This window comes from Rhinoderma darwinii, chromosome 5 (genome assembly GCF_050947455.1).
Source record: "Rhinoderma darwinii isolate aRhiDar2 chromosome 5, aRhiDar2.hap1, whole genome shotgun sequence".
Taxonomy (NCBI): Eukaryota; Metazoa; Chordata; class Amphibia; order Anura; family Rhinodermatidae; genus Rhinoderma; species Rhinoderma darwinii.
In genome coordinates this window covers 170,551,374-170,623,462 of record NC_134691.1, presented here as the reverse complement: position 1 = coordinate 170,623,462, position 72,089 = coordinate 170,551,374, and the positions used below count along the sequence as shown (strand labels likewise).

General features: G+C 41.9%; 1 protein-coding gene across 2 annotated transcripts; it reads left to right on the top strand.

Annotated features, from left to right (window-relative positions):
• The first annotated feature begins 36,989 nt into the window (after nucleotides 1-36,989).
• Nucleotides 36,990-40,335, top strand: LOC142651720 (uncharacterized). Of its 2 annotated transcripts, none has more exons than XM_075826748.1 (2): nucleotides 36,990-39,068; nucleotides 39,613-39,752. In XM_075826748.1, the coding sequence occupies exons 1-2, from the start codon at nucleotides 37,191-37,193 to the stop codon at nucleotides 39,664-39,666; spliced, it is 1,932 nt and encodes a 643-aa protein (XP_075682863.1). In that variant the 5' UTR covers nucleotides 36,990-37,190; the 3' UTR covers nucleotides 39,667-39,752. The 2 variants fall into 2 exon arrangements, with proteins under 2 accessions (XP_075682863.1, XP_075682862.1); XM_075826747.1 differs by having other exon boundaries at nucleotides 36,995-39,228; nucleotides 39,613-40,335.
• Nucleotides 40,336-72,089: the final 31,754 nt, after the last annotated feature.

Here is a 72,089-nt window from a genome sequence, read left to right as displayed (position 1 = left end):
GACCGACGTCTCTTTCCTAAAGACGTCGGTCTGTAATCTCCCATCATTATCAGCTTCAATGGTTATGTCCAGAAAGTCCACCTTTTGCCTATCATGGGTGAATGTCAATTTTATATTCCAGGTGTTGATGTTTAAATTATGCATAAAATCGGCAAGCTGTGATTCAGTGCCCTGCCAGATGATTAATACGTCATCAATGTAACGTAACCAGCACTGCACATGGTTGGCAGCACAGGCCATGCACAACCTGCCTCTCCCAGAGGCCCAGAAACAGGTTAGCATACGACGGCGCGCATGCCGCCCCCCATGGCAGTGCCTTGCTTCTGAACATAGAAGGTGTCCTTGAAGACAAACATATTATGAGTCAAAATAAATTCCAACAGATCAATTATCAACTCACACAATTGGCTGTCCCAGTTGCTCATCCCGAGAAAGAAGCGGACCGCCCTGATGCCGTGCTGGTGTCTAATGCAAGTATACAGAGATTCCACGTCTACTGTGACCAGTATCATGTCTGCTTCCAAAGATATACCGTCGATTCTTTTGAGCACCTCTGTGGTGTCCCTGACATATGAGGGCAGACCCTCCACTAGAGGTTTCAAGTAAAAGTCAATGAACTTGCACACAGGTTCACATAGACCTCCGATCCCTGACACTATCGGGCGGCCTGGTGGGTCTTTGATGTTTTTATTAATTTTTGGGAGGAGGTAGAACGTTGGGATTTTAGGAAATTCCACGCTCAAACCGTGCAATGTTTTTTTAGAGATGATCCCTGTCTCAAAGGCTCTGTTCAGGATTTTAAGTAGCTCCAAAGAAAAGGAGCCGAGGGGGTTATAACTTAATTTGCAGTATGTCTCTTTGTTTCGTAGTTGGCGAAAAGCTACTTTTTCATATTGTTTAGTTGGCCAGATCACAATATTCCCCCCCTTGTCCGCTGCTTTGAATACTACATCCTTAAGAGATTGTAAAGATTGCAACGCAATGCGTTGTGCAACTGTGAGGTTATCAAATTTCTTGTTGATGGAGATCTGCTTGAAATCCTCCATCACAAGTTTTGTGAAAATCTCCACTTGTGGACACAGGGATAAGGGGGGGAATTTTTGGGATCTGCGGGCAATCCTATTCAGAGACCCACCTTGCTCCAGGGGAATTTGTTCCCGTAAAAGTTCCTCCAAGGCCGACAGAGTTTCCTGTCCCAAGGGACTATCCAGGCCCATGTGGCTATCACCCCTCCCATGGAGTATACGTAACACCAACTTCCTTGAATATAAGCATAGATCTTTTATCACTGTAAAGAGATCGAATGTATTACTTGGGGAGAATGTCAACTCCTTACTTAAAATCTCACATTGCGTGTCAGAGAGGATGTGTGTCGATAGATTAATTACCTCTAGATTCCTAGGTTTTTTACCCCCTGAGTAGGGAGATGGTGTTTTTCGTTTGGTCACTTGTCTCTCCCTGTTTCTCCGGGGGAGGCTTAGTTCTTGTCCGGGTACTGTGTCCCCATGCCACCTGACTTCAGTTCGTTCATCGTTAGAGGTCTGGGAAGATACGGACCCTGATCTGGATCGAAATCCGGAGCGTGGTCTACCACTCCTCCATTTATAGACCCTACCTTGTAGGTAGTCATTATTATCCCTCTGGAATTTCTTACTTTTAGTTGCGCAAATCTCTGTTTCCCACTTTTTAAACTCTATCTCTAGGTCAACATTTAATTTATCCAGGGCCTCCTGAGAGAGGTCTTTTTTGAGGGTCGTGTTAATGTCATCTATCTCCTTCTCTATTATCCTCAACGATGAGCTATTGGACTGGATCAGAAGGTCCATATAGCCTTGTGAGCAGGTGGTGAATAATTGTTCCCATTTGTCTCTAAAGGTCTCATCCTCATTGGGAAAGGTAGGGAATACCTGGATCCTCAGACCTCTTGGGATAAAACCTTTCGTTAAATATCTTTCTAGGAACGCTTTGTTCCACCAGATTTTAGTCCTCTGTTTAAAAAGGCTTTTAAGCCTAATAGTTAGATCTCTCGTATTTTTCCCATTGCTGTCTAAAAACAAATTCAGATCTTCCTTAAAAACATCGTTAAGTTGCGAGATCCAGGACTGGTCTCGCACTCGAAAGTCCATGTTAGGCCCAGAGCCTACAGCTGTGAAAGACACAGAAAACGACAAATTTAAATACAAAGACTCAACCGGTTAAGTAACGGGTTAGGTGCCACTATAAAGTATTTAAGCACCTCCACTAAATATTAAAGGCAAGCTTCATGTATACTGAGAAAGACTTATTTAGAACCAAGAAGCCAAAAAGCCACAAGAGTAATGAAAAAATACCAAATTTTATTAGGACATACAACAATAAATGTATTTGAACACAGGCACATTTGGTACATCATATCAATAGGTATAATAGGAGTGCCCAGGGTCAGAGAGTTACAAACCCTGTGTTGCCAAGATAGAGGTAAATGCAAGAGAGACCATCAAAGACAAATACAACAGGCCAGAAGGAAAAAATAGGATAGATGTTCAGAATACATGTAGGTCCAAAAGGATCTACTAGAGATGTGACTAGCTTGTATAGCAGGCTTACCCATAGAAGTAAGTGTATGTGGTCCCACACTGCGGCCCAAAGTGATAGCGCCCCGACGCGCGTTTCGCCAAACTGGCTTCCTCAGGGGATAATGTGTGACAATGTGGCATTGTATAAGCTTCTATATAGCTCAGGTAGATAATGACTCACTGTGTTCCGGTGTGTGTACCGGTCCACGGCGCATGTGCGGGAGTTCGGCCTGAGCTGCGAGATCCCGACCATCTGTGGAGACGAGGCAGGCGCAGCGCGAGCGTGAAGACAACAGAAAGCCGAGCGAGGCCCCCGGACTCATCCACGCATGTGCAATCCCTTTTCTTGTTATACAACGGTGGTAACCCGTTCTGTCTTTCTTCCGTTTTCCCGTGGTCCTATGCATATTATAACTTGTCATTATTCTCTTTCTTTGTTGTCACTTATCGCCAGCATTTACATTGGCTCGCGTCCTCAATTTATGATTGTTCATGATCTTTATTCTCACCCTAAATGTGTATTATATGTTTAGGATTTTTTCTTTCTTTGGTTTCACATTATCTACCTGAGCTATATATAAGCTTATACAATGCCACATTGTCACACATTATCCCCTGAGGAAGCCAGTTTGGCGAAACGCGTGTCGGGGCGCTATCACTTTGGGCCGCAGTGTGGGACCACATACACTTACTTCTATGGGTAAGCCTGCTATACAAGCTAGTCGCATCTCTAGTAGATCCTTTTGGACCTACATGTATTCTGAACATCTATCCTATTTTTTCCTTCTGGCCTGTTGTATTTGTCTTTGACGGTCTCTCTTGCATTTACCTCTTTCTTGGCAACACAGGGTTTGTAACTCTCTGACCCTGGGCACTCCTATTATACCTATTGATATGATGTACCAAATGTGCCTGTGTTCAAATAAATTTATTGTAATATTGATAGACTGTTTATATATGCTCTATCCATCATTGAGACTTTTTTTTACATATGTATGGTCATTTGTCATGTAAAACTAAGCTATGGAATACAATCATTGTAGGACAGCCTAAATTTATTGGCGTTATATCCCACATTGTTCTTTTAGATCTCCTTGAATTTTAATATTTGCAATTTTTGTGTTGTATGTCCTAATAAAATTTTTTATTTTTTCATTACTCTTGTGGCTTTTTGGCTTCTTGGTTCTAAATAAGTCTTTCTCTGTATATGATTTTATGTAGCATTCAGTTGTAAGCTTTTCAATATATTTGAAAAATATATATACTAATGTACAGTGAAGAAAATAAGTATTTGATCCCTTGCTGATTTTGTAAGTTTGCCCACTGTCAAAGACATGAACAGTCTAGAATTTTTAGGCTAGGTTAATTTTACCAGTGAGAGATAGATTATATAAAAAAAAAAAAACTGAAAATCACATTGTCAAAATTATATATATTTATTTGCATTGTGCACAGAGAAATAAGTATTTGATCCCTTTGGCAAACAAGACTTAATACTTGGTGGCAAAACCCTTGTTGGCAAGCACAGTAGTCGGACGTTTTTTGTAGTTGATGATGAGGTTTGCACACATGTTAGATGGAATTTTGGCCCACTCCTCTTTGCAGATCATCTGTAAATCATTAAGATTTCGAGGCTGTCATTTGGCAACTCGGATCTCAAGCTCCCTCCATAAGTTTTTGATGGGATTAAGGTCTGGAGACTGGCTAGGACACTCCATGACCGTAATGTGCTTTTTTTTGAGCCACTCCTTTGTTGTCTTGGCTGTATGTTTCGGGTCATTGTCGTGCTGGAAGACCCAGCCACGAGCCATTTTTAATGTACTGGTGGAGGGAAGGAGGCTGTCACTCAGGATTTGACGGTACATGGCTCCATCCATTCTCCCATTGATGCGGTGAAGTAGTCCTGTGCCCTTAGCAGAGAAACACCCCCAAAACATAATGTTTCCACCTCCATGCTTGACAGTGGGGACGGTGTTCTTTGGGTCATAGGCAAGCATTTCTCTTCCTCCAAACACGGCGAGTAGAGTTAATGCCAAAGAGCTCAATTTTAGTCTCATCTGACCACAGCACCTTCTCCCAATCACTCTCAGAATCATCCAGATGTTCATTTGCAAACTTCAGACGGGCCTGTACATGTGCCTTCTTGAGCAGGGGGACCTTGCGGCAACTGCAGGATTTTAATCCATTACGGTGTAATGTTTTACCAATGGTTTTATTGGTGACTGTGGTCCCAGCTGCCTTGAGATCATTAACAAGTTCCCCCCGTGTAGTTTTCGGCTGAGCTCTCACCTTCCTCAGGATCAAGGATACCCCACGAGGTGAGATTTTGCATGGAGCCCCAGATCGATGTCGATTGACAGTCATTTTGTATATCTTCCATTTTCTTACTATTGCACCAACAGTTGTCTCCTTCTCACCCAGCGTCTTCCTTATGGTTTTGTAGCCCATTCCAGCCTTGTGCAGGTCTATGATCTTGTCCCTGACATCCTTAGAAAGCTCTTTGGTCTTGCCCATGTTGTAGAGGTTAGAGTCAGACTGATTAATTGAGTCTGTGGACAGGAGTCTTTTATACAGGTGACCATAAAAGACAGCTGTCTTTAATGCAGGCACCAAGTTGATTTGGAGCGTGTAACTGGTCTGGAGGAGGCTGAACTCTTAATGGTTGGTAGGGGATCAATTACTTATTTCTCTGTGCACAATGCAAATAAATATATATAATTTTGCCAATGTAATTTTCTTCTTTTTTTTTTAATATAATCTATCTCTCACTGGTAAAATTAACCTAGCCTAAAAATTATAGACTGTTCATGTCTTTGACAGTGGTCAAACTTACAAAATCAGCAAGGGATCAAATACTTATTTCCATCACTGTATACTGACCAAATATATGGTAAAAGTACACTACTATAGTATATGCTTGACTAACGATAGTCCATTAGCACATTAGAAGTATACTTCAGGTGCTCTCAACATACAGTATACAGAGTAAGGGTACATCATAAACATGAGAGAGAGAAAGAGAGAGAGAGAGTCTGTAGGTGGATCTGTGTACATCGGTAATAGTGCCCATGCTGAGCCCGCTGTGCACCACCGGAAGTGCCAACAATGTGCACGTGAGCATAAGAACTGGACAATGGAGCAGTGGAAGAAGGTAGTCTAGTCTGATTAATCAAATTTTGTGTGCATTGCTTACCTGGGGAAGAGATGGTGAAAGGATGCACTGGAAAAAAGGAAAGTTGGCGGGGGCAGTCTGATGCTCTGGGAAACCATGCGTTCTGACATTCATTTGAATATTACTTTGACATGCACCAACTACTATACCTAGACCTCGTTGCAGACCAAATACACCCCTTGATGGCTATGATGTTCCCTAATGGCAGTGGCCTCTTTCAGCAGGATGATTCACACTGCCACACTGCAAAGATTATTCAGGAATGGCTTAAGGAACATGACAATGAGTTCAAGGTCTTGACTTGGCCTCCAAATTCCCCAGTCCTCAATCCGATCGAGCATCTGTGGGATTTGCTGAAAATTAATGTCTGATCAATGGAAGTGCCACCTCGCAACTTACAGGAGCTGCTGCTAACGTCTTGGTGCTAGATACCACAGTACACATTTAAAGGTCTTGTGTAGTCCATGCCTTGATATGTCAGAGCTGTTTTGGAGACACCAGGAGGACCTACGCAAAATGAAGGCAGGTGGTTGAACAATTATATAAATATATATAGTAATGTTCTGTCAGATTTCTGCTTTTCAATGGTAAGAATATTGTCATTTACTGTGCTATTCTGCCCAGTAAAGAAAGAAAAAACATTATAAGTCAATGAAATCTGTTAAGATCCATGGCAAAATAGATCTGTTATATTAATCGAAGATTGTAAAGAAACACAGCCCCTGATGCCAGTGTGAATAGAGCCTAATATGTAGATTTTGCTCAGGACTCACCCATTACAGTACCATGGGTGAAATCTGAAGCAAAACCTCAACCCATAGGGGAACTAAACAAAAATGTAATGTGTAAACTTTCACAACCATTCTCTTTATTTCCTTGTGCATTCTGATTTTGCATTCATACCCTTATATATTTGCCTTAATTCTTGTTAACCTACTGAATGTACGTACATGTTAGCAAAAAAGTAGGGGACGTATTGAAGGAAGTATTTCTTCAGTGTCAGATTACACATGGTTTGTTTGTAGTCTGTAACCATGAAGAATAGTAGGTCTGCAAAGGTGCTGTATACACAAAAAGGTGGGGCATTTTACATCAAGAATATTTTCAAGATTGCTTCATTTTTTTTTCTTTTTAGACGCATTAAGACAAGAATAGAAAAATTTGGTGGAGAAGGTGGGCACCAAATGTAATATTTGTCCCATGGAGAAGGAAGGCCCAGCTACAGCCCTGCCTTGTTTTTTTTACTTAGATTATGGTTGTGTTACACATCTTCTTTGAATATAAATAAGCCCAACTCAATGCAAAACCAATGATTGATTAAAATAACTATGATTAATTAACAGTAACATAAATTATATTATATCCAACCCTCTAAACCATCACACATGAGGACTTCTCCCTATAGGAGTCAGATTAATTTTATGTATTACCATTTAAAGTGTGGGGCAAGTACAATATGCTTCATGGGACATGTCTGCATTATGTATGCGGTTTAGAAGATATTATAGGCTATGTACACCTTTGAAATTGTGGTATTTTAAAAAAAAATAAAAATTGTCTAACCATGTGTTTTGTGCAACTTTCTAAATACTTTTTATTAAAAATTATTTTTACTTTTCGAGATACAGCTGCTTTGTATTCTGAATATAGAGCAGCTGTTTCATGGGCTGAGACCTGAACCCGTCAGGTCAACGGCACTGACGGGTTAAGTGTCTGTGGGTTTTGCATGTCCCTGACACGCATGATTGAGCTGTTATCGATCACATCTAAGTTATGAACTAAGATGTGATCGATAACAGCTTAATCCCGCTGTCACTAAAGCCACCAGTGCCACTGACCTGACTGATACAGGTTTCAGCACTGGATACAGCTACTCTGTATATAGTATACAATTCAGCTGTATCTCAAAAAGTAAAAATAATTTTTAACCCCTTCAGGACTGAGCCTGTTTTGGCCTTCAGGACGAAGCCGATTTTTCAAATCTGACATGTGTCATTTTATGTGGTAATAACTCCGGAATGCTTTTACCTACCCAAGTGATTCTGAGATTGTTTTCTCGTGACATATTGTAATTTATGTTAGTGAAAAAATTTCGTTGGTAAATTCAATATTTATTTGTAAAAAGCAGCAAAATTTTGAAAATGTGCAAAAATTTGCATTTTTTTTAAATTTAAATGTGTCTGCTTGTAAAAGAGATAGTAATACCACACAAAATAGTTACTAGTTAACATATCCCATATGTCTACTTTATGTTTGCATCGTTTTTTGAACATTCTTTTATTTTTCTAGGACGTTACAAGGCTTAGAACTTTAGCAGCGATTTCTCATATTTTCAAGAAAATTTCAAAAGGCAATTTTTACAAGGACCAGTTCAGTTCCGAAGTGGCTTTGAGGGCCTTATATATTAGAAAGTCCCCATAAATCACCCCATTTTGAAAACTGCACCCCTCAAAGTATACAAAACAGCATTCAGAAAGTGTTTTAACCCTTTAGGAATTTCACAGGAATTAAAGCAAAGTAGAGGTGAAATGTACAAATTTCATTTTTTTTTTTACAAAATTCATTTGTAATAAAAAAAATTCTATACCACAGAAAGTTTTACCCGAGAAATGTAACTTATTATTTATTGCCCAGATTCTGCAGTTTTTATAAATATCCCACGTGTGGCCCTAGTGCGCTAATTTATTGAAATACAGGCCTCAGAAGCAAAGGAGAACCTGGTGGATTTTGGGGCTTCCTTTTTTTTAGCATATATTTTAGGTACCATGTCAGGTTTGAAGAGGTCTTGTGGGGCCAAAACAATAAATACCCCCAAAAGTGACCTAATTTTGGAAACTACACCCCTCAGGGAATGTATCTAGGGGTATAGTTAGAGTTTTGACCCTATTGTTTTTTTGCTAAATTTATTTGAATTAGTATGGGGAGAGTAGAGCATGCATGCTCCCCAGCTCTTACACTGTCTGTAGCAGTGACACGCCCCCTTGCCAGTCGGGCAGAAGTCTGATCTTGAAAACTGAAGAGAGCGTGCACGCGCGCATACTCTCTCCTCAATCCTCGCTCTTGCTATAACACTGTCCGCATCTGATTGGACAGTGCCACAGTCGTAGTAACACGCCCCCTTGCCATTACACGCCCCATTGACAGTTCCGCTGGGTTATTTAAATATCGGGCACCAAATATAACGGCACCGATATCTAAATAACGGAGGAGGGTAGAAAAAAATGCCCCAGGGTTTGTGCAGCCCTGCCCATTACAAGTTTACAATGGGCCCTGGGCTGTTGACACAACTTGGGCCCCTCCTTCCTTCTCACATGCATTTCAACCCCCCAACCCACTGACACTGTACCCGTCAGTGCCACTGACCTGACGGATACAGGTTTTAGCACTAGATACAGCTGCTCTGTATTCAGGATATAAAGCAGCTGTATCACAAAAAGTAAAAATCATTTTTAATAAAAAGTATTTAGAAAGTTGCACCAATCCCACTGATAGAAAAAGAAAAAATAATAATAATCATAATAATAAAAAAAATATATAACACCTTTCATTAAAGTGTAACTAAACTTTTAACATGTCATAGTGATATGTCAGAACTTTTAATCCGTGGGGGTTCGAGCACTGAGACCCCCACAGATCGCTAAAGTAAAGCGGCAGAAGCGCACGATTGAATGCTGTGCCGCTTCGCTTCTGATCGGCATTCCTCGCTTGCTTGGCTTTCCGAGAAAAGCAGATCAGAAACAAAGCGGCATAGCGGTCACCTGAGCGCTTCTGCCACTTTGTTTTAGCGATCCATGGGGACTCAGTGCTCGGACCCCCACCGATCAAAACTTCTGACATTTCACTATGACATGTAGGAAGTTTTTTAGTTACACTTTAAAGGGGTTTTCCCGTGAGGGAAATTTATGAAATATCCTGTGGATCCTGTCAGATAGCTGCAGTTCCCAGAGGTGGGACTCACATCTATCTCTATAACCGGGCCCCCTAAACCCTATTCCACCTCTTTCTGCTATCACTGCCTCTCGGCCACTTCCTGACATCATGGACTTTCCGTAACTCATAGTAGTGAATGGTAGTTAAGGAAGCAGCGTAGCATGCGAGCTACTCTGTTTCCATAACTACCATTCAGTTCTATGGGATTACGGAAACAGTGTATCAGAACCAAGCTCAGCACATAAATACAACACCAGAATCAAGCACAGTACATATATACATCACCAGAACCAACCTCAGTACATACATACAGTACAAGAACAAAGCTCACTACATATATACAAAACCAGAAACGAGCTCAGTACATAAAGACCGTACCAGAACCAAGCACAGTACATCAAAACTGCCCAAGAACCAAGCTCAGTACATATATACAGCCCCAGAACCAAGCTCAGTACATATATACATCCCCAGAACCAAGCTCAGTACATAAATACAGTACCAGCACAAATACAGCTAAATTTAGTGCAACCGCTGCTGTATAGGTTTGTATGGATAAAACTACAGCTCCCAGCATGGCCCATACAATGGTAAGGATATGCTGGGAGATGCTGTTTCACTAAAAACAATATCATACCACCCATCATCTTGCTGCAGATCATACAGTGACTACAGTACTGGTTAGAGGCAGAATAAACATTTACATTAAGTGACTTACCGGTGACTTCATTTCAGATTCTAGTTCTTCTTTTTCTCTTTTCTTATCCATCCGGTCCAGACCTCTATGATTTCTCCCAGCCACTAACCATTTCTGCAGTTTTCCTCTCAGATGTCTTGGGCTTCTCACTTTTCAAACATTTCTGCATCTATAAACAAAGATAAAGTTATCATGGTGCCGCACAATGCGTTCCTATATATAATAGTACCATACACTGCACCTCTAATTATAATAACGCCATACACTGTGTCCCTGATTATAATAGCACCATACACTGTCCCACACACACACACACACACACACACACACACACACACACACACACACACACATAGTAGATAGTGCCCCCATAGAGCCCCCTGTAGATAGTGCTCCCATAGATAGTGCCCCCATAGATCCCCCTGAAGATAGCGCTCTACATATAGCTCCCCCTGTATATACTGCCCTACATATAGTCCCCCTGTAGATTGTGTCCCACATAAAGCCTCCCCTGTAGATTATGCCACACATATAGCCCCCTGTAGATTGCACTCTACATATAGCCCCCCTGTAGATTGTGGCCCACATATAGCCACCTGTAGATGGCGCTCAACATATAGCGCCCTACATATAGTCCCCTTGTTGATTGTGTACCACATAAAGCCTCCCCTGTAAATTGTGTCCCATATATAGCCCCCCTGTAGATAATGCCGCCCACACTTTTTAGTTGAAAACAAAAAATTTACATATTCACCGTGATCCCATTCCCATGCCGTACTGTGTCAATGCAGGCCTGCTCTCTTCTGAGCAGGTCTGCTGGGGCTGAGAGACACTATCGCACAGCTTGCATCGTTGAAAGGTGTTGACTGGCAGGGTAGAATTACATGCTCCGTCAATCAGCGCCCTTCAACAATGGAAGCTGTGCGATGACGTCATCGCGCCGCTACCATCATTGATTGGCAGGGCAGAATTACTTCCCCCCGCCAATCAACGCCTTTCAACAAATTTAAAGGCGCTGATTGGCGGGACAACTCATTCTGCCCTGCCAATCAGCGTAATTGTAAGGCGCTGAATGGTCGGGCACGGAATGTACCCGACCATTCAGCGTTTATGCATGTAATTGTACCTGCGTTCTAAAGACGCAAGTACATATAGTGCAGAAGGGGGTGGCGGCGGCTGTTTTCAGTTGCGCCGCCGCCCCCTCAGAGAGGCAGCAGGGCGGACGGTATAGCCCTATTACCTCTCAGCCCGCCCCTCCCCCCCATTAGTGGTGGTAGCGCATTGCAATGTGGTTATTTTAAAATAATGTGCGGTTCGGGCGGCCATGGGCTCCCTGGGATCCGTGGGCCCTGGGCGGCCACCCGTACCGCCAATATGATAATCCGCCACTGGCTGCACATGTATGGGGAGGTGAAAGGTTCTCTTTAAGAGAGTGAGCAAAAGGAAGACTTCAGGGATCATCATCCGAACCCAGAGTATGATTGAACCCCCTTGTTATCTACGCTTACCCTAACCCTGAAAGAAAACACGCAAGCAATGAATATTTTAATAAAAACAGACAAACAGACAGACAGATAGATTGATAGATAGATAGATAGTATCTGATGAAATTCACTTGAAAGGTACAACATTTTTATGCTGATTTGCATTGAAATATAACTGTTGTATGCCACTGTCTTATTCCTCTAATTAAAATCCACTTTTCAAATCTTCAGACACATGAAATGATCTTCCACTTGAATCTAAATCAAAGAGTACAGCATGTGTTGCATCATTTTCTTTTAGATGTGGAAAAAAAACAACATCTGTGCATAACGGGCATAATGGTGATGCTTTCACTCTGTACAGTACATTTTGCTATTTTACCGAGGATTCTAGTCTGACTCTTGAATCTTAAAGAATAAACTTGCATTGTTTTTAAAGATTTTTTTTCTATATTTTTTCCTATATTAACTCCAAAAATATCTGATAACATGATATAGCTACACTGCATAAATGAGTACACCCCTCTGAAACCTAATCAATTCTGCAATGTTCCAGCAACTCAGTTCTTTTTTTATTTTGTATTGACATATTTCATTAATAACTGATACAACTGTTTTTTTATAAAAAAAAAAAAATACTATGTTGCAATAATTAGTATACATTCTTGAAAGTTACAAAATTCAACTTGTTTTCTCGTGCTACTTAAGATGAATTGATCAGCAAATGATTCTGTTAAACCACATTTAAACCAATGTCATTTTTTGCCAATTAGAAGTTGTACTTGACCCACTGAATCACTATTGCACCACATGCGTGAAAATTATATAAATTATTTTATTGCCCAAAAGAGGACAAGGGAGAAGATTTAAGAAATTACTGTTATTAAGTTGGAACACAGTATAAAAAGTAATACATAAATGTAAAAAAAATAAAGAGTAGTCGCGATACATTTTCACCACGTAATAAGTGAGTTTTGCTGAGAAAAGTTCTGAAGAATTGCCAAGAAAATGTCTCAGAGCTGAATAAATCTGTGGCAAGCAAAACTGGAGTGGCTGTGTAAGATACATCCTGTCTAGAAGTGGAAGCCACTGCTAAGGCCATAGCTTTTTCCAAGGCTCAAATTGTTAAAGGTCAAGACTTTTGGGTCAAGACTTTTGGGGTCTGATGAGACTAAATTGATAGTTTTGGATCAGATAGCATCCAAAATGTGTGGCATCATGAGAAGGAGGAGCATGGTGTGCAGTATATGGTACACACAGTAAAGTACAGTGGTGACAACATTCTTATATGGAGATGTATGAGTACTAAAGGTGTGGAGTTATACTTCATTGATGGCATCATGAATTTCTAGATGTACTGCAAATTCTTAAAAGAGAAGACACTACCCTCTCTTTACACCCTGTGTCATTGAGAACTTTTTAAGAATGACAGTGGCCCCAAACCTTCTTCCAAGGTCACTGGAAGAACAAGGTGAAAGTGCTGCAGTAGCCAATTATGTCATTCAACCTCGACCCTATTGAGACCTTTTCAGCAGCACTTTCCATCAAGCATCAAAGCTGAGGTCCTCCATTAGGAGTTGAACATGATAGATGTGACAATATGTCTTGATCTTGTATACTAGATGTCAATTTATGTAATAAAATTGTTATATTCTTATATATTTCTGGCTATATGCTCCATTTTTTTCTGGTATGGTTCAAATAGCTATGGAGCAGCCTGCAGGGTAAAATATGGGGGGATGTTGGTTTCTAAAACATCACTCAGCCTATAACACTACTGCTTTTGGAGCTTATCTATTTACTATGCAGAGGTGTGTAGCACAACGGCATCTGAGATATTCCAGACAGCAGCACAGATAGAGTTAGGTGTTAGGTGCCGCCAGACGTGGCGGATAGCACCAGGGATGGCAGATGACACACAGAGGTGGCATATCCAGCAGGCGGAACCAAACGACTCCGATACAAGGCAGGCTCAGGAAGGGAACAGGAACACTGGGAGCATGAAAACACTAAGGGACCATTTGCAATACAAGTATGGGGAAAGTAAAAACAACACGCTAGCAAGGAGTGTGAGGGCAGAGCCCTTTTTATAGTCCAGGGTGCACTGGGGTACGGTAGGGAACTTTTCCGAAGTGCGCGCTGGCCCTTTAAGGCCGGGAACGAGTGCGCGTGGGCACACCATCGCATACTCCAGGAAGAGAAGACCGCGCCATTCAGGGTCTCTGGATAGGAGGACGTCGGCAGGCGGCCAGCAAGTTACAGTCACGGCCGTTCACCGTGGGTCATAACACTCAAAAGTAAAGGAGGGCATACCTTACTAAGTACTACTATGTTACTTGTGTGCCTAATGTTTTGTACAGATATTAAAGGGAACTGACAAACTCTCCAGAACAGCTAGCAATGCTCACAGAAAGGGTTAACGGTGAATATTGTTGAGTGCAGCTACCTTTTATCTCACATGCCTGGCTCGCTCTGCTGCTGCTGTGCTGGGCTGAACTTTAGAAAAGGTGGGAGGGATCCATGGGAGGCACATGTGATGGCACTAGAGAGGCTGTTTCCTACGAGCCCCATAATGCCTTGCATGTACCTCATACTGATTGGTCCTCCCATAGCTGCCTTATCTCTGTTTGAAGTCTCCTTCCCTTTGCTGTTAGATCAAGTATAATAGTCCATGCAAGTTTTAAATCCAGGCTGAGCAGGGAAACAATTTGTATCTTATCTTAGAAAGCTCATTCAGTTCTGTCTGTTTTTCTCCTCCTCCTCCCGCCCCTTGTCAAAGTGCTGAAATGTCTCCAACACAACGTTTCAAACCTCTCCTCCTCCATGTCATAACTTAGTATGACCACAAAAAAAGCATAAAACAAGCAAGTGGTAGATTGACCTATGGCGAGGAAACAGCAGGGAAAGCTAATCAGAACTTGTAAGCGGAATAACTCCAGAGTTATCAATTTTTTTTCAATTGCTTTCAACGGAGAAAATATTTAGTTTCATGTAAGGAGTACTTTTAGGGCCACTTTGTTTTATGGGACAACCTGTTTATCCCCATTAACTACATGCCATGTACATGTACGTGGCCGCCATTAGGGGGAAGAATGGACTGAGCTCATTAGAAGCATTTTTTTAAAGAAATTTAAAGAATTTTGTACAAGAACGATCAATTGTATCATATCTTAAACAATGGGTGCATCTGGGTTGCTAAGAAAGGTAAGAATTTGGGGGATATGCTATTGCATAATTTATTAAATTATGGCTGTCACAACAGGATTTTTTTTTAGGTATGGGGTTAACAGATTCAATATGTGAAAATACGTATATGTCACGATCCGTGTGTATGTGGACCCACTAGGCCACACCGCTGTAGTGGAGTAGCAGCTGGCCAAACAACAGTCCTAGTACAAGAGTACCTTTGATAGTCCAGACACTAATGGAGGCACAGATGAAGTTTCAGACACCAGACGTGGTGTATATCAGCAGGCTTGACCGGTGGTTCAACACGAGTCCAACAAGTTAAGGCACAGGAACAGATATAGCACGGGTACAGGATACAGATAGCAGGGCATGGGAACAACGGGTACAGGATAACACTAAGGGACCATTTGCTAAGACTAACATGAATAAAAACAACAACGCTCAGGCAATGAATGAAAGGGAAGAGCCCTTTTTATAGGGTGATCTTGGGCTAATTACGGATTTTCCTCATTTTTGTGCACTGGCCCGATAAGGCCGGGCACGAGCGAGCGCACCCTATGGGAGCTAGTGCAGCGATGCAGAAGTGTCAGTGTCTCTCAGGAGGGAGATCCCGCTGCACTCACTTGTCCAAGGCCGCAGCCATCGGGGGGCATGTAAACACGACGGTCCGCGGCTGTGGATGTTACAGTATCGCCCCTCTTACGCCCCCTCTTCTTGGAACCGTAGCAAGAGAGGATGTTTTTAATGAGGGCAGGAGCATTGAGGTTCTCTTCTGGCTCCCAGTACCTCTCCTTTGGACCAAACCTTTTCCAATTCACCAAATAAAATGTTCTTCCTCCTACTTTTTTGAAGTCCAGGATCTGCTTGACCTCGAATACATCGAAAGAACCGCTGGGAGCAACTGCAGGGCTAGGCATTTTTGTGTAGCGGTTTAGGACCACAGGATTCAGGAGGGACACATGAAAGGAGTTAGGGATCCTGAGGGTAGGAGACAGCCGAAGCTTGTAAGAGACAGGGTTCATTTGCTGTAGGATCTCAAAGGGTCCGAGGAACCTGAGAGCAAACTTGTATGATGGCACCCTCAGCCGAATATTCCTTGAGGATAGCCAGACTTTGGTACCTGGAATATACAGAGGTGGCTCTCTTCTCTTAGCATCTGATTTTTGCTTTATGCAATCAACTGCCTGCAGAATAGAGAACCGGGTATGCTGCCAGACCTGTAGAAATCTCCAAATGCAGAGTCAGCTGCGGGTACCTGGGATGTAGCTGTAACAGGAAGATAAATTCATGGTTGTTGTTCGTAGACAATGAAGAACGGTATGGAAGCAGTGGACCAACTTGTGTGGTTGTTGTACGATAACTCGGCCCATGATAGAAGAAGCTGTACCTATTTGTTATGCTGCATGCAGATGAAGTGCCGAAGATATTTCTCCATGATTTGGTTAAGCCTCTCGACTTGGCCATTAGACTGGGGATGATAGGCTGAACAAAAGTCCAACTTCACGTCTAGGAGTTTACAGAGGGCTCTCCAGAATTTCGAGGTGAACTGAACGATTATGAAGAGGCAAGCCATGCAAACGGAAGATGTGCTGGATGAAGAGATTCGCCAGTCGAGAAGCAGAAAGTAGGCCGGTCAGCGGGATAAAATGGAACCGGTCTACCACCACCCAGACCGTATTGCATCCTGCAGAGGAAGGAAGGTCAGTGACAAAGTCCATTGCTATATGATGCCAAGGAGCATTGGACACAGGCAGAGGTTGGAGCATACCGGCAGGCTTGGAGTGAGCAACTCTGTTGGAAGCACACACAGTGCAGGATGAGACAAAGTCCACAATATATTTGGGCAGCGTAGGCCACCAGAAATGACGGGCAATCAGATATTGGGTGTTACGAGCACCCGCGTGCCCAGCCAGTTTGGAGCTGTGCCCCCAAGTGAAAGATTCTACTCCTGTCTGCCAACCGCATAAAAGTCCTCCCCGGAGGGATGTCACTAACTTGCAGAGGATTAGCAGAAATAATACATAATGGGTCAATGATACTTTGCGGAGGCTCCAAGGTGTCCTCTGTTTTAAATGACCTGGACAGGGCATCAGCCCTCACATTTTTGTCCGCGGGCCGGTAGTGGAGCACAAACTGGAACCGGGCGAAGAATAGCGACCGCTGGGCCGACTGGAGATAGGTGAGGTTCTTGTGGTTGGTACATATCAGGATGGGATGAGCTGTGCCCTCTAGTAGATGTCTTCACTCCTCCAGAGCCAATTTGATGGCCAGTAACTCCCGATCCCCAATAGAGTAAGTCCCAGCATTTTCATTTTATATACCAACCTTTTATGTGGCACAGTATCTAACACCTTTGAAAAGTCTAAATACACCACATCCACAGCCTTACCCAGGTCCGGTCTTGAACTTAACGCCTCATAGAAGCTGATCAGTTTAGTTTAAAGCTAGGGTTCACACGACCTATTTTCAGGTGTAAACGAGGCGTTTTACGCCTTGATTTACGCCTGAAAAGACGGCTTCAATACGTCGGCAAACATCTGCCCATTGCTTTCAATGGGTTTGCCGACGTACTGTGCCGACGACCTTTAATTTTACGCGTCGCTGTCAAAAGACGAAGCGTAAAATGACTGCCTCGGCAAAGAAGTGCAGGACACTTCTTGGGGCGTAATTTGAGCCGTTTTTCATTGAATTCAATGAAGAACAGCTCCAAATTAGGACCGTAATTGACGCTTCGCAAAACGCGAGTACGAGCAATTACGTCTGAAATGCAGGAGCTGTTTTCTCCTGAAAACAGCTCCGTAATTTCAGACGTAATGGGCGTTATCGTGTGCACATACACTAACAGGACTGATCCCTTATAAACCCATGCTGATGCTGCATTAAAAGTTCATCATGTCGTCTGACATTGGATTTTCCTATGTAAGTACAGTAGAGGAAAATGTGTATTGTAATTTCCCTTATCCTTGCACCATTATATCCTGATTATTTTTGAACGGCCAACACATGCAGTTTTCAGTTTCTTATTATTTTGTAAATATTTTTGTGTTATTTCTACTTTTTTTGCAACAAGTCTCTCTATTTCAATCTTTGTAGCCTTTATTTGTCTTTTGCACAACTTATTTTTTTTCTTTATAATTAAAAACATTTGTAAGACGAATACTGGTGCATCTCTTGGCATTGCACCAGTATTATACATTCCTACATGGCGCTCATTAACTGTGCCCTTTTACACAGGCCGATGCTTTACTGTATAGGGACAAATGATCGTTAATATGATTGTTCGATCCCCATCACTTTGCATCATTGTGCTGCCGACAACGATGATTTTATAGGCTGCATAAACAATGTAAGCAGGCGATGAACGAGCGTTTGCACATTTGTAGGCTGATTGCTGTCGTGTTTGCACAGGCCAATAATTGGGAACAGGGGTTTAAAAGCACGCTCATTCGGCCAATTATTGCCCATGTAAATGGGCCTTAACCGTAACAACCGTAGAATAAAGATAACACATTATTTACTGTAATTTTAAAAAAGATGGTCAGATGCTTACATACACCCTTACGATGAAGCATGGAGAAGAAGTACGTCATATAGTGGAGCTAATTTTTTCAATTTGGCATACCCTTTAATCGTATGTGTAACAAAGAAAGACTAAATACTATCAGAAACTGATTTCATGAATTTCTCAACATCAAATGACAAACATTGTATATTTGGTTTTGTGTGGATGTCAAAAGAAGTCATATATCTTTATAGTGGTTGATGCTTTATTTTTCTGATACAGAGCTTTAAAGCTCCTGCACAGATATAGATCTAAAGATAACATACTGTCTGCCTGCACCTACCATTAGAGGAAGCTTAGGAGCAGATAAGACAGTACACAGCATGTTATCTTTTAAATCTATCTCTATCCAGGGGATTTGGAGCTCTGTATCAGAAAAATAAAGTTTCAATCATTATAAAATGACATTGAAGGACTTGTCCAGCGATAATCGCATGCCCGATGCGACACACTGGGTGGAAGAGTTGTTGAGGCAATTGTCTAACGCTCAACAAGAATCGTGCACAAGTTGCATTAATTATAATAGTAGAGCAATACATAAGTAAATGATACCAATAAAAACTCAATTTCGTCCCACAAAAAACAAGCCCTCACACCTCTCTGAAAAATATTACAGTTCTCAGAATAACAAAAACTTTATAAACAAGGACACCCATTGAGTCCCTTGCATATTATAAATGGAATTGTACAGTCTTGTGCAATGTATCTGTATGGCTAAGTAGGGGCTACCTTAATTTAATCATGGTATTTCTAACCATGTCAGGGCAGAGCTCTATCCGTATTAAACCTTCTGATACATTTTTGTATACTGCCCTATGTAATTATGCTTTTCCTAATTATGTTATTAGGATACAACTTGATTTCAAATCTGCTAATATACTTTTTAATACTGCTAGAATACTCCAATGATTTGCACTTACTACTACTAATATAGTCGTTTTAACCGTAGTTTTAACAGCACGTCGCTGCTCGCTGTTAGTTTACGTGAGCTGCCATACTATTACGACACTGTGATGGTGCGGATTGATGTCCTTATCAATATAATCAATTGTCATCCAATTGCCATCTATTTGCTATCTGACATTAAAACCATTTTTCCAAGTATGGCTTTTGGAATGCAGCAATGTAAAAACAATTAATGCTTTTAAAAAGTGTTTCTATACTATGCAAAAATAGTAAATCATAAAAAATACATATTTAGTACCATCGTAATCATACCGACTCATAGAATAAAGATATTATGTTATTTACACTGCACAGTGAATGGCGTAAATTTAAAACACAAAAAATTGATGTATTGCTGTTTTTTTTCATTTTTTTCTAAGAAAGAATTTATAAAAGTTTATCAATACGTGATATGTACCCAAAATGATGCCACTGCAAAATAAAATTTATCCCACAAAAAATAAGCCCTTAATTTGCTATGTGGACAAAAAAAATAATTAATGACTCTAAAGGCACGGCCAGACGTGGCGTAATTGCTGTGGAATTCCGCTGCGGACAGTCCGCAGCGGAAACCCGCAGCGGACAGATTCTCCATTGGTTTCTACACCTTTTTAGTTATGTTCGTGCAGACGTGGCGGAAAACTCTGCTGCGGACCATAGGCTGCGTTGCGGAATTTGGTTTCCGCAGCATACACTGGATGTTGCGGACTTGTTGCGTACTTTCTCCAATGACTTCAATGGAGTTTCAAAATTACGCAATCTAATCCACAGATGTTATGTGTGTTGCGGAGCAGATTGCTTTCACGAACAGGATATTTCATCATTCTGGCTGGACCTATGTGTTTCGAGGTCTATAGCCAGACTGAGATGGAATATTTTTAAAGACAGCAGGAAGTACTCTTCACCTGAATACGCAACGGCTAATCCGCAGCATTTTACTTCACTTTTTAGGCAAAGGCGCAACGGAATCTGCAACGCAGATTATGTGCGGCATTGATGCGGACAGTTTCTGCAGAATTCTGCCACGTCTGAACATGCCCTTAATCCAGCAATGCAAAAACAAAAAAAATGCATGCATGTCTTAACGCCAAAATAAGCTTGGTATTTAAGTTTTTAAAAAAAACAAAAAAACAACTCATGCACTACTTACATTTGTTTTGCAGATAAAAAACGCCCATTGATGTCTGTGGAAAGTGTTCACAATATGGATGCCTAAGGATAAGTTCACTCTTTCGTTGTATACTCCATTACTATGATCCGCTTTTAGATCGGCTGATGGTATCAAAATAACAGATGCAAACGGATTACAATCAGTTTGTATCCGTTTAACATTGACACCAATGATAAAAATAATCCATCCGTTTTTTGAACGGAGAGCAATGTCCTGTACTCTGCACCGTTATGTCTGTCTAAAAAACTGATGACTAATATAATGGACATAAACGGACGCTAACGGATGCCATTAAAAATCCCATTGATTTCAATGGTGTTTTTAATGTATCCGTTTTATCCGTTATTTTGATCTAAAAACAGATCAGAGTAATGAATCATAGAACGCAAGTGTGAACTTAGCCTTAATATCTGATCTTAATGTGATCTTTATTGCATCAGTATGTCATCAAGTATGACATCAGTTTTTCAGAGGGGCTGTATTATATAATAAAATGTTTCCCTAGAAGACAGCCCATCAGTACGGGTCTGTATGGTGAATATTTATGCAATATTGATGACAAACTGATGCAACATGATCCGGTTTTGCCTGCGTTTTTGGGGTCAGTTTTGTTTTGTTTTTTATACACGACGTGCTTTTTCAGAAGTTTTCTTTTTTTCATAGGCTTTTTAACATAATTTTTGGATTCATGCCTGCAGTTTTTGTTGCAGTTTTCTAGTCAAGGCCAGGAGTTAATACAAAAAGGTTGAATATGTCTCTTCTCTATTGTTTCTCTTTGTTTGGCTCAAAAAACCTGCACTAGAAACTGCGTTATTCCAGTCTTAGGCTGGGTTCACACGTGGCGGAATTTCACTTAAATTCCGCTGCGGACACTCCGCAGCGTTAATCCGCAGCGGAGCCGTTTGTCCATTGACTTACACTTTAATTTAGCAGTGTTCGTTTAGACGAGGCGTAAAATTCCGCTGCGGAGCATAGGCTGCGGAGCGGAATTTGGTGTCCGCAGCATGCTCTGTCTGTTGCGGAGCAGTGGCGGACTCATGGCGGAATTTCTCCATTGACTTCAATGGAGATTCTAATTTCCGCAATGAAGTCCGCAGCTGTCATGCACATGTTATGTGTGCTGCGGATCCGTCTTGCTTTTTTAACTTGACATTTCTTCATTCTGGCTGGACCTATGTATTTCTAGGTCTACAGCCAGACTGAGGAAGTCAATGGGGCTCCCGTAATGACGGGAGCGTTGCTAGGAGACGTCAGTAAATAGTCACTGTCCAGGGTGCTGAAAGAGTTAAGCGATCGACAGTAACTGTTTCTGCACCCGGGACAGTGACTACCGATCCCAATATACAGCAACCTGTAAAAAAATAGAAGTTCATACTTACCGAGAACTCCCTGCTTCTGTCTCCAGTCCGGCCTCCCAGGATGACGTTTCAGTCTAAGTGACGGCTACAGCCAATCACAGGCTAATAACAGGCTGCAGCGGTCACATGGACTGCCGCGTCATCCAGGGAGATCGGGCTGGATGCCGAATGAGGGACGCGTCACCAAGACAACGGGCGGTAAGTATGAATTTCTTTGACTTTCACAAGGGAAAGTGCTGTCCCTTCTCTCTATCCTGCACTGAATAGGGAGAAGGGAAGTACTTTTACCGCAGTCCGCAGCAGCTAGTCCGCATCAATTTTCTGCACATTTTGTGCAGATCCGCAGCAGTATCTGCAACGCAGATTCTGTGCGGCATTGATGCGGACAGTTGCGGAGGAAATCCGCCACGTGTGGTCATGCCCTTACAAAAAAATAAATTTTCTTAATAGATTCATGAAATGTAACAACTCATTTTTAAATTCAACATGTAAATCATTTAATATGATGAAAATAATTATAAAAAAACTAGTTTATAGACAAGTAGCAGAAAAGGCTAATTCATATTAAAATTTGTTAAAATTATGATTTCATTAAAAAAAAAAAACTATGATTTATCCTCCTCTTTTTATAAATGGTAAAAAGGGGAAATAAATTCTGTATGGAAGAAATGTTTTCAAAATATATACAATTATGTTTGTAATCGAAAGCTTCTTGATCCCTTTCTTATCATTTGTTGTATTAGACATATTATATATAATAAAAAAGATCCATGCAGCTGTGATCCAACTGATTGTTATGAAAACAATATCTCAGTATGATTCAAGTCAAAAGTAAAACCGCCGGTCATACTTGGTTGAGTGTAATTATTTTGGCAATATATGAGCAGGTTATTCTGTGCTCAGAAAATGGCAGCTGTTTGCAACAGTTTACTAACTCTGCCTAATCATCTACAGCCGACCTGGAACATGTTGATATCCAGTAACTCTTTGAAAATATAAATACAGTTGAATTACTTACAATATTATTAGCCTTAGCAAATGCACAAATACCATATAAATGGATTTATTAGGTAATTCACAAAAAAAAAGAGCAGCTTCTCGATAATTCATATATACATGAAAATTAAAGAAAGCGGCGTACTTCTTGTGTCTTCAATGTCCAGGCTACTGTAAGGATTCCTGGCCGACAGATGCCATAATCTGCCTACTCCTGGCAAACTTTGATGTTTAGTGTGGGGTACTGTTCACAAATTGTAGGTGATGTTAGTCCCCAAGATGTGTTACCAGTATTTGATGTCACCTAATAGAATGATGTGTCCTCAAAAGAACAATAAACATAGAAAATATTAAGGGAAAAAAAATGAGAATTCTTCTTTCCTTTGATCTTATTATCTCATATTGTAATTTTTTTTCTTTTCTTTTTCTTAAATATCTTTATTTTGTTCTACAGCAGTACAAAAAGGAAAGAAGTACATAGTACATACAAACATGTAATAAGAAAAAATATGCAATGCTATAGAGACCCTTGGGGGGAGAGGAGGTCGGAGGGAGGGGGAGGGAAATGAAGGAAGAAAAAAAAAACAAAAAAAAAACATAATAAATAAAAATATGCCTTTTATTTCCATCTTACTTGTTACTCTGAGAACTTACCCTAGCCTATAACCAGGTTCGTTCCCATTTAGCAATGTTGTTGGCATTGCCATACCATACCTTTTCATATTTCTTAATTTTACCAACCAAGCCCAGCCAGTTTTGCAGTGTTGGGTGAGAGCTAGACCCCCACAGTCTAGCAATCAGAAGACGGGCCAAGAAGAGCAATTTCCCCAATAAAGCTCTTTTGTCCTTTGACATCTGCCAATCGCTTAAATTGGCCAAAATCAGGTACTCAACCTCTAATGGGACAACCAGTCCATAAGAACCGCTGATCTCCGAGCAGATCTCCCTCCAAAATTGGGCTATTCCAGGGCAAGCCCAAATTAAATGCAACGTTGGCAACGTAGGCAGAAAGAGTTTGCCTTCAAATTCATTGACTGTAGGGATATAGGCGTATAATACAATCTATGCGTTATATTGAATTGAACCATCCTATGGGCGGCACTGAGAGAGACTGTGCTAATACTCCTATAACAATGATCCCAGTGAGATTCATCCTTTGGTCCTAAATCTCTTTCCCATTTGGCTTGTGCTCTAAAGTGAATTTTCTTTCCAAATGTGCTCATATCAGAGCGGTAAATATGTGAAAGTGATTTTTTTCCTTTGTGAAACTACTAATAAATAATCCTTTGATCTTATTATCTCATATTGTAATTAAAACTGGAAGTATATCATATATAGAGAATTTATATTATATAATTTTATCATATAAATGTTTTCTATATGTGTCTGAGGAGAGAAAACCATTTCCCACTCCTCCTTCTCACAATCCTTTGTCTGACTGAGAGTCAATTGATTTTAATAGGAACCCCTCCCCCCCATTTTGTCTGCAATAGGAGACAAAGAATTATAAACCTCACTCATGGGTCAAGTCCTGCACCTCAACTATATACCAACCAAAGATGGAGATTAGAATGAATTGACTGCTGCTTATTCGACAAGATTTCTGTAAGTACTAGCTGTGCAAGAACATGCAGAAAATCCTGCAAACTGAGAAAAACTGTGGTCAAGTTTACCTGCTGCTTTCTATTATCATTCATTTCTAGGTTTCGTGATCATTTAAAGGGGTATTGTGATGTCCCCAGAAAATTTACTGACTGCAGAAAATGGGCGAAAATAATAAATTGACTCATACTCAGCTGGCAATCCCGATGCCGTACCAGAGTCGCCGCTCCAGAGGCACTCTTTGTTTACCTAGCTGCATCAGTAACACGTCCTCGCTGCAGCTACGAAAATAAAGAGCACTGGGGACTGTCAGGTGCTGCCAGTCTTGCAGCGCTGGAGCAGCAGCTGGTTTACCAGGTAAGTATAGGCAGGGGCGTAACTAGGAAAGACTGGGCCCCATAGCAAACTTTTGACTGGGGCCCCCCTCCCCTGGGTATCACACAACCCCCCCTTTTAGATAGTTCCTCCCTATAGATTCCACCACACAGCGCCCCTATAGATAGCACCATACAGCTCCCCCTGTAGATAGCGCCATACACAGCCCCCTGTAGATAACGCATTACAGCCCCTGTAGATAACGCCATACAGCCCAATGTAGATAACGTCATACACAGGGGCGTAGCTAGGAAAGACTGGGCCCCATACCAAACTTTTGACTGGGGCCCCCCCTCCCCTGGGTGTCACACAACCCCTCCCCTTGTAGATAGTGCCTTTTTTACAGCCCCCCCTGTAGATAACGCCATACAGCCCCCTCTGTAGATAGCGCCATGCAGCCCCCTCTGTAGATAGCGCCATACAGTCCCCCCTGTAGATAACGCCATACAGCCCCCTCTGTAGATATGGCGCCATCTACAGAGGGGGCTGTATGGCGCTATCTACAGGGGGGCTGTATTGCGTTATCTACAGGGGGGCTGTATGGCGCTATACACAGGGGGACTGTATGGCGTTATCTACAGAGGGGTCTGTATGGCGCTATCCACAGGGGGGCTGTATGGCGTTCTCTACAGAGGGGGCTGTATGGCATTATCTACAGGGGGGACTGTATGGCGTTATCTACAGGGGGGACTGTATGTATTTATCTACAGCCATACAGCCCCCCTGTAAGGAACGCCTTACAGCCCCCCCTGTAGGGAACGCCATACAGCCCCCCCATGTAGGGAACGCCATACAGCACCCCTGTAGGGAACGCCATACAGCCCCCCTGTAGGGAACGCCATACAGCTCCCCCCTGTATGGAACGCCATACAGCCCCCCCTGTAGGGAACGCCATACAGCCCCCCCTGTAGGGAACACCATACAGCCCCCCCTGTATGGAACGCCATACAGCCCCCCCTGTAGGGAACACCATACAGCCCCCCCTGTAGGGAACGCCATACAGCCCCCCCTGTAGGGAACGCCATACAGCCCCCCCTGTAGGGAACGCCATACAGCCCCCCCTGTAGGGAACGGCATACAGCCCCCCCTGTAGGGAACACCTTACAGCCCCCCCTGTAGGGAACGCCTTACAGCCCCCCTGTAGGGAACGCCTTACAGCCCCCCCGTAGGGAACGCCATACAGCCCCCCCTGTATGGAACGCCATACAGCCCCCCCTGTAGGGAACGCCATACAGCCCCCCCTGTAGGGAACGCCATACAGCCCCCCCCTGTAGGGAATGCCATACAGCCCCCCTGTAGGGAACGCCATACAGCCCCCCCCTGTAGGGAACGCCATACAGCCCCCCCTGTAGGGAACGCCATACAGCCCCCCCTCTAGCGAACGCCATACAGCCCCCCCCTGTAGGGAACGGCATACAGCCCCCCCTGTAGGGAACACCTTACAGCCCCCCTGTAGGGAACGCCTTACAGCCCCCCTGTAGGGAACGCCTTACAGCCCCCCCTGTAGGGAACGCCATACAGCCCCCCCTGTAGGGAACGCCATACAGCCCCCCCTGTAGGGAACGCCATACAGCCCCCTCTGTAGGGAACGCCATACAGCCCCCCCTGTAGGGAACGCCATACATCTCCCCCTGTATGGAACGCCATACAGCCCCCCCTGTAGGGAACGCCATACAGCCCCCCTGTAGCGAACGCCATACAGCGCCCCCTATAGGGAACGGCATACAGCCCCCCCTGTAGGGAACACCTTACAGCCCCCCCTGTAGGGAACGCCTTACAGCCCCCCTGTAGGGAACGCCTTACAGCCCCCCCTGTAGGGAACGCCATACAGCCCCCCCTGTAGCTAACGCCATACAGCCCCCACAAGCGCGACCGGTGCTCAATTCATTTCTATGGAGCTGCCGACACAGACCCCGGAAGTCCGAGGTTTGTGATGGAGAACTTCAGGGGACTTTCGGTCCCCCGTTCTCCCTATCGCTGCCAGCGATCACACATGTATCCCCTATCCTGTGGATAGGGGATACATGTCTTTTGTTTAATGGCAGAGCTGGGAGATACCTCCCTGCTCTGCCGTAGTGTTCAGTGGCGTCCCGCTGTAGCAGCCATATGCCTCATGCCGCGGGCCCCGTAGCAGCCGCTACGGCTGCTATAGCGTTAGTTACGCCACTGGTCATACATCCACCCTGTAGATAATGCCATACAGCCCTCCCCCTGTAGATAACGCGATACAGCCCTCCCCCTGTAGATAATGCCATACAGCACACCTGTAGATAACGCTAATAGCCCTAAACCCCCCTGTAGGTAACCCATACAGCCCCCAACCCCCCCACCCAAAAAAAAGGAACGGCCTATAGTTTGTTCTACAAAAGAGATGTATCCCCTATCCACAGGATAGGGGATACATGTGTGATCGCAGACAGCGATAAGGTGAACGGGGGACCGAAAGTCCCCGAAGTTCTCCATGAGCAACCTCGGACTTCCGGGGTCTGCCTGCGCAGTTCAATAAAAATGAAACTACGTTCTCCTTATCGCTGGGCGTCCCAGCGATCCCACAAGTATCCCTATCGTGTGGATAGGGGATGCATGTCTTTTGTAGGAACAACCACTTCAGTTGTGTCACGCTGTAGCAGCCATAGCGGCTGCTACAGGAGCCTCCGGCTATGGGGGGATGCCCGTGCCAGCGGGCGGCATGGACCCCTCATGCTGCAGACCCCATAGCAGCCGCTACGGCTGCTACAGCGGTAGTTAAGCCACTGAGTGTAGGTTAATTTGTTATTTTAGGCATTTTCCTGCAGTCAGTACATCACTTTAAGGGCACGTTCACACGTGGCAGAGTTTTTCCGCTGCAAATGTTGGTGCAGATTTGGGCCAATTATGCAACGAATCTGCACCAACATCTGCATATTTGACAGGTAATTCAGACGTTGCAGAAAACACAGTGGACTTGCCACAGATTTCAGTTTTTGCATTTCAAAGGCTGAAATTCACAGTGAAATTCCGCTTCTTCTCCGCAACAGACAGTGCATGCTGCGGACTGAAAATTCTGCACCGCAGCCTATGGTCCACAGCAGAGTTTTTCGCAACGTCTAAACTAGCTTCTCTAAATATGTATAGAAACAAATGTAAAAAACGGCCGCTGGAGAATTCCACTGCGGACTGTCCGCAGCGGAATTCCACAGCAGTTCCGCCACGTGTGAATGTGCCCTGTACCATATTTAATCCCCGTAATGACCAGTCATAACTTTTATATTTCCGTCGACATAACCGTATAGCGGCTTGTTTTTTGTGGGATGAGTTGTGTTTTTCAATATTTTTGGGTGCACATAGTATATTGATTAACTTTTGTTAACGTTTTTTGGGAGAGAATTGAAAAAAACATGTTTTCAATTTTAGCCTTTCACAATGCGGCATAAATAACTTGTTATCTTTATTCTATGGGACTGTAGTATTGCATCGATACTAAATATCTATAGTTTTTTATGTTGTACTATGTTTGCACACTAAAAACACTTTTATTTTAAAAATATTTGTTTTTGCATCGCCGCATTTGAAGAGCAGTAACATTATTATTTTTACGTTGATGTAGCAATATGCGGGCTCGTTTTTTGTAAGACAAGGTGTAGTTTTCATTGGAACTATTTTGGGGTACATGGGACTTATTGCTTAACTTTTATGTAATTAAATTTGAAAAAAAAAATGACCGTTGTTTTTTGCGTTTTTTTTATTCGCCGTTCATCCATGTGCTTTAATAGATGAGATAACTTTGTTGTTCTGGTTGTTACAATTGTGGCAGTACCATATATTTGTATTTTTTTAAAAAAAATTACACTTTTACTAAATAAAACCACTTTTTATGGAAATTTTTTTTTTTTAGTCCCACTAGGGGACTTCACAATGTGGTCTTCTGATTGCAGATATAATGCTTTGGTATACTTAGTATACCAAAGCATTATTGCCTGTGTAAAACGTACAGGCAATCTATTAGGCATTTACTGATGGCAGACCTGGGGGACTTTATTAGGCCATGGCTGCCATGGAAAGCCATCGGCGCCCAGCTCCCTCCCCCTGTCAAACATCTTGCAGTTGTGGCAGGAGCCTAGATATGTTTACACACAGCAGTGTTCGTGCCGCCAATCTCGTGGGTACAGTGGCAGTACCCACGAGATATGAGCGACAGATATATCTGTCACGATGCGGGATCTAGCACCCGCTTGTGATAGATAAATCCATCGCTCGTCGTTAAGGGTTTTAACCCCTTAATACCGAAGGTGTTTTAAACCTTAGTGACAAGAGCAATTTTTGCAGTTTTGCTATTCACAGATGTAACGCAGTATAACTCTGTATGTGTTTTATGTATTGATGTGAATTTTTCACAGTTTTTTTTGAGACATGTAGTGCTTCCTTTTTGTGGTATATATGTATAGGTAACATTTTTGTTACTTTTTTTATAGCTGTGGAAAAACAGAATTTTTATTTTTTTTCGATTTTTCATCATTTAAAATGTAACAGTTTGAAAATAAAAGTAATTGTATCATACAAATGTATTGAAATATATTTTTTCATTTATCCTGATCATAAGGACACCTGACTTGGAGGTGTGGTTTATTTTTTTGGACCAGAAATATAGTATAAAACACAAGTGCCCCTTTTTTCAATTGTGCACTAAAATGTCTTAATTTCGTTTTTTACACCATGGTATTAATGTATGCGTAATGGACTTGAAGTCCAATAAATAATGGTAAAAAAACATTGTGTTCTACAAACTAGACACTCTAAAGTCTATTTCTAGCGGTTCAATTTCTGTTTTACATTTGCCATAGTACTGGAGTGGCAGACTGTCAGAATTTACCAAAAATCATCATGATTCAAAAAAAATACACACCCCAAATTCTATTTCTGGCGGTTCAATTTCTGTTTTAATCCTTCACACTTTTTACAGAATTTGTCCAAACTTGGGCTAAAAAAATGTAAATTGCATTTTTTTTTTACAAAAGTGGCACTTTTCTTAAGCCATTTCAAAACACCATATGACAAACTAGTAAAAGTGACACCTTTCCACATTCTGCTATTTCTCCCATGTACGGTGATACCAAATATGTGTGTCTAATCTATTATACCTACCCATTATAGGGCATATCATAGAAGGAGTCCATTTTGGCTTTTGGAGGCCTTTTTACGCCAGAGCTGATTTTAGGGAACCACGCTATATGTGCCGTGGTACTGCAGGTCATTTTGACAAGTATAAATGTCCTGCTAATATTCATCTAGGGGTATATTGAGTATTTTTAAGAGGTGGAAAGAAATAAAAAATACTTTTTTCCAGAAAATACAGTATTCCTGCATTTTTACAGTAAAACATTATCCAATAAGCAACCCTCCCTTTTGGTTCTCCCTAATACAATAAGTAACCCTCCCTTTTGGTTCTCCCTACAAAAACAGTGTGAAAATAAATCTGTTAATAATGTGGGTAGGATCACGGTCTTTGCTTTCATAAATTCTAAAGGCAGATGTGTAGCCTGTACCGCTCTCACAGAGCTTGTAGATTTTAACCCAATATTTTGCTCTCTTTGAGGGGATGTACTGGTGGAATGAGAGCCTGCCTTTGTAACTCATCAGCGATTCATCCACCGCTAGGTTTTTTCGGGGTTGTACACCGGCATAAATTACTCCTCCAAAATTTTTATCAGGGGCCTTATTTTATACAGGCGGTCACGGCCTGGATCACTACGGGTGGGGGGGGCTGGTGATTGTCGTTAAAATGAAGGAGGCGCATTAGCACTTCATATCTGCTTCTGGTCATAACGGCTGGAAAAACAGGTGTGGCATGTGTAGGGCTTGTTGCCCAATATGATCGGATTGAGGGATTTTTCACTAACCCCATGTTGAGGATGTGCCCCAAATTTTTTTTAAGTTCGCCAGTATTTGTGGGGTGCCACTGCTTTGCATGGGAGAACGTTGGCTCTTCAGCAAAGAATTGGCGAGCATACAGATTGGTTTGGTTAACAACTAGCTCCAATAGTTTATCTGTAATTAATATTTAAAAAAAATCGAGGGCTGTAAAATTTTCCACATTAACCTCTTAAGGACGCAGCCTAGTTTTGGCCTTAAGGCTCAGAGCCCATTTTTCAAATCTGACATATTTCACTTTATGTGGTAATAACGTCGGAATGCTTAAACCTATCCAGGCGATTCTGAGATCGTTTTCTTGTGACACATTGGGCTTCATGTTCGTGGTAAAATTTGGTCGATATATTCAGTGTTTATTGGTAAAAAATTGCAAAATGTAGAGAAAATTTTGAAAAAATAGCATTTTTCTGAATTTTAATGCATCTGCTTATAAAACAGACGGTTATACCACTCAAAATAGTTACTAGTTCACATTTCCCATATGACTACTTTAGATTGCCATCGTTTTTGAACATTATCTTATTTTTCTTGGACGTTACAAGGCTTAGAACATAAACAGCAATTTCTCATATTTTTAAGAAAATTTCAAAAGCCTTTTTTTTAAGGTACCTGTTCAGTTCTGAAGTGGCTTTGAGGGGCCTATGTATTAGAAACCCCGATAAAACACCCCATTATAAAAACTAGACCCCTCAAAGTATTCAAAACAGCATTTAGAAAGTTTTTTTTAACCCTTCAGGCATTTCGCAGTGTGATGGATGGTCAAATTGCTTATGTTCTCTGTATTAAACTACACTATGAATTATCAAGCAGGATGCCGGATTATGAAGATATGTATTCTCCATTTTGTAATGATCTCTTTCTGGTACTGCTTGAATCACAAGGGAATAAGTTATTACTTTGTGTTCTTTTTCGTGGCCTTCAATACTGGTAGATAGGAGTCTGGCAGAACGCCTAGACCTGAAATAATCATTATATTTCCAATTAATTCTTTATCTCAGTATTTCACACATATATATGAAGTCTCCACATACACTTATGAAAACCTCCTACATTTCTATTGTTTGTAGGCCAGGATTTGCAGGTGTTAGAAAGATCACGTGACCTCAGTGGGAAGGTACCCTATGACGTATTTTCAGTCTACGTGTAAAATGTTATGATTGGTTGTTCCATGAGAGGTAACACCCTGGTTAGAGGGTACGCCCTGAGGGTATATTAACCTATGTATCTTGATAATAAATGAGAATATTGATAGAGACGACAGATTGCTATTGTCTTTATTGATCTCCCGGTGCACTGCTGATACTTCAATTACCATATTTGAATACCACCTGACAAAGCAGAGGGAGCCCATTAGAGCACCCATCCCAAAAGGTGCTACCTGGAAGGGGTTTCTTCGACAGTTATGGTGCCGAACAGCCCGGGACCTCCTATTGAGAATTTTGTGCAAAGTCCACTAATCTGGAAGGACCTGGGGAGTCACTGAAACCAAAACCGCGCGGTAAGTAACAGACTTTATGTTACACCATTTGTTTCAGCCACTCTGTTAAGTCCCTGGAAACGTACTTTGTATATGTAAGTCTCTACAAAGGGGTCCCGTAATAATCAGGTCCTTTGTCAGGATGGTAGTGTGGTTAAATGGATTTACATGGGGGTGTATGTGACAAGTGTGATGAATGTGTGTGTAGTGTGATGTTGAATACATCTGTGAGAAGACATACATATCAAATTGTTGAAACTGTATGGCTCCCAGCCCAGAAGTAATATCCACTTCATAGAAGACGATATACACTCAGTGCAAGGAGGAGCAATTGTGTCTATATTGAATTTGCACTCAATACCATTACCCAGTGCAATAGGGAAAACTTTGAATACTGTATTAGAAAATCATTTATATTTTCCTAAATTCACTGCCAAACAGTGATATTGTGTGTAAGGGTCCATAAACCAGTTGTATGCATTGCCAGACTGGCATAAGGTGGGAATCAGTACAGACTGATTTCTAGCACATGTGATAATCTGGCATATACACTTTGATGTAAAATAACATCCAAGTAATTAAGTCTGTAGTAGTATAACATCAGACCGCTGGATTGAATACCGTTGTAATATAACATCCTGTATTCATTGAATGACCCTGACACTTATCCCAGGTGCCACCTGTGTCGTAGTAGTAATTACAGTGAAGAACACTGGTATTGGCTCAGACCCAGAGCCCCTAAAGAAATCATCACCAACATAGATAACAGCCCCCTAAACTACAACCCACATAGTGAACGGCTGAGCGGGGAGGATAACATATATGTTACCAAATATAATTTGCATGTGAAACCATTGCAAAGTGCTAGAGGAAAGAGTTTGGGATATATGTTACATCACAGGCTGTATGAACTGAAAGACACCCCCCCCCCCCGGCAGCAAGTGTTCTGCATAAGTGAAAGAGACGAAGGGTTTGTAGAAGTTTGAAATTAATGTGACCAACTCCTGCTTGAATCAATGGAAGTTCATGAATGTAGATTGTGTTGAAGGATTTGCTCTTGTAATTTGTGGATTGGCAGCATTTTGTCTGTTCTTGATGTTCAAAACAGTGAGGGATCAGAGAAAAGGATATCCCACTGCTAGAATAGTCTGAAGGAACGACTTTTGATATTGATAGTCTTTCTGAAACTGTAAGATAGATTGTCTGAGATATCTGTCAACAGACTAAGGCCTGTCTGTTTGGAGCTGGGTAGTTTTCCGGAGACTACCCTACGCCCTCTGACCATGGGGTCAGAAAATAGTAAGACAAAAATGCGGGACAGCCCTGAGACGTGGGTCATCAAAATAGTAGAAAGAGCAAAAGGATCTGAGGCTGTGAAGGATTGTAAAAGAATGTTTAAAATGATGGGAGTTGGGTCCTATGGAACATTAGCAGAATGTGAATGGAAAAGATTTATGACAAATTGTGTTGGATGGTTGAAAGACAATAACATGGTGGAAAAAGCCCAAATGTGGTATGAGGTAGCACAGAGAGTGAGTAACACAGAACATAAGAGTATGGAAGCAAATCATGGAATAATGTATGATTTATATGACCCTTTAAGTGAAAAGCTCCTCACTAATGTGTTAACCCCTTTACAACTGCCAAACAGCCCCACAGCAGCAACTGCGCCATCTCCTTGTCCTGAAAATAGCAAGAAAGGCAGCTGCTGGACATGTCCACACTGTGGGCAGCAGAACCCCCTCACTGCAGGATATTGTGTCAGTTGTGGTACGCAGCGCCCCACTAGATTGTTTCCGTTAGTATCAAGTATCCATACACACAGGGGACCAAAACCAGTAGATGTAGACGGGCAACCAGTACCTGGGGCAGTAGGGGAAATCCAGTCACATGAAGCCACTGTGTATCGCCCCTGGAGCCCGGCTGATTTACTAGCTGTATGTGGCACACTCCCAGACCCACGGAAAACACCCAGCGCTTTCCATAGAAAGCTGCGAGCAGTACATCTAGCTTACCGTGCTACATGGTCAGATATGGAGAGCCTGGTAGAAACAAAGGGAGGGGAAGTGCTCAAAAATCAAATTCAAGCTGCTATTACAAATCCCGTACCAGCAAATAAAACCAATGAGCAATCAGGACTAGAATACCTGAACGCTATGCAGCCCTGGGTAGATGCTACTCAACAGGATTGAACTGATAGTTTTATGTCATTTTCCCAAGATGTTAAACAGTCAGTCCCTGATTATGCCACAACTTTACAGCAGCAGTCGTTAGATCACGGTATGAAGAAGGTGATGCAAAAGACTTGCGCCTACTAAAAATAACTTTTATGTCCGGTCTTAAGCCGGCAGTACAAGAAGCTGTTAAAAGATCCCGCCCCGACTGGCGTACATGCCAATTTAATGATTTAGTAAGCATTGCAAAAGGTGCAGAGTTAGATTTAGCTCCTAAAAGAACCCGTCTCGCCCCAATGCAACAAAAGGGGGGCTATAGAGGAAGAGGCAGGGAACAAAAAGACACTTTGAGAACCCAGAGAAGGGATCTTAGCCAGATTACATGCTGGAATTGTGATAAGAAGGGTCATTATTCAGCCCGATGTCCCTCCCGTCCAGTTGAGCCTCCCAATTCTTTGATTGCTGCATAGGAAACTGGCAACCCTGATGTCTCCCTCTGCCCAGTGCTCCCCCCGACAGGTCCATCATTGATGGTGCCTGTTACTTTACCCACAGGGGAAAATACCTCTTTTCTAGTAGACACAGGGGCAGCCAGAACTGTATTACAAACCAAATATGTACCGGCAGAGTTGCTATCACCAGACTATATAGATTGTGAAGGGGTGGAGGGAACATCGTTACAGTTAACAAAACCAATGCGACTGAATATACATGACACACAATCAATTGTCTCCCGTGTGTTAGTGTCACCACACACTCCCTACAATTTATTGGGGACAGATGTACTCAGTGCCCTGGGAGCAGCATTGGACTTTTCTTCTGGCACACCTACATTAACCTCTGCCATTCCAGAGTCCCTGCTATGCAAACTCCTTAGTATGGCAAGTATGCCGGACACTGAAAAAGCCCCCAGTGCCCCTCCCCTTTGGTTGGCAGACATCCCAGAAAAATTATGGGCACAAGATAAGATGGATGTAGGAGTTTTAAATGTGCCGCCTGTACAAGTAAATTTAAAACCAGACATGCAGAACCGTCCTGTATGTATAAAGCAATATCCTCTGAGTCCGCAGCAAGACGCTGCTATAGAAAAGGATATTAACTCCTTACTGGAAAACAATCTCATAGTGCCCATAATCTCGCCTTTCAACACTCCTCTTTACCCAGTAAAGAAAAAGACACTGCCCGGTCAACCTGTACAGTACCGGATGGTACATGACCTACGGGCTGTGAATGCTGTGACAATAATTAATACACCACAAGTGCCTAAGGATTCACTGGTGTAATATATGAGTAAAATATAACATTTATTTATAACTCTCTAAAAACAGGGGTACAATCACCACTGTGAAAAAGCCCCACCGTGTGTATAAAAACGTATTAAATAATAAACACTGAGTTCTAATTCAATTGTGAACCTCCTATAGCTCAGTGTTCAACAAGAATATCAATACGGAATCAGCATTTGAAAAATGGGCATAACAATAGTCTTGACCCTAATTCACACTAGAGTCCGTGATAACCGCACCGGAAGCTCCTAGTGTTGAGGTATACAAACAATGCTAGTGTTCCCAATGCTAAAAAATTCCTATTCACAACCGACCCTACGCGTTTCAATACTCATCATCAGGGGTCTGTAGCTTGGTCACTCTGGCCGGGATGCCAGCGATATTTAGTTCAGCAGCAGGTATTCTGCTGTACTCCACGGAAGCATGCTCGCATAGATGTCAGCGGCATGCTTCATTCTGGGACTCTGAGTTATTTAAAGCATCTGACTCCTCCCCCTGTCTTCGGCACCGCCAATCGAAACAGCCAATCACACTCACCAATCGAATTCGTGACACCTGTCCATGTGACTCCCGGCCATCAGCTGACAGCCAGGAACCAACATCGACCGCATCAAAAGCCGAACGCGCAGGCGCAGTAGAGGCCACAATCGAGTCGCCCATGCTGCCAGGAACTCACCACTGCAAAGAAGGAGTATATCGATATTTAAAGTTTGGGTAAGTGTTGCGGATCAGCTCAAAACCCGCAGCTGGACTGCCATTGATAAAACAACTGCACTGATAATACATATTGTGTAGATAAATGAATGTCTACCCCACTACAAGGTGTCATTGGAACACCTACTGAATAAGGAACCATAGCCAGACTGCCCACATGATGATCATTGATAATTAAGAGACCACCTGTCATGACGACCATGTGGGTCTCTTGCTATCCTGAAGGGATAACTGGCCATGGAAATGCATGTTTAAATGAATGTTTAATAAAACATGCATAGTTTGTCTGCTCATTTAAACCCCCTGGTTGTGTGCACACCAATCTATAGATCCACTGGGCTTCCTTTCGTAGTATGAGGTTATCCCAGTCACCTCCCCGTTTGGGAGGCCAAGTGCCTAACCCACATACCCTGCTCAACCAGGTCCCCGGCACTGCAGTCTATTTCACAGTTATAGACTTAGCCAATGCTTTCTTCTCCATCCCGCTGGATAAAGAGTGCCAGCAGTATTTTGCATTTACACATAGGGGAAGACAGTATGCTTGGGTAGTGCTGCCACAGGGTGCCGCAAACTCCCCTGATATCTTCTCACGTACCATGAAAGATATTCAGGACACCTGGCAGCCCCCCAATCAGTCCTCAGTTCTACTACAATATGTAGATGATTTGTTACTTTGTAGTGAGAGTCTGGAGAACAGTGAAACAGATTCTAAATCACTATTAATGTTCCTAGAAGAAGTAGGCTGTAAAGCGAGCAAGCACAAGTTGCAATTATGTGCCAAAACAGTTGTTTTCCTTGGTCACTGTATTTCCCAAGGTATGAAACACTTAACTCCTGACAGGCTGGAAATCATACAGAAACACCCAGTCCCTAGAAACCCTAAACAATTGAGGACTTTCCTGGGTTTAATAGGGTACTGCAGAGCCTGGATCAGGGATGCCTCTGCTATGATGCAACCATTATATGACTGTCTCACCTCTGACCCATTTGTACTGTCACCTGAGGCAATTGACAATTTTCACTCCCTGAAACTGTCCCTGACTACAAGGCCAGCACTGGGACTTCCTGATTACAATAAGCCATTTACTCTGTTCTGCCATGAACAGGCAGGCCATGCCTCTGGAGTATTAACCCAAGATCATGGAGGCAAGATGCGACCACTTGCCTATTACTCCCTTACTCTGGATCCCATTGTACTAGGATCCCCGACATGCATACGTGCTGTCTCAGCAGCAGCAGCTTTAGTTGATAAAGCAACAGACATTGTACTCCAACATGACATTATTGTGCAAGTCCCACACGCAGTGCAAGAAATGATGAACACAGTCAAGACAAAACACTTATCAGTTGCAAGACTTACTAAAATTGAACTTACTCTTCTGTCCCCTAATGTGACTATCAAACGTTGTGTTGTTCTGAATCCAGCTACACTCCTGCCCCTAGATTCTGAACAAAAGGAGGGAGGAGTGGGGGGACAGGGACATGGACACCCCCTTATTTTTCAACTATCCACTGATGATGAACTATTTAATTTTGAACATGAACATGACTGTCAAAGCCTAGTGGATATGGAATCAAACGGCATAAACAGTATATTTGATGTTGCTCTGATTAACCCTGATGCTGAGTATTTTGTAGATGGATCTCGATATTGGAGCGAAGACAAAGGACATTTCCTCACCGGGTATGCAGTGGTCCACAATGGTAAGGCCGTCATACAACAGTCCCTACCCTCCAGCAGCTCAGCTCAGGAGGCAGAACTAAAAGCACTCGCTGAGGCGTGTAAATTGGGTAAGGGACAGCGTGTCAACATATACACTGACTCCAGATATGCCTTTGGAGTTGCACATGACTTTGGGACAATATGGAGAGCCAGAGGGTTCTTGACCTCGGCAGGTAAACCTATAAAGAATGCAAAAGCAGTAGAAGAACTTTTAGAATCACTGCACATGCCAGATCAAGCAGCTATAGTCAAAGTACAGGCACACACTAATAACAGTGATCTCCTATCAAAAGGGAATGAGGCTGCGGATGCAGCGGCAAAGGACGCTGCTGCTCTCCCTCTGATGATTGTGAAGCCTGTTTTACAACACAACACAGAGACCCTGTTGCGTGCTTTCCAGGACCAAGCACCCCCTCAAGAGCGAGCAGAATGGGAGGAGAGAGGTGCAGCAATAGGTCTAGGACAGTTGAGGCATCTTAATTCTAAGGTTTGCCTATCAAGAGCACTGTATCCAATGATGTGTGCCCTAGCCCATGGGAAAACACACTGTTCAAAGGGAGCTATGAGCCAGCTAGTGTTACAGACATGGCATGCTCCAGGTTTTCAAAATGCAGCAGCCAAATATACAGAGGGCTGCATGACATGTGCACAACACAACCCATGTAAAACCACCAAAACACCAGCTAAACACACTCCTAAGTCCTACTACCCCTTTCAGCGATTACAGGTGGACTACATACAACTACCTAAGGTGGGAATTTATCAATATGTACTTGTTTGCACTGATTTATTTTCAGGATGGCCAGAAGCTTTTCCAGTGGCTAAAGCAAATGCAGATACCACAGCAAAAAAACTGATAGCTGAGGTAGTGTGCCGCTATGGAGTACCAGAGACAATTGAAAGTGACAGAGGTACTCACTTTACCCAAGAACTATTGAGGAACATATTAAAAAGCCTTGGGATAGAACAAGCATTTCACACTCCCGATCACCCACAAAGCAGTGGTAAGGTAGAAAGACTAAATGGAACTTTGAAATTAAAAATCCAGAAGGCCATGAATGAAACTTCTTTACTGTGGACACAATGTCTACCCCTGGCTTTATACTCTGTAAGAACCACACCAAGAGGGAAGGATAAACTTTCTCCCTATGAAATATTGTTTGGAAATATGCCAAAGACAGGACTGTATTTTCCTCAGCAGTTACAAAATCATTATGACAATATGACCACATACTTGGCTGCCCTACACAAACAACTGGAGAGGACACACAAACTAATCTTTTCTTCTATTCCAGATCCAAACTTTCTTTCAGGTACCCACTCACTACAACCTGGAGACTGGGTGGTAACAAAGATACACAACAGGAGCAGTCTGGAGCCAAGGTACAGCCAACCAGTAGAAGTACAGCTGGTCACCGCCACATCAGTGAAGCTCCAAGGACGAGCCAATTGGATACATGCAAGCCATTGCAAAAAGGTTATCAGCCCAGATGACGTCGCCTCGATCGATGATGTTGCCCTTGGCAGGGTTGGTGTTGATGTTGCCCCTCGTGGGGACGATGACTCAAGTTCTCAAGGAGGAAGTGGACAATAAATTCATAAAACATCATCAAATTATAACAGCATTAACAAACTTATCTGATTGTTGGATATGTACACACAGTCCTATAAGTTCAAAATCCATGCCATACATGGCTGTGCCCCTTAGTGAGAAAGAACTTCTTAACACTACATGTTGGGATCCCTCAAAGGTAAAGGATAACACAAAAAGGTATACATGGTCTAATACCAGTGTGCTCTTACCCATAGCAGGATGGATGGAGGATCCCTGGTGGCAGGTAAATCTAACCCTGATACCTGGTAAGGCACTGATTCTCACACAAAAGGAAAATGGAAAATGGGTCCCTAAAAATGTCACTAAAACACTGACACTAGGTGAGATCCCCATAAAAGGCATAAAGATAAGCTTCAATAAAACCCAACAGACCTCAGATGTATTTAGACCAAGTCTGGTAGAACGATAATGGTAGTTGGGAATACGGCCATTTCTTCCCTTCAGGAAGTAAGACTGATTGTAAACGTTATCCAGGGTATATGGAAGAAACAGACTTACAAGGAAATGAAACTATGTATTGTGGATGCACAGGAATATACCATGGGTCTTTGGGAACAAATTGTCCTTGGTGTGTATTACAGCAGTCTTTTCCCTTAGTTCATTTTGCTCATATGTTAACCCTAGGAAGCATGCAATGGTTTGACCTTCCCCATGATATATATATATATAGTGTGCGGACATAATGCATATAAATGGATCCCGCAGACTATCACAGGTACCTGTACCCTAGCTAGGTTACAGTCTGCTACCTGGACATGGGACAAGGATGCACTTCCTTATGATAAAGTACCAAAACATATGCTGTACAAAAGGGAGGGAAAGCAAAAAGCCCACACATTGGTACACTTACCTTGGCACACCAAGTTAGGATATGCTCTATCCATCTTTGGAGGACCAATTAGAAATGCACATAACATAGAAAAACTAGCAGAGTTGTTTGACAATATTACCGAATTAATATTTGATGCTTTAAATGTATCTTCAGTACTTACCCGACAGCTTATTACTGTTACTAACCAACATACACTTGTACTAGATTACTTAACTGCAAGTCAAGGGGGTATGTGCCAGATAGTGGGTCCTGCATGCTGTCATTATATAGATCCCCAAGGGACAGTACAGATTAAACATGATATTGAACAAGCAAAGCAATTAAAGGAGGAATTTAGGAAAGCCAATTCTGAAGAAGATTGGAACCTAGATTGGCCAGACTGGTTGTCATGGCTGAACCCGGCCTCATGGTTCAGAGGCATTGGAGGATGGGCTGCAGGACTCATGCAAGGCGCTTTACATATATTACTCATAATATTGATTATATACGTTTTTGTTAAATTAGTAGCATGTCTGATACCTATGCTATGTAAGAAGGCTAAGAAAATTGTCTATCATAAGCCGAAACCTTTTAATCAACAATACCCTATGTCACAGGGATTTTATGCACAAGGCCAGAACCTGGTGAATGGGTGAACACCCCACCATGTAACACTAAGTGTGTGTTCATTTATTAAAGCTTTGCCATTTATATCTTATATACATGTTAGGACTTTTATACAGGGCATGTTGTTATTGTTATCACCATAAAAAATATTGACAAAGGTAGGGTCCAACAAATCCAAGCAGCTGTGCAGATAAGCAACTACGGGACTTGTCAATGCACTGACGGGACCCTATACCCAAACCTGAACTTGGTGATAGCATTATATTATTAGTAGTGGCCCTATTCACTATTTTGTTTGAAGTTTATAATCAGATAATTTTTAATCTCTGTATTTTAATATGAGAAAAAGGGGGGTTTGTGATGGATGGTCAAATTGCTTATGTTCTCTGTATTAAACTACACTATGAATTATCAAGCAGGATGCCGGATTATGAAGATATGTATTCTCCATTTTGTAATGATCTCTTTCTGGTACTGCTTGAATCACAAGGGAATAAGTTATTACTTTGTGTTCTTTTTCGTGGCCTTCAATACTGGTAGATAGGAGTCTGGCAGAACGCCTAGACCTGAAATAATCATTATATTTCAAATTAATTCTTTATCTCAGTATTTCACACATATATATGAAGTCTCCACATACACTTATGAAAACCTCCTACATTTCTATTGTTTGTAGGCCAGGATTTGCAGGTGTTAGAAAGATCACGTGACCTCAGTGGGAAGGTACCCTATGACGTATTTTCAGTCTACGTGTAAAATGCTATGATTGGTTGTTCCATGAGAGGTAACACCCTGGTTAGAGGGTACGCCCTGAGGGTATATTAACCTATGTATCTTGATAATAAATGAGAATATTGATAGAGACGACAGATTGCTATTGTCTTTATTGATCTCCCGGTGCACTGCTGATACTTCAATTACCATATTTGAATACCACCTGACAAAGCAGAGGGAGCCCATTAGAGCACCCATCCCAAAAGGTGCTACCTGGAAGGGGTTTCTTCGACAGCAGGAATTAAAGCAAAGTGGAGGTGAAATTTGCAAATTTCATTTTTCTTGCTGAATTTCAATTTTATTATTATTTTTTTCTGTAACACAGAAGGTTTTACCAGAGAAATACTACAAAATATGTATTGTCCAGATTCTGCAGTTTTTAGAAATGTCCCACATGTTGCTCTAGTGCGCTTGTGGACTAAAACACAAGCCCCAGAAGCAAAGAAGCACCTAGTGCATTTTGAGGCCTCTGTTTTTATTATAATATATTTTAGGCAGCATGCCAGGTTTGAAGAGGTGTTGAGGTGCCAAAACAGTAGGAATCTCCCAATAGTGACCCCATTTTGGACACTACACCCCTCAAGGAATTCATTTATGGTTGTTGTTATCATTTTGACCTCACAGTTTTGTCACAGAATCTATTTGAATTGGGCTGTGAAATGAAAAAAATGAAATTTTTTCCAATAAGATGTCATTTGTGATCGAAATTTCTTATTTTCACAGGGAACAAAATATCCAATTTTCTTGCCCAATTTCTACTGAGTGCAGCAGTACCCCATTTGTGGCGATAAACTGCCGTTTGGGCCCATGAGAGGCCTCAGAAGGGAAGGAGCGCTGTGTGTTCTTTGGAGTGCAGATTTTGCTGGATCGGTTTTCGGGTACCATGTCGCATTTGCAGAGCCCCAGAGATATCAAAGCCTTGGAAACCCACCAGAAGTGACCCCATTTTGGAAACTACACCCCTCAAGGAATTAATTTATGGGTAATGTGGCCATGTAGACCCCATAGTTTCTTCACATAACTTATTTGAATTGGGCTGGGAATTAAAACAAAATTATTTTTTTCCAATAATATGTAGTTTTGGCTGAAAATGTCTTATTTTCACAATAAATAAACTACCCCATTCTGTTGCCCAATTTGTCCTGAGGGCGGCAATACCCCATTTGTGGTGATAAACTGCCGTTTGGGCCCATGGGAGGGCTCAGAAGGAAAGGACCACCATTTGGCCTACTGGGGATTTTCTGGTGCGAAGTCATGTATGCAGAAGCCCCTGAGGTACCAGTACATTTGAAACCCCCGAGAAGTGACCCCGTTTTAAAAACTACAAGGCATTCATCTAGAGGTGTAGTGAGCATTTTGACTGGAGACATACACCCCATAAACTGTAATGTGAGTTCTCACGGGTATGGCAATACCCTCAATGTAGCTGTTATCAGCTGCCTGGGCACGCAGCAGGGCCCAGAGGGGAAAGACGAGGGGGGATAAGCTGTGCAGAGTGCATCAGGGTAAGTAAAACTGGGGTAGATTAAAAATCAAGGGATGTATGATACATTTTAAAACACTCTTTCATACAGAGCCTTGATTTTTCAATACACGTGTCACATTGATATATTGTGTCCTCCCTTATCCCCCTCTTATTTCAGACTTTGCACCTCTTTTGACTTATGCCCTTCATTCCAGTTTGGGGAACTTCTCTTGGAAAGCGTTGAACTGGTACGATGCGTGTGGCCTCGCTTCCAGAAGTACTGGGTGCCCCCACTTCTTGGTCCCTAAAAATTAGTTTCTTGAATCTTGATAACCACCTCTTGAAATTCCAGGAAAGTTCCCATCTGGCCTGCACATCGACGTAGCACGTACACATTGTACAATGCCATCTCTATGAGGTGCCAGGCCAGCTTCTTATACCACATTGCATGGCGCTGTAGGGCTTCAGGACTTTTGTAGTCCAGGATGCAGTCTAGTTTGGGGGTCTCTGTACTGGTACCTCATACAGGTACATGGGTACTGGTGTGACATCTCTCTTGTCCTTGTACTGAACACACAATATGTGGCTGCTAGATTGTGCCGTGCTCTCACCCCTTTTGGGTGTTTGCCCAAGCAGAGTCTTAGGGAGGCCTCTCAGATTTCTTCTAGCAGTGCCACATGCCGCAGTACTCCTGGAAGCGAGGCAGTTGAAGAGTGGGACGCTGGTATAAAAATTATCCAGGTAGGGGTGGTTACCCTGGTCCAGCAGTGGGTGCACAAAATCGCACACAATTTTTGCATTAACTCCCAGTAAGGGGGGGCATTCTGGGGGCTGAATACTGGTGTCCTTTCCTTCATATATCCTAAATTTTTAGGTATACCCTGATGCACTCTCGCACAGCTTATACATCTTCAAGCCATACCTTGCCCTCTTACCCGGCAGGTACTGGCGGAATTGAAGCCTCCCTTTAAAATGTACCAAGGACTCATCAATAGAAATACAATTCTCGGGGGTGTATGCTTGGGCAAACCGGGCACTGAAACGGTCTAATAGGGGTCTCCATTTATACAAACTGTCAAAACTGGGGTCATCTAGGGGTGGTCACGGCCCATTATCAGTATAATGTATGAAGTGAAGTATTGCCTAATTTATTTATTTTTTTTTAGGTTCCGGTTCAGTTCTGAAGTTGCTTTGAGGGGCCTATATATTAGACACCCCCATCAAACACCCCATTTTAGAAACTAGACCCCTCAAAGTATTCACAACAGCATTTAGAAAGTTAATGAACCCTTTAGGTGTTTCACAGGAATTTAGAGCAAAGTAGAGGTGAAATATACATTTATTTTTATTTTTTGTCAGAAAATCCTCGTTTTACCATTTTTTTCTATAACACAAAAGGTTTTACCAGAGAAACACAACTTAATACTTATTGCCCAGATTCTGCTCTTTTGAGAAATATCCCACATGTGGCCCTAGTGCGTTAATAGACTGAAGCACTGGCCTCCGAAGCAAAGGATCACCTAGTGGATTTTGAGGCCTCCTTTTTATGAGGCACCATGTCCGGTTTGAAGAGGTCTTGTGGCACCAAAACAGTGAAAACCCCCCAAAAGTGACCCATTTTGGAAACTAGACCACTTGAGGAATTCGTTGCAGTTTTTATGGGGTGCATGCGACTTTTTGATCAGTTTTTATTCTATTTTTAAGTGGCATGGTGACTAAAAAACAGCAATTCTACTATTGTTTTTTTATTCTATTTTTTTTTACAGTGTTTACCGTGCGCTATAAATGACAAATTCACTTTATTCTGCGGGGCGATACGATTACGGCGATGCCAGATGTTTATAGTTTTTTATGTCTTATGGCGTTTGCACAATAAAATACCTTTTGTAAAAAATCATTTACTTTTTGTGTTACCTTATTCTAAGAGCCAGAACTTTTTTATTTTTCCATCAAGAAAGCCGTGCCTGGACTTATTTTTTGCGTAATGAACTGTAGTTTCGATCAGTACCATTTTTAGGTACATGCAACTTTTTGGTCTCTTTTTATTCCAGTTTTTGGGAGGTGAAGTGACCAAACAATTGTGATTTTGGTATGGTTTATTATTATTTTCTTTTACGGCGTTCACCGCGCGGGATAAATAACCAAATAATTTTGTAGTTCAGGCCGTTACGGACGCGGTGATACCAATTATGTATAGTTTGTTTGTTTATATATTTTAATTAATAATAAATGACTGATAAGGTAAAAAGGGGGATTTTTACTTTTATTAATTTTAAAATGTTTATTTTCTTATTTTTACACATCTTTTTTTTACTTTTTTTTTTACTTTATTACTTTGTCCCACTAGGGGACTTGAGGGCAGGAGGCTCTGATCACAATTCTAATACACTGCACTACATGTGTAGTGCAGTGTATTAGAGCTGTCAGCTACTCACTGACAGCAAGCATAGTGGGTCCTGACTTTGTCAGTACCCACTAGGCTTCCATCGATGGCATAGCCGGACGCCACTGTTAGGTGTCCAGTTGCCATAGTCACCATTGCCGGCCGCTATCGTGTAGCAGGCCGGCGATGGTAGCTTAACCCCTTAAAAGCCGCAATCTCTATTGAACGCGGCTTTTAAGGGGTTAATCAGCGGGGACACAGCGATCGGTCCCCGCTGTAGGAGCTGCAGCAACTGCTGTACGAGACAGCAGCTGTCACAGCTCCTGTATGTGTCGGGAAGATGGCCGAAATGGCCGTTACTCCCGCGACGTACTATTCCGTCGCTGAGCGTGAACGGGATGGTCAGCACGATGGAATAGTACGTCTCTGAGCGTTAAGGGGTTAATATTTATCCCTGGTGTGGCAATAAATTCTGGGATATTAGGGGAAAATTACTCTGTGGGTACCCGCTCAATATATTCTGGCGGAATAGAGTGGGACGTGTTTTGTGGTACTTCTGCGACATGCCGTGTGCGTGTGGACTCTGTAGCAACACATGCATTTGTAGAAAGCGTATCACTGTCGTCACTATCACTGGTAGACTACATTTCTACCTTGGATGTGGGTTCTGTATAGCTTTCATCAGAGTCAGAAATTAACATGGCGTATGCCTCTTCCAACTGAACATTCTATGGGCTATTGTAATTACACACACGTACAACAAAGACTGTAACCAGACGCACACGCAGGCAAAAGTTATTATTTTTTCTTTACTTTTTATTTTTTCACAGAAAAAATACACGGGCGTCACAAAAGCACGCTTCACAAAAAACTGATGTCGAACAAACACGTAGACTATAAAACTTTTTTTTTACATATATATTTTTTAACTTTTTTTTTTTTTGCACAAAAAAAATGCATAGACGTCACACACGTACGCTACACAAAAACCCTAGGCTAACCCTAGACTAAACCTAGGCTAATCATAGACTAAACCTAGGCTAACACTAGACTAAACCTAGGCTAACCCTAGACTAACTGAAGAATAGAACCTAGAATAACCCTAGACTAACCCTAAGGGCACGGCCAGACGTGGCAGAATTGCAGTGGAATTCCGCTGCAGACAGTCCGTAGTGGAATTCTCCAGCGGCCGTTTTTTACAGTTGTTAAATACATTTTTAGGCAAGTTAGTTCAGATGTTGGGGAAAACTCCGCTGCGGACCATAGGCTGCGGTGCAGAATTTTCCCTCCGCAGCATGCACTGTCTGTTGCGGAGAAGAAGCGGAATTTCACTGCAAATTTCAGCCTTTGCAATGCAAAAACTGAAATCTGTGGCAAGTCCGCTGTCTTTTCTGCAACGTCTGAGTTACCTGTCAAATATGCAAATGTTGGTGCAGATTCGTTGCGTAATTGCCCCAAATCTGCACCAACATTTGCAGCGGAAAAACTCTGCCACGTCTGGCTGTGCCCTAAGGGCACATTCACACGTGGCAGAATTGCTGTGGAATTCCGCTGCGGACAGTCCAAAGTGGAATTCTCCAGCGGCCGTTTTTTACATTTGTTTCCATACATTTTTAGGAAAGTTAGTTCAGACGTTGCGGAAAACTCCGCTGCGGACTATAGGCTGCAATGCAGAATTTTCCCTCCGCAGCATGCACTGTCTGTGGCGGAGAAGAAGCGGAATTTCACTGCGGATTTCAGCCTTTGCAATGCAAAAACTGAAATATGTGGCAAATCCGCTGTATTTTCTGCAACGTCTGAACTACCTGTCAAATATGCAAATGTTGGTGCAGATTCGTTGCGTAATTGCCTCAAATCTGCACCAACATTTGCAGTGGAAAAACTCCGCCACGTGTGAACGTGCCCTAAGGATAACCCTTGCCTAGGTATACAATTGAAGTTTATATAAAGTTTATATATTTGAATTTTTGTAATTTTGTGTCTTTGGTGTCACTGTAAAATTCTCTCTCTGTCTCTTCTCACACAAAGTATCAAGTGTGAGGAGAGACAGAGAGACAGTAAGGAGAAACACTGTTTTTCATTTTATGGTCACTGTGAATGGTTCTCACAGTGATCACATGAACGGAGACCACTGTTATTGGTCTCTGATCATCACTTTGAAGCCTAAGGCCTCATGCACACGACCGTAAAAACTCCCGTTATTACGGGTCGTAATTACGACCCGTAATAACGGGCTCATAGACTTCTATTGGCAACGGGTGCCTTCCCGTTTTCTCACGGGAAGGTGCCCGTGCCGTTGAAAAAAATAGAACATGTTCTATTTCAGGCCGTAATAACGGCACGGACAGTCCATAGAAGTCTATGGAACTCTCGTAATGACGGGTGGCTACATGTGTGCACCCGTCATTACGGCAGCGTTGCTAAGCGACGTCAGTAAATAGTCACTGTCCAGGGAGCTGAAAGAGTTAACTGATTGGCAGTAACTCTTTCAGCACCCTGGACAGTGACTACCGATCAGTATAAACCTGTAAAAAATAAAAATAAAAGACGTTCATACTTACCAAGAACTTCCTGCTTCCTCCAGTCCGGTCTCCCGCCCGTTGCCTTGGTGACGCGTCCCTCTCGACATCCGGCCCGACGTCCTGGATGACGTTTCAGGCCATGTGACCGCTGCAGCCAATCACAGGTCAATCACAGGCTGCAGCGGTCACATTGACTGCCGCGTCATCCAGGGATGTCGGGCTGGATGTGAAGAGAGGGACGCGTCACCAAGACAACGGCCGGGTAAGTATGAATTTCTTTAACTTTGATGACTGGGAAAACCGCTACGATGCGGCCCCCTCCCTCCCAAACCACTCAGATGCGGTACTGGCTATTGAGTGCCGCATCTGAGGGGTTAAATACGATCGGAGACCACGGCTAGTGGTCTCCGATCGTTGCCCTGAAGCCCGAGGCTGTTACCAGCAGCACGGTCTTCAGGAGATCCCCGCGAAAAACGCTCCGATGCGGCCCCTCCCTCCCAAACCACTCAGATGTGACACTTGAGTGCCGCATCTGAGGGGTTGCCCTGAAGCCCGAGGCTGTTACCCGCAGCCTGGTCTTCAGCAACACCATGCACGATGCGGGGAAAGTTCTTCTGAAGTGCTGACGTTGAAAACCGACACTTCAGAAGAACTACCCTGAACGGCCGACGTAAAAACACTATACGCCGGTCGTTAAGGGGTTGAAGCACAATATAAACAAAAATTTATGGAAAATAATTCACAACAAAATGTCTATCACAATGAGGAATTTTAGCTCCCGTTACCCATAATCTATCTAAAATTAGACATAATTATTGTGTTACTCATATCTGCCTCCAAACTGTACTGTAGTACACCGTACATCCTACATGTGGTAGTGTTGCTGGTGGTTATTGGTGGTGTTGTTGTTAGGGTCTGTTCACACGCAAACGCAAAATAGGTCTGAAATTACGGAGCTGTTTTCAGGCGAAAACAGATCCTGAATTTCAGACATTTTTGCATGTACTCGCGTTTTTCGCGGTGTCTTTTCCGGACGTAAATGGAGCTGATTTTCATTGAAGTCAATTAAAAATGGCTCCAAAAGCGTCCCAAGAAGTGTCCTGCACTTCTTTGTCGTGGGCGTAATTTTACGCGCCGTCTTTTGACAGCGACACGTAAAATTAAACCTCGTCTGAACAGAACATCGTAAGACCCATTGCAAGCAATGCGCAGATGTTTGCAGACGTATTGGAGCGGTCTTTTCATGCCATGATGATGTAACTGAAGAGTAGCAGCAGGATGAATTCTGAAGTGTTCAGGGAGATACTTTCTGCACAGATTTAACTAAATTCAGCAAGGTTGATTGGACGTCGCTTCACAGTACAGATGAACAATGACCCAAAACATCCTGCGAAAGCAAACCAGGAGTTTTTTAAGGCAAAGAAGTGGAATATTCTGCAATGGCCAAGTCAATCATCAGATCTCAATCTGATCGAGCATGCATTTTACTTGCTTAAGACAAAACTTAAGGCAGGAAGACCCACAAACAAGAAACAACTGAAGACAGCTGCAGTAAAGGCCTGGCAAAGCATCACAAAGGAGGAACCCCAGCGTTTGGTGATGTCCATGAGTTCCAGACTTCAGGCAGTCATTGCCTGCAAAGGATTCTCTACAAAGTATTAAAAAAAAACAAAAAACATTTTATATATGGTTATGTTAATTTGTCCAATTACTTTTGTGCCCCTGAAATGAGGAGGCTGTGTAGAAAAATGGTTTAAATTCCTAAACGTTTCACAGGATACTTTTGTTCAACCCCTTGAATTAAACCTGAAAGTCTACACTTCAATTGCATCTCAGTTGTTTCATTTCAAATCCAATGTGGTGGCATGCAGTTCCCATAGCATGAAGATTGTGTCACTGTCAAAATAATTCTGGACCAAACTGTACTACCAAGCAAAATCTGCGCTCCAAATGGCGCTTCCTCCTTTCTGAGACCTACACTGTGCCCAAACACTTCTGGGGGGTTTCCACTGTTTTGGTCCCATAGGGACTTTGCAAATGCAATATGGTGCACTGAAACCAATTCAGCAAAATCTACACTCCAAAAGCCAAATGGTGCTCCTTCCCTTCTGAGCCCTCCCGTGTGTCCAAACAGCAGTTTATGACCACACATGGGGTATTGCCGTACTTGAGAGAAATTGCTTTACAAATGCTGGGGTTATTTTTCTCCTCTTATTTGTTTTTAAAATGAAAAAGTTTGAGCTAAAGCTACATCTTATTGGAAAAACAATTTCATTTTTATTTTCACTGCCCAATTCTAATAAAATCTATGAAATACCTGTGGGTTCAAAATGCTCACTACACCCCTAGATTAATTCCTCAAGGGGTGTTGTTTCCAAAATGTAATCACTTTTGGAGAATTTCCTCTGTACTGGTACTTTAGGGGCTTTAAAAATGCGACTAGGTGCTGATAAACCAATTTAGCAAAATATGTGCTCCAAAAGCAAAATGGCGCTCGTTCCCTTCTATGCCCAGACAGCAGTTTATGCCCACATATGGGATATTTCCGTAATTGGGAGAAAATGCTTTACAAATTTTGGGGTGCTTTTTCTCCTATTCTCCATGTGGAAATGAATTTTTTTTAGCTAGAACTACATCTTAGTTTTATTTTTACTGCCCAATTCTAATAAAATCTATGAAACACCTATGGGGTAAAAATGCTCAGTATACCCCTAGATGAATTCCTCAAGGGGTGTCGCTTCAAATATGGAGTCACTTTTGGGGAGTTTCCACTGTACTTGTACCTTGGGGCTTTGCAAATCAACATGGTGCCAAGAAACCAATTCAGCAAAATCTGTGCTCCAAAAGCCAAATGGCACTCCTTCCCTTCTGAGCCCTGACGTGTGCCAAAACTGCAGTTCATGACCACATCTGGTGTATTTACGTACTCTGAAGAAGTTGCTTTACAAATGTTGGGGACTTTTTCTACTTTATTCCTTGTGGGAATTGTTGTTGTTTTTTTAGGTAAAACAACACCGTATTGGAAAAAAAAAATGTTTCATTTTCACTTCCAAATTCCAATAAAATCTATGAAACACCTGTGGGATCAAAATGCTCACTACACCCCTAGATGAATTCCTTGTGGGGTGTAGTTTCCAAAAACTACCTTGTGGGGTCTTTTTTGGGGTGTGTCCTTTGTTTTGGCATCACAAGACCTCTTTAGTCTAATAAAAAGAAGGCCCCAAAATTCACAAGGGGCTCCTTTGCTTCTGAGGCCTGTGTTTCAGTCCATTAGCACAATAGGGCCACATGTGGGATATTTAAAAAAGTCTACAGACTCTGGGCAATAAATATTGATGTGTGTTTCTCTGGTAAAACCTTTTGTGTTGCAGAAAAAATGGATATCAATTTCGCCTCAATTTTGCTTTAATTCCTGTGAAACGCCTAAAGGGTTAGGCTGGGTTCACACGACCTATTTTCAGATGTAAACGAGGCGTATTATGCCTCGTTTTACGTCTGAAAATAGGGCTACAATACGTCGGCAAACATCTGCCCATTCATTTGAATGGGTTTGCCGACGTACTGTGCAGACAACCTGTCATTTACGCGTCGTCGTTTGACAGCTGTCAAACGACGACGCGTAAAAATACAGCCTCGGCAAAAGAAGTGCAGGACACTTCTTTCAGACGTAATTTGAGCCGTTCTTCATTGAACTCAATGAAGCACAGCTCAAAATTTACGGCTGTCAGAGAAGCCTCGCAAAATGCGAGGAGGAGCATTTACGTCTGAAACGAGGCAGCTGTTTTCTCCTGAAAACAGTCTGTCTTTTTAGACGTAAATGCCTGCTATCGTGTAAACATACCCTAAAGAAACTTTCTAAATGCTGTTTTTAATACTTTGACTGGTGCCGTTTTTAAAATGGGGTGAAAAATGGGTTTCTAACATATAGGCCCCTCAAAGCCACTTCATACCTGAACTGGTCGCTAAAAAAATAAGCGTTTACAATTTTCAGGAAAATTTAAGAAAATTCTTCTAAACTTATAAGCCTTGTTGAATCCTACAAAAGTAAAAGGATGTTCAAAAAGGAAATAGGAAATGTTAACTAGTATCTATTTTGTGTGGTATAACTGTCTGTCTTAAAAGCAGACACATTTAAATTTAGAAAAATGTATATTTTTGCAAATTTTTAAAAATTTTTGTGTTTTTCACAAATAAACACTGAATGTATTGACTAAATTTCACCTCTGACATAAAGTACAATAAGTCATGAGAAAACCATCTCAGAATTGATTGGGTAGGTAAAAGCATTCCAAAGTTATTACCACATAAAGTGACACATGTCAGATTTGAAAAATGAAGCTCTGTCAGGAAGGTCAAAAATGGCTGTAGCGGGAAGGGGTTAATTTGATTAATTTGATATTGAAGTTATTGCATTGAGCCACAGAATAAACTTAACAAATCTTTTTTATCACATTGTGAACGCCGTCATAAGGGAAACCCCAAAACAATGGAGAAATTGCTGTTTTTTTTCTAGCAAACAACAAGTCCTAATTCGGCTATGTGGATGGAGAATAAAAAAAAGTTATGCCTCTTGGAATGCGACATAAAAAAAAACTAAAAAAAAAAAAAAACATGAATGAGTCTACAAGGGGTTAAAGGGGTTGGCCAGGAAAAAAATATTTTCTAAAAAGTGTGCCGCAGCATTCGTTTGTCTTCCCTAAAACCCTCTACATACTTTCTAACCAGTTTCTGTTTGATCTCAAGAGTCACTGCTGCTCTTTCTGTTTGTTTACATCCCTTGCTTCTGTTCCTGTCTGTTTCCTGTCTTGTAGCCCACCATACCCATGATTTCTTGCTGCATCTGAGGAGACAGTTCACATCCCCCACTTCCTTCAGAGCATCTCAGATATTTTCTGCCCGGGGGGTTCCACAGGTGGGGGGGGCGTGGGCGATGAGACGAGAAGGGCAGGCAGTGCGGGAACTGCGAGAGGGAGGAGGTGGAGGCGCGCACTAGCAGAGACGACATTCCCTGTCTTTGCTCAGCCAGCACTTCCACTAGAGCAGAGACACGGAGTGTCATCAACTAGGTTTACAGGCAGTAGGCCGGGCGCATGTTTCATGAGCTCTTCAGAGCTCCGCCTCTTGCCCATTGCCTGTAAACCTAGTTGATAACGTGCCGTGCTTCAGCCCTGCCGGTAGTACTGGCTGAGCAAAGACACGGAAGTCAGAGGAAGTGAAAAAATGCCACAAGATATAAACATACATTATATTAGGAAGTTAATTGTACATGTCATATTAAAGGAACAGTGTCACCACAATTTTTTTTTTCATGTCAGTTTAATGTTAGTGTTTTATTAAAAACGTTTTTATTTATTTGTGTGTTTGTGTGTTACTTTTTTCTATTTTTTCACTTTTTCTTCCCTATGGGGGCTGCCATTTTTTTTTCCATTTCTGTATGTGTCGATTAACGACACATACAGACATGGAATACGGCAGCCACAGTCCCATAGGGACTGTGAACGGGTCCCGTCCCATCCACTTCTGTGTACGCCGTCTGTGTGGGAACTGCGCATGCGCCGCTCCCACACAGTCCAATTTGAAATGCGCGCCGTCCGGCGCCATTTTCCTGTGGACCGGAAGTCGCGGCCGGACAGTAAGATTACTACTTCCGGTCGCGGCTTCCGGACTTGTGCACTTGGACCAGCGGCAGCAGACGGAGCGGACGGGCCGGAGGGAGCCGCGGCAGCAGGAGCAGGTAAGAGATTTCTATGTATGTTCGTGTTTGTGTGTGTTTACTACTGTATGTAAACCTACTACACTGTGTGTTAGCTCAAAAAATGGCGACACACAGTGTAGGAGGTTAGACCGTTCAATCCCCTCGTTTATCCCGGCACTAGCCAGGATAAAGGAGGGGGGGATTCTCAGAGCTCACTAGAGCGAGTGCTTTTTTCCCAATTTTGCAGCAAAAAGCAATGTGGTTGCTTTACCACATGCAATGCTGCAATTTTGGGAATAGCTCCATCTAGTGACCAGCAATGGGAAATATTATAAATTAGAATCTAATTTATAATATTTCCTGACTCGTGAAAAAAATTAAAAAAAATGTGAACAATGTTTAATCACCTACACACTAAATGTTTAATTAAAAAAAAAAAAACATGTTTTGCTGGCAACACATTCCCTTTAAGCTACACTTAGGGTCAATGCACACAATTCGCATTACATGTGGTTTTGTCGTGCGTATTTGCGTGCGTCAAAACCGTAGCGTAATACAGTAACAGCATAGACAATGAGATTCCAGGAAATCTCATGTACACGCTGCAGTATTTTCCCGCACGTAAATTGACCTGCAGTGCGGATTTTAAAATCTGCAGCATTTCAATTTATCTTGTGTTTCCGCTTGTGAATTCTACCTAGTGCAGAGGAAAATCACACCAAAACACAGAGCATGAAAATGCCGCGATTTACGTAAAAAAAAAAAAAAAAACGCACCGAAAATCGCACCTTCGGGTGCGTTTTTTTCTGCACATTTCTTGCGGTTTCCTGAGTTTCTGCTGCATTTTTTCCACAGAGAAATACGCAAAGTGTGCATGTAGCCTACTGGTGTATCCTCACGGTGCGTTTTTGCCGCGTTTTTTGCAACACGTCGAAAACCGGACCAAAAAAACACATCGCGGCAACTAATGGTAAAAATTTGATGCATCTTTAGTTTTTTTATATCGCCCAAGAAATAAACTGTTGGGGACATTACAATATTATTTTTAACCCCTTCCCCCTGCACCCATTTTTCGTATTTTCACTTTTGTTTTTTCCTTTCCAATTCCAAAAGCCGTAACTTTTTTATTTTTGCGGGACGAGTTGTAGATTTTCACAGCACCATTTATTGTACTACATAATGTAGTGAGAAACTGGAAAAAAATATTTGTGGGATGGAATAGGAAAAAAGAGATTCCTCAATATTTTGGGTGGTTTTGTTTTCACGGTGTTCACCGTGCAGGAAAAACGACATGTTAACTTTATTCTACGGGTCAATACGATTACAGCGATTCCAAATTTATATTGTTTTTTATGTTTCATTACTTTTACAAGGAAAAAAACTGATTGTTAAAAATAAAATTAGAGTTTTGTCGCCATATTCTGAGAGCCATAACTTTTTTATTTTTCTGTCGATTTAGCAGTATGAGGACTTATTTTTTTGCGGGGCAAGCTTTAGTTTCTATTGGTACCATTTTGGGGTCCATGAGACTTTTTCATCACTTTTTATATATTTTTTTTTTATGGGAGATGAAGTGACCAAAAAGCAGCAATACTGAAGTTTTTATTTTTTTTATTACTTATGGGGTTAACCGTGCAGACTAAATAATGATATATTTTAATAGTTCAGACTTTTATGGACGCGTTAATGCCAGTTATGTTCATTTTTTATTTTTTTTACATTGTGCTTGAGAGAAATATTTATTTTTAACTTTTAATTTTTTATTATTTATTAAAAAACTTTTTATTTTACTGTTTTTACTTGTCCCCCTAGAAGACTTGACCCAGCGATCATTTGATCGCTTGCACGATGTACCGAATACTATCGTTTTGCAGTATATCGTGTACAAAGATGGTGGATGTATTGCAGTATATCTTGTACAAATATGGCAGACCTGGGGGCCTTCATCAGGCTCCCAGACTGTCATGCCAACCAATGGCGCCCTCCAATCGTTCTGTGGAGGGGCAATTAGAACATTACATTGCGTTGCGCCCTTGTTTTTTGTCATTCAAATGTTGCGGTCACTATTGATCGCAGTATTTAACTGGTTAAACGAGCGGGATGCCACTCATTACCCGGAAGTGTCGGCTGTAAAACACAGCCGACACGTTCGTTCTATGGAGCGGGCTTAGCTCGTGAGACCGCTTCATACTCCCCCACCCGACGAGCATCGTATATATATGGCGCATGTCAGGAAGAAGTTAAACACATCGCCGATCAATCAACTATTAATTAATTCAGATTACCTTTGGCCAGGGCTACATCTAGACTTTTTGTAGTACTACATAATTGATTGTAACTATTGAGCTACACTTGAATTCCAAATGAATACATTGAGTTGTATGCAATCTTGTGGACTGTAGCTGTCACTTAATAGTTAAAATCCATAATATAGTACTACAAAAAGTCTAGATGTAGCCCTGGCCTATGGTAATCTCAATTCATTGATAGGCGATGCATTTAAAAAATATATTGTAATGTCCCCAACAGTTTATTTCTTGGGCGATAAAAAAAATTAGCAAACAAGAATGGAAAATAATCGGATTTTAAATATTTTATTTGCAGCAAAGGTACATGTTGCTCAGAATTGGAAGAGAGGAGAATAGAAAATAGAAAAAGTAAGATGAATATTATTTTACAGGGGTAATAAGATTTAAGCTCTAAAAAGGGATAACAGATTCAATCTTGAGAAGGAATGGGCCCCATGGTTGGATTTTGTGAATATTAGTCGATTGATTGAGGCAGTAAGGAAGATTATCCTAAAATGAGAAAAGTGGAATGGTATCTCTCTCTCTCTCTCTCCCTCTCTTTCTCTCTCTCTCTCTCTCTCTCTCTCTATATATATATATATATATATATATATATATATATATATAATATCTTCTAATTATTTTTGGGTGGTATTTGAAAGACATGTCATATATATTTTGTTTTTCTTTATACATGTGTGATTATTTTTGTTCTGAAACAATAAGAAGAAGAAGAGGAAGAAGAAGAAGAAAAATAAAAACGATATACTGTAATACAAAAAGAAGATAGAAGACAGTAAGAATAGGTCACAGGACTATCTGGATTTTTTATCCCACATTATGATTTATCATTATTATTATTATTATACATTATAATTACAGAACATCCACCAAAAAAACAAAACATATACAGCCCACACATAGCACAGTCTGCAAAATAAATGTTAATATTGTTTTACTTCTTTCTGTGTTTCATTTTACATTTTTTGCATAGTTTTAATAGTGGAAACATTTCAAATCAGCAACAATATTTCTTCAATTATATTGTAAATGTAAAAGTTCTAACTTGATACTCATCAGTACTAAGTTTACAGATCACAATTGTTGAAGTTTAGGCTTTCGGTGTATAGATACTTTGCAGGTATAATTCTGACCATTCTTTTTGTTTGATCAAAATCGGAGCCATGCAGACTTTCTGCTTGATTTCTATAAAGCCTACATTTCTTTTCCTCTGAGAATGACAGAAAAGGTTTTAAAGTCTAATGGAGTTGCAAAAGATTACTACTCACAGTGATCAAAACTATATAAGCAACCCAATATGGACTCAATGCTGTTTTCATTATGCATCTGATATAGCTTTTTATTTCTCTCACATTTCAATGATTTCAACTAAAATGCACCTGCCACATGTGATGTTTTAAAGATGTTCACTACGCTAGACATCTATAAATCTTATATAAAAGGGAAAAAAGAAAACATACACTTTTCATCTATGACAGGTGCTTATCACAGATTCACATAACCCTGCAAATCACAAAAAAAAAGACAAGATGTCCAAACCTTGAGCGATAATAGGAAGTTCTACGTTTTTCTTTCAATCTATAGGAAGGAACCCTCAATAAACTAACATTAAAAGGTTTCAATTATAAAGTATTCCATTGGTCAACTCAACTATTATGGCAAAAACAACTATTTCAAGTATAACACTTAACCCATTAGTGACCGGCCCATAGTGTTTCTACGTCGGTCACTAACGGGCCTTATTCCGATGCCATAGACTTTTTACGTTGCAGCATCGGAATAAGTAAACAGAGCAGGGAGCTGTCAAATCTCCCTGCTCTCAGCTGCCAGAGGCAGATCTCACCCATTTAAGCCCTCAGATGCGGTGCTGAATAGCGAGCACCGCATCTGAGTGGTTTTGGAGAGGGAGGGAGCTCCCTCTCATCCCACCGACACCCGGCGATAAGATCGCCGAGTGTCTGTGTCTCCCATGGCAGCCGGGGGCCTAATAAAGGCCCCCAGGTCTGCCAGTAATAAATGCCTGCTAGATCATGCCGCAGGCATGACCTAGCAGATGCCTGTCCGTTTTAAACGGACAGGCATAATACACTGCAATACAAAAGTATTGCAGTGTATTATAAATGTGATCGGACCATCGCATAGTGAAGTCCCCCAGTGGGACTAGTAAAAAAGTGAAAAAAAAACGTTTAATAAAGTTAATAAAAAGAAACACTGGGAACTGGAAAACACTTAGGAAACCATTTGCATAGACATACTAGGATAACGACAAACAAGGCTCAGGCAAGATAGGAAGGGGCAAAGCCCTTCTTATAGTCCAGGGTGCTCTGGAATCAATCAGCTCAATCTCACACCAGTGTGCGCTCCAAGGCTGACTGAGCTCGCGAGCGCACCCTGGTGGTCACTGTGGAACAGGACGTCTGCATGTGTAGACATCTCTGGAGAGAAGGGTGACTGCCGGATGGAAGAGTTTGTGGTCAGCGACCACAGGCGTTACAGCAAGTGCAGGACTTTTATTTGTTGAGATGAAAGTCAGTGCCCTTCATCCATGTATTGACTGCAAAAGCTTGAATAAAATAACAGTAAGCTCTCCTTCTCATCTCAGAACTCTTTGACTGGCTACAAGGAGCCACCATCTTCACTAAACTGGACCGAAGAGGAACATACAATCTAATCTGAATAAAAGAGGGAAATGAGTAGAAGACAGCCTTCAAGTCAGAGAGACTTGGAAACACACTGCTTGCATATTAGCACAGTCCATTATATTGGAAAATAATCCGTATGCAAAATTGGAGAAATGCATGTACGAGCAGCCACAGCTACCACTCATTGGATATATTGGCCCACATTTACTAATGCTGTCTAAAAGTTAGATAATGCAAACTTAAATCAGGTAGGCATAAAACTTGCCAAATTTATCACAGTGGTGCATGCTACATGATAATTTGGGAGCATCTTGCATGACCTGTTACACACTTTTCTCTTCCTTATACCACTTTTGATTTAGCTTATTTGTTCCAGAATTTGGAGCCATTTTTTGGTTAATTTTTGGCTTCTTTCCGACAAGCCACAACCATTTTCGGAACACTTTAAAAAAGTGACTAGAGAGGTGCAAACATTAAAATTGTGCCAAACTGCGCCAATTTGTACCGACATTTGGTGCATTTTACTACACTTTCTAGACCCAGACACAGAATTATATCTGTCCCATTGTTTTGGGCCAGGCTCTTCAGATGGATTCAGGGAAAGTATCTGCTATTATCAATTGGCAACAGCCTGTAAGCCTATATCTAGTTAGCACTTTCTGGGCTTTGCAAATTATCACCAATTCATTTGCCCTTTTCAATCTCTGAAAGCTTCAGTCTCTGCCTTCACTAAGAAGGGAGCAGACCCAAAGAACAGGACCCCTGATGCTCTGAAAGCCTTTCAAGATCTTAAAGTGGCCTTTTCATCTGCTCCAGATTTACAGCATCTGAGCCCTACATGCACATTCATTTTGGCCTCCTCAGTAAGAATTTAATCGGTCTTGTCACAGAAGGGATCATCTTAGTAGCTGCAACCTTGTGGTTTCTATTCTAAAGCCTGTTTTCCTGCATACATTAATTATTTAATTGGTGAAGGCTGATGCTTTTCCCCACTCATTTGACCAGGATTACTACATACCTGAATTATAGCATTTTATTAATCCAGACAATATCCTGCCTGTATCCTTTACACATGTTCATGACATTACTTCGTTAAGGACAAAAGTAGTATCCTGGGGCCATAGGTCTAAACTCACTGGACAGCATCATGCTTGCAAAACCAAAGAACTAGTTTATTGTACTTACTGGTGACCTTGTTTGTCTTGGGACAGTCAGGATTTCATAGCGGGTTGCACCATCTGTGCTCCGAAATAGATCTGCAGACAGAGACCTGCAAGACTCCAGCTTCATCTGACTATTCCAAATCACTCATGAACTTATCTTCATGCACTTGCCTGAATCTTAATATGTTCAGTTATCTAGGTATTTGTGGACCTCTTCTTCAAGATGTCTCATTTCATTCTACTGAGAGGTTTGCCTACTGCTGATTCTCTTCCCAACCTCTTTTTCAGTCACATTTTATGACTCCACGTTCTCCCAGAACACATAGTATCTGATAAAGAAGTTAAATTTACCTCCAGGTTCTGCAATTTTTTTAATATCCAATAAGATATCTCTTCAGCCTACCATCTACAGACAAATGGCCAAACAGGGAAAAATAAATCAAATCGTAGAGAACTATTTGCAAGATAGTAGACACGATTCGTTTGTAGAACTACAGACAAGATTATTTGATAGAACTACTACTCTGGGCAGAATTCTACAGTAATCATGCAGGAGAATCCACTGGTGCTTCTCCTTTTTTTTTTTTTTTTTTATTGTTTATGGCTTGCATTCCAGGATTCCTCTTCCTCTATGCCTCTCTTCAAGGGTGCCAACAGCAGATGAGTACTAAAATAATTTTCAAGTTCTCTTGAAGGATATACAGACTCAGCTCAATAAAACTTGTGCCCACTATATAAAAAAAAATGCTGACAGAAGACATGTGCAACAGTTTTCATCGGGAGATAAAGTCTGTCTTGGTTCAAGGAGCATTTGCCTCAGGAGTCTAACCTACAAACTAGCTCCTGGTTTACTAGGACCTTTCACAGTAATCAAACAGAACAATCTTGTATGTGATACGCTATGTATTCTTCCTTATCTTTGTATAACAAATTATTTCCATGTATCTCTTCTGAAACCACTTGTTTTGACCAGATTTTCCTGTAAGCAGCCTCAACCTAAATTTGTGCCTGTAAGGCCCCATGCACACGACCATATTTTTCATCCGTAATTGTGGTCCATAATTACACACCGTAATTACGGACCCATTCTTTTCAATTGGCCACGGACACCTTTCCGTATTTTTACAGGAATTATAGAACCTGTCCTATTCTTGTCTGTAATTACGGCACAGACTCCCCCATAGAAGTCTATGGGTGCTTCCGTAATTACGGACGGCTATGGATGTGCATTCGTAAACCGTCTGTATTTACGGAAGCGTTGCTATTCAACATGTTGGTGACATCATTTGCGGCCTACCTCTTTTTTATGCATCTGTATTTAAGGATCAAATACGGACCGTATTTGCAGATACGATTCCGTATATACGGATAAGTTACGGATGACTACGGATACGTATTTACGGATAGTATTTACGGATAGATGAAAATACGGTCGTGTGCATGGGGCCTAACTTAGGATTGTAAGTATGAAGTCATTAAAATCCTAGATGCTATCAGAATCAGATGTAAATCCTTCTAGTTTACTGATTGGAAGAATTTCTGTCCTGAGAAAAGGACATGCTTCCTCCATAATACGCAAGTTTCACAAGTGTATTTCCTCAATAGCCTAAGAAGAGGGGTCTTAAGAAAGGGGTAATGTCAGGATTTGCAGATCGCATAATTTCACTTGCAGTTAGTGTGTTGTTTTTTTTTATATATATACAAATATTTTGGTGCACTGACTCTCTTAAGAACTGTGTCTTCTCATTGCTCATCTGTGCAATTCCTATTTAAGCATCTCAGGGCAATAATGGGATTGCCTGAATAACAAGGTCCTTGAGTTCTATACTGAACAAAGGTTTTTTTGTCCAGTGTGTAGTCCTGTTACTGACCTGGCTTGTCCTAACTTTTCACTTGTTTGCTGCCCGTCCTGACCATGCCTGTTCCTCGTTACTGTAGTTTCTCTGCTTGCGCTGACCGATGCTTTGTTTGACTACACTTCCTAAAGATTTGTGCTGTGCTACATACTCTGCCTGCTGAATTTCAGCTGTCTCTATCAGAGACTATTCCAGGAAAGTGACCTGAGGATTTCATCCTGAAAAGACCACACGTCCTTTCGGGGATTCAAAGGCAAAGTACAGACAATGCCATAGACTCCGCTCCCCAGTCTATCCCTAATCCAAATCTGATAGTGATCCAGTAGGTCTTTCTCAATTTCTAAGCACAGGAACTATTTAAATGAGTTTTCGCATTGTGTCAGCACAATAAAGAGTTGTCTGATACTATCAGCTTGAGCCATTGTTTCCCTTTCTCCTCTTTTTTGACACGAAACACGTTTCATGAGGTATGTTCTTTTCAAAAGACATGTTATAATATGTCATGTTAGATATTTTAGATTTGGAATAATGTATTTTAAAGTTGGGCAGTGAAAAAAAAAACTTTTTAAAAGATGTCAATGACTTCTCCTGATGTATTTTCCTTAGCAGCACACTTCAAGCAAATTTAGCTGCAATAGGAGTGTCAAGAACAGTTTTAAGACCAGAACTGGAGGGATTCCTGGCTGAATCTTCATATCAGGCATTTCATTATTAAGACAATAAAGAGAAGAGAAATAGATCTACCTCTCTGGTCTTATTGGTAATTTGGAAGGAGACAGAGATGAAGCAATGTTAATAATGTCTTATGATTATGACAGTAAAATACTTCAAGATTCCACTACCCAGGAAGACTTGAAGGCTATGCACACTTTTTAAGTGAAATGTATATTTTTTTAAGAAATCAATGTTTTATCAAAATTTCAAACAACTTTTAAAAAATGTTTTACTTTTTAAGATGCAGCTTCTATGTATCATGTATACAGAGAAGCTGTATCCTGCCATCAAAGCCAATTCCATCAGGTCAGCTCCACTAACTGCTCCGGTGAAAGCTGGTCCTATGTCTCTCTGACACGCAGAATCCAGCTACTAATGAGCAAATCTAAGTTCATTAACTCATTATTAGCTGGATCCTGCATTTCAGAAACATGCAGGATCAGCTATCAGCCAAGTTGTCAGTGCAGCTGACCTGACGTAATTGGCTTTGACAGCACAATACAGTTTCTATGTATACAGGACACATAGAAGCAGCATCTTAAAAAAGTACAACTTTTTTGTTAATAAAAATCTATGTAAAAGTTGTTTAGAATCTGAGAATTATAATTTTTTTAAGTATCACTTCAAAGTGTACATATCCTATAACCCCTTTCCGCCGCAGCGATTTTTCGGATTTTTACTTTCCTTTTTTTCCTTCCCATGTTCCGAAACCCATAACTTTTTTTATTTTTCTGTCGATATAGCCATATGGGGGCTTGTTTTTGAGGACAAGCTGTAGATTTTCTCGGCACCATTTATTGTCCATATAATGTAGTGGAAAACTGGAGAAAAAATTATTTGTTGGATGGAGATGGAAAAAAGCAGTAATTCCTTATTCTTTTGGGGGTTTTCATTTTTTCAGCGTTCACAATGTGGTAGCAACGGCAAAATAACTTTATTCTGTGGGTCAATATGATTATGGCGATACCAAATTTATATAGTTTTTCATATTTTACTACTAAAACTGATTGCTAAAAATAAAATTAGAGTTTTGTCGCAATATTCTGTGAGCCATAACTTATTTTCCCATTGATTGAGCAGTATGAGGGCTTATTTTTTGCAGGGCGAGCTGTAGTTTCTATTGGTACCATTTTGGGTACATGAGACTTTTTGAACACTTTTTATTCCATTTTTTCGTGGGAGATTTTTTGGCAATTAAATTTTTTCGTTTTTACGTTGCTCACCGTGCGGACTAAATAATAATATATTGTAATAGTACAGATTTTTAAGGATGTGGGAATACCAGTTATGTTAATTATTATTATTATTATTATTATTATTATTATATTTACATTGTGCTTAAGGGGAAATGGGAAAACTATTTTTTTTTAACTTTTAATATATTTTTTACAATATATTAAATAACTGTATTTAACTATTTTACTAGTCGCCCTAGTGGATTTCAACCATCGATCATTGGATTGCTTACATGATATGCTGAAATACTAATATATTGCAGTATATCATTATGGGGGTGGGGCCATTGCAATGTTACAGCGGGTTGCCCCCTCTTTCTAACCACTTTGAAGCAGCGGTCGCTATTGACCGTGACATCTGAGGGGTTAAACAAGTGGGATAGTGCTCGTTAAACTGAAATTACATAGTTACATAATTAGTAGGGTTGAAAAAAGACACATGTCCATCAAGTTCAACCAAGGGATGGGAAAAGGGAAGGAAAACATTTCTACACATAGGAGCTAATATTTTTTTGTTCCAGGAAATGATCTAAGCCTTTTTAAAACCATCTACTGTCCCTGCTGTGACCAGCTCCTGCGGTAGGCTATTCCATAGATTCACAGTTCTCACAGTAAAGAAGGCTTGTCGCCTCTGCAGGTTGAAACTTTGTTTCTCCAGGCAGAGGGAGTGCCCCCTTGTTTTTTGAGGGGGTTTTACATGGAGCAGGATTTCACCATATTTTTTGTATGTGCCATTAATATATTTATATAAGTTAATCATGTCCCCCCCTTTGTCGTCCCTTAGTCGTCTTTTTTTCAAGGCTAAATAGGTTTAATACGTTTAAACTTAGATTCTCCATGCCCCTTATTAGCTTTGTTGCTCTTCTTTGTAAGATACAGCCGACACGCTCGTTCTATGGAGCAGGCTCAACCCGTGAGCCCTCTCCATACTCCCACACCCGACACATGCCGTATATATACGGTGGATGTTGAAAAGGGGTTAACTAAGTGTGGGCTGTGAAAAACACGTTGCAAGCTTAAGGCTTCATTCCCACGTGTTGGATTTGACATGGGTTTCGACCCGGATTTTGTGCCTTAGGCCCCATGCACACGACCGTGTTTTTGCGTCCGCAATTCCCCTGCAAATCCACAGGAGAATTGCGGACCCATTCATTTCTATGGGCCCATACACACTATCCGTGTTTTCACGGGTCTCCGCATGTCCGCAAATCCGTGCCGCAGAAACTCAGGACATGTCTTATTACGGGCCGCAAATTCGATGCGGACATGCCAATAGAAGTCAATGGGCCCGTGGAAATTGCGGATACACCTCCGTGTGTCATCCGCAGTTTGCGGATTTGCGGAAGTGTTGCTAGGCGACGACCGGGAATGAATTCCGTCGTCGTGACGGCTGGAGACAGTGCAGGAAAGCAGCAGAGAGCAGCAGAGAGCAGCATGGCTTCAATTAGCGTGGATAAGCTAATCATTCTGGTCCAGCACAAGCCCTGTCTATGGAATAAGCGCCTTGAAGAGTATACTGACAGGAATCTGAAAGATCTTGCCTGGCAGGAGGTCTGCAGTGAGGTGCATCCTGAGTGGGAGAAGGCAACGAACGTGCAAAAGAAACGCATGGGTAAGTTTCACACCTTGATGCGGTTTCTGAGTACTCCTGTCATGTCATGTCATAATGAAATGCCTGAAGTTTTGATTGGTGGGGGTTGGGTCACTGAAACACCCACCAATCTCTGAAATGAAGCTGCAGAAGTGCACGTGAGATTGTGGGGGTCTCATGGCTCGGACCACCACCGATCAAAACGTGACATGTCACTATGAGGGTATGTTCACACACACTAATTACGGACGTAATTCGGGGGTTTTTGCCCTGAAGTACGTCCGCTAAATACGCCGCAGTAGCGTGGACAAACATCTGCCCATTGAAAGCAATGGGCTGACGTTTGTGTGTTCAAGCGTGGTGTATATTTAACCGCCGCTGTCAAATTACGGCGCGTAAATATACGCCCGCGTCAAAGAAGTGACCTGTCACTTATTGTGCCGTAATTGGAGACGTTATTCATTGACTCCAATTAAAAGCAGCGCCAATTACGCCCGTTCAAGCACCTGCACATGCCTTTACGGCTGAAATTACGTGGATGCTTTCTCCTGAACACATCAACGTAATTTCAGCCGTTCAGCTGTCGTGTGGGCACGGGCAGACGTGGTTGAATTGATGTTGAATTAAATGAGAAAACAGAAAACTGTGGCAAGTACGCAGCCGTTTCTGCAACGTCTCAATTACTTGTCAAATATGCAAATGTTGGTGCAGATTTGTTGCGTAAACGCCCCAAATCTGCACCAACATTTTCAGCAAAAAAACAACATTTACTAAGATCTAGTAATGTACACTTCAAATATGTTGATCTGTGATTGTTTTATTTTATATCATAGTTGAATACGTGAAAACACGATGGAACACATGCCGTGACCAATTTAAGCGTGAGCTGAATGACAAGGGGAAGAGCGGAGACGGACGACAGAAAAAAAGACCATACCTGTACACAAAACAGCTGTCGTTCCTTCTGGATGTCATGCAGGTTGGCCCGTAAGTATTGCTTATATACTTTGATCATTGTAGTCTGGCCATGTAGTCAGTGGCGTAACTACCGCCGTAGCAGCCGTAGCGACTGCTACGGGGACCGCGGCATGAGGGGGCTCCACCATGTCCGGAGGCTCCGCTAGCAGCCGCTATGGCTGCTACAGCGGGACGCCACTGAACACTTTTATGGGGGGGGAGGGGGGCCTGTATGGCGTTAGCGCCATACAGCCCCCTCTGTAGATAACGCCATACAGTCCCCCTATAGATAACGCCATACAGTCCCCCGGTAGATAATGCCATACAGTGTACAGTGGGGCGCTATATGGCGTTATCTACAGGGGTGGGGGGGCTGTAAAAAAGGCACTATCTACAAGGGGGGGGGGGGTTGTGTGACACCCAGTGTAGGGTGGGCCCCAGTCAAAAGTTTGCTAGGCGGCCCAGTCTCTCCTAGTTACGCCCCTGCATGTAGTGATGCATGTGAGTATGTTAAAAGAGTACGTATTGTTGGTGTGGCCAATTATACGGTCTATTCAAGCACATAATTCCCTCTAGGCAGCCCATCGGATAAGCTGCATATGTTTACATAGTGTATTTGCCCTGCTGTAGACATGACGTTAAATTACTACGTAAATTCCCTAACATTATGTTTTCATTTTCCAACAGAACCAAGGATAATCTGGAGGCAGAAGACTCTGATGCCACTCAAATAGAAGAGGCTGACGTAGGTTTGGGGATTGCTAGGTCCACTTCCACTCCAGTGCCTGCTGAAAATACAGGATAATCCAGTCTGTGCCACGGAACCGGAAGACGAAATTATACCCCGAGGTAAACGCCGACGTTCTGCCAATAAAGGTCCAACATGTACAGAGCCAAGGCAGGCGGTCGACTTGCGGGTTTTAGAACACCTGGAGAAAAGAGCGACAGAAACCGAAGAGGGCACCTTCTGTCGCGCTCTTTCAAATATTCTAAAAAGAGTGCCAATTGAGAGGCAGATCAGGTGCCAAACAGCCCTAATGGAAGTGGTCGAAATTTTTGCCACACATCCTGACCCACGTGAAATCCATCATGCCATAGAGTTTCATAGGCGGGGGTGTGATGGAAGCACCTTCCGCTCTGTCCCTCCAGCACCTGCAGCAACCGCTCAAACCAGCCAGCAGCCACCATATCAAGCCTCAATGCCACTATTCAGTGAAGATCGTCCAGTGTATGGCATGCCAGGACCTTCTCAACAGCAGTATCGGCACATGCAGCAGGGGGAGGCTGTTCCACGACCCCATCATGACCCTGCACCTTCTCAATCATTTTACAATTTATAATTTTGTAATATTATATAGTTTTGTTTTTGTTTGATGACACTGTTTTGTGCAAAGAATAAAAGAAGTTTATAGTTAATTATGTGTTTGTATTTATTATTATTGAAAAACATAATGAGGTATTGGTTTGCATTTCTGCCGAATGCAAAGAATCAAATTATTTTTTTGTAATTGAATAAATAATTTTAAAAAACCCGACAGAAATACATTAGCTCGCAACCCGCGTCAAGGGTCCTCATTCTCTTGCGAGTCCCTACTCTACTACTGCAACTTTAACTACTAAAACATTTGTAACATAAACAGGAAATACAACAGTCCCTATTAAATTTTAATTTGGCAGATGAAGCACATCCCTTTGCCAATGAACTGCTCCCTCAGGTGATACAAAATAGTCTGTATACAAATTACGGACTGCCAGTCCAGACACTCCAGGTCTTCCATGTTGTGTGTAGTCCAAAGCGATGGAATTAGTTGAGAAATGGTTCAGCTCTGCGTCCACTGCCGACTCATGAATCCTCAGAAAATTGTGGAGGACAACACACGCTTGGATAACCTTTGTCACATTTTCAGGATTCATCTGAATGGAGCTCTGGAACACACGCCACTTGCTGCTTAGAATTCCGAAGGCGCACTCCACATACCGTCTTGCACGGGTAAGGCGGTAGTTAAAAATGCGCCTCCGTTCATCTAAGCCACGCCTAGGGAATGGACGCATCAGGTGAGGGGACAGTCCGAAACCTTCATCACCCACAATGACAAAGGGTGCTGGTGGTCCTGTAGATCCTGGAAGCTGTCTAGGTTCCGGAAGGTCGAGCTGGTTAGATGCTAGCCGTTCACCCATTCTGGAAGCCCTGAAGATGCCAGCATCCGCAGAGCTTCCATAGGCCCCAATATCGACAATTATAAACCGATAGTCACTGTCAGCCAAGGCCAACAGCACCACCGAGAAAAACTGTTTATAATTGAAATACTGAGACCCTGAGTGAGCAGGCTTTTTTACGCGGATGTGCTTACCATCCAGCGCACCAACACAGTTGGGAAACTGTGCTGATTGTAAGAAGCCATCGGCAATCCGAATCCAGTCCTCAGGCTTGGGCTTTGGAATCACTGCTGCTCGAAGTTGCTGCCAGATGACTTCACAGGTAAGCTTGACAATCTTCGAAATAGTGGAGCACCCCAGCAGAAAATGGAAATGGAGCGATGCAAAGGAGTTGCCGGTTGCAAGAAATCTGTAAAAAAATATATATATATTTAAAAATATGCACATACAGGAAAAATATCTGCAGCACGGTGACATGGCGGCAATATGCACAGGGGACAAGTATACTAATATTGTTTGCAGGGTAGAGACATGTCGTAGAAGGGGATTTAGGTTTTCTTACCTCAGAGTGACGATCAGGCGTTCCTCTGGAGAAATGCAACGTCTCATGGTGGTGTCCTGGAAGATGAGTCCAGGACGAAGGTCCGCCAGCAGACAGTCAAAAGTTTGAACGGACATACGGCAGTAGCTGAGGAACTTGTCCGGGTGCTGCCGCAGGTCTGAGTACAGCATGTTAAAATGCCCCTTCCTAAGCCGTTGGGAGACAATGGGGTGAACCCAATATCTCCTCCTCCTCCTCGGTTCTTCGTCCAGCATTGGTGGTTGCTGTCCAAATCGCCTGGAGAGGAGCCAGTACAGGAGTACATCGTCCACATCATCAGAAGACATCTTCGCAGTGAGGAACTCACAAAAACCACAGCTATATCAGCAGCGCAATGTGTTCGAACTCGCACAAAGCAAAGATCTGGAAAAATGCACAAGGAAATGGCTCCTGAGCGATCATGTGACCTTCTAAAGGGGTTGGACCAAGCTTTTGACATCCTGTTTAAATTTTCCTTTTTTTTTTTTTTTTTTTCATCCGCATTTTGCGGATTACATACGGATGAACTGCGGATTACATACGGATGAACTGCGGATGACATTTCACGGAACATGGTCCTGGAATTTGCGGACCAGAAAAACACTACGGTCGTGTGCATGAGGCCTTAATCTGCATAAAATCTGATGACAATCAGCATATTCTACATGTGAATAGGGTTTTTGTAAACATTGACTGACAATGGAGCTAATCTTTATGCAGATCTGGTGCACAGCCCAGCACATTCGCGCCTGAATCCAAGAATATTCCATATTTTTTGTGAAAAAACATGGAGGATACTGCTTCCTGAAATGCACCTAGCATGGAAAAAAATGCAAAAAATAAAAAATTTATATGTGACAACAAATATTTCCTTCACAATGTTCTTTGTTATCTCCACCAATACTGAAGCTACCTTAACCACTACCTCCACCACCACCACTACTATATTACCTCCAATAACACCTCAAACACAGCCATCTTTAAAAATCAGATATGCAGATGGATAATAGTTGATCAGCTCACTAACTTCCTATTGCTCTCATTCAGACTGTTGGAACACACAATGCCAGACACAATCCATCATCTATTCATCCACATGTCTTTTTTTATTTTTTGCCAACAGCCCTACAGATTATGTATTACTTTATATTGAATGGTTTACCTTTCCCTTGATAATAACATTAAGCATATTCAGTAAGTCTTTTTCCTTTTAGTAAATCTGCAGGCAGAGGCATAACTTGAAGGTTCTGCACTCTAATGTAAAACCTGTACCCCCACATACCATATGCTATTTATAATACTTGTGTTTTTTTATGTGGCAGAGGGGCCTTTGGGCATGGTGCGACTGCTACATCTGCACCTCCTATAGCTCCTGTAGGTATTAGCATAACCAAAGTTCTCAGCTAAGGCCCCATGCACACGACCGTGGTTTTCACGGTCCGTGCATGGCCCCGGAGCTCATTAAAAATAATGGCCGCTGCCATGTGCACGACCCGCGATTTGCGGGCGGCCTGCGTCTGTCACTCCGTGGCCGGCCGACCCGGAAATCACGGCCGTGCACATGGCTACGGTTGTTTGCATGAGGCCTTATTGTTACAGTTTGTAACATGTGTCCTTGATAAGTAATAAGGACACATGTTGTAAAATATAAAATACTAAAAATTAAATGTAGCATAGAAAAATAAATATGTAGGGACATCATTAAACAGATATCTACATTTCTTTTGATCAGTTCTGACAATTTATACAAATGACCAACTATGAAATGATTATAGAATTTTGGACGTCTTTCGTGGACTGATTTAAAGTATTAATTTATTTAGAGTGTCTTGTATGCTTAGCATAAATAATTCAGATAAGATAAAATCTGAGTTTCAAAATGACAGGATTTTATCTTCAAATCAAAGCAATTATATATCACAAGTTAAGCTGTTTTATACTCATTTAAGAACATTCCAATAGGGATTTTTAAGTCACTTTCATAAGTTCCTGAAAGACTTTTATTGCTGTTGAGATTACTGAGAAAATTAACTGAGCAATTTACTGTATTTTCTAAACTTTCTAAATATAACATATTTATAAAGGTAAGTCATAGTAACTGCAATTGGATTGACTGTATACTGTCCCTGTCCAGCTCCAAAATGTAAATATTAATAATTATTTGTAAATTACAATTATTATAATGATGTGCCACATTTGTAAGCAAACTGCTTTAATTGCAGTATAGTAGTCAAGTGTTTAAAAGTAATTATCTAGTAAAAGGCTGCTTCTAGTAAAGACACTTAAACCCCATCCCACCCTGCAATGTACTCTTATGTCGTGGTGAGTGGGTCGTTTGCCATGAACTACCATAAAAGTATATTGCAGTGATGGTGCAGGCACAGGAGCTGTGTTAGTGCCAGTACCATTACTTGCGGTTGACGGATGTCTAATTAGACAGCCGACACCTTGCTCTAATGGCCGGGAATGGAGATGACTCCAGCCGTTTAACCCCTTAGATGCAGTGGTCAAGAGCGACCGTGACACCTAAGTGGTTTTACGAAGGGAGGAAGCTTTCTCTGTAGTCCATCGGCACCCACACAATGTAATTATGGGGTGCCAATGGGTTGCCGTGGCAATCAGGGGTCTAACAGGTCTGTTATGTACAGGAGCATATTAAGATAAAAAAAAGTTCAA

Excerpts from the sequence above, each read along its gene's own strand:
- LOC142651720 (XM_075826747.1), top strand. The coding sequence starts at position 37,191 with ATGAAAGATATTCAGGACACCTGGCAGCCCCCCAATCAGTCCTCAGTT. Across the intron at positions 39,229-39,612 it reads GACAATTGAAAGTGACAGAG|ATCCAAACTTTCTTTCAGGT; the intron begins GTACTCACTTTA and ends CTTCTATTCCAG.